General features: G+C 39.2%; 2 protein-coding genes across 2 annotated transcripts in view; both read left to right on the top strand.

The window, feature by feature from the left end:
• LOC132651324 (vomeronasal type-2 receptor 116-like) overlaps nucleotides 1-14225 on the top strand; it is a gene marked incomplete at both ends in the record, with an annotated part of 17021 nt that extends 2796 nt beyond the window's left edge. Inside the window, 3 exons of the mRNA XM_060376550.1 lie at nucleotides 3943-4170; nucleotides 5448-5571; nucleotides 13339-14225. Coding sequence (XP_060232533.1) covers nucleotides 3943-4170; nucleotides 5448-5571; nucleotides 13339-14225 — 1239 coding nt within the window. The remainder of the gene's footprint in view (nucleotides 1-3942; nucleotides 4171-5447; nucleotides 5572-13338) is intronic.
• Nucleotides 14226-32987: 18762 nt separating this feature from the next.
• LOC132651299 (zinc finger protein 431-like) lies at nucleotides 32988-69989 on the top strand. The gene is made up of 7 exons (XM_060376529.1): nucleotides 32988-33050; nucleotides 35176-35302; nucleotides 65075-65135; nucleotides 66686-66757; nucleotides 66842-67824; nucleotides 69029-69053; nucleotides 69947-69989. The coding sequence occupies exons 1-7, from the start codon at nucleotides 32988-32990 to the stop codon at nucleotides 69987-69989; spliced, it is 1374 nt and encodes a 457-aa protein (XP_060232512.1).
• Nucleotides 69990-72089: the final 2100 nt, after the last annotated feature.

Genomic DNA, 72089 nt, shown 5'->3' with positions numbered 1-72089 from the left:
AAATATTGTATTGACTATTTTTGCATCGATGTTTATAAAAGAGATTGGACTGAAGTTTTCTTTTTTTTGTTGTGTCTTTGTGAGGTTTAGGTACCAAGGTGACTGTGGCCTCATAGAATTAATTTGGTGATGTTCATTCTGCTTCTGTTTTGTGGAATAGTTTGAGGAGAATTGGCGTTAGCTCTTCTTTGAAGGTCTGTAAAATTCTGCACTGAAACCCTCTGGTCCTGGGCTTTTTTTGTAAGTGATACTTTTGAGACTGCTTCTATTTCCTTGGGGCATATAAGACTATTTAATCTATTTACCTGATCTTGATTTAATTTTGGTAAATGTAATCTATCAAGAAAAATGTCCTTTTCATTTAGATTTTTAAATTTTGTGGCATACAGGCTTTTGTAGTAAAACCTAATGACTGTTTGGATTTCCCCAGTATCTGTCATTATGTCCCCTTTATCGTTTCTGATTTTATTGATTTGGACAGTTTCTCTCTGCCTTTTAGTTAGTTTGCCTAAGGGTTTGTCTATCTTGTTGATGGTCTCAAAGACCCAGCTCTAGGTTTCATTGATTCTTTGAATTGTTTTCTTTGTTTCTAGTTCATTGATTACAGCTCTGAGTTTGATTATTTCCAATTGTCTGTTCCTCATGGGAGTGTCTGCTTGTTTTTCCCCCCCTAGGGATTTTAGGTGTGTCATTAAGTTGCTTGTGATGTCTCAAACTTCTTACTGGTGGCAAGTTGTGCTAGGATCTTCCTCTTTGCACTTCTTTCTTTTTGTCCCATAAGATTTTATTACTATTGCTCTGTAGTACAAATTGAAGTCAGGGACAGAGACACTCTCCAGAGTTCTTTTATTATACAAAAAAGTTTTAGCTATTCTGTTTTTTGTTTTTGTTTTGGTGTTCCATATGAAAATGAGAATTGTTATTTCAAGGTCTGTGAAGAATTGGGTTGGTATTTTTATAGTAATTGCATTTTATCCGTAGATTGCTTTTAGTAGGATGGACATTTTTACTGTTAATTCAACCGATCCATGAGCATGGGTGATCTTTCCATCTTCTCATATATTTTTCAGTTTATTTTTTCAGAAATGTGAAGTTCTTGTCATAGAGGTCTTTCTGTTGCTTGGACAGTTATACCAAGATATATTATATTATTTCTGGTTATTGTGAAGTATGTTTTTTTTCCTAATTTTGTTATCAACCAATTTATCATTTAAAGTCATGTGGACTACTAATTTTATAGCAGCCAGTTTTCTGAAGGGGTTTGTCTACTGTAGAACATCTCTGGTAAAATTTTGTGGATCACTTATATATCCTAGTGTATCATCTGTGAGTAGGGATATTTTGACTTCTTCTTTTCCAATTTGGACCCCTTGATCTCTTTTAGTTGTCTTATTGCTCTAGCTAGAAATTAGAGTACTACACTGAAAAGCTATGAAGAGAGTGGGAAGCCTTGCATTGTCCCTGGCTTTAGTGTGATTGCTTTGAGTTTTTCCCCATTTAATTTGATTTTGACTTTTGGCTTGTTGTTATATTATCTTGTATCCTTGATCTTTACAGGGCTTTTATCATAAAGTGGTACGCAATTTCATCAAAGACATTTTTTTTGCATCTGATGAGATGAACATGTTTATTTAATTTTTTTTTCTTTCAGTGTTTACAGTGATGGATTTAAGTATGTTGAACCATCCCTGAATGCTGGATGATGCCTACTTGATCATGGTGGATGCTGTATTTGATGTGGTCTTGGACTGGGTTTACCAGTATCTTACTGAGTATTTTTCCATCAAAGTCCATAAGGGAAATGGGTTTGAACTTTTCTTTCTTTGTTGGTTCCTTGTGTGGTTTTGGTACCAGTGTGACTGTGGATTCATAGGATATGTTTGGCAATGTTCCTTCTGTTTGATTTTATACAACAGTTTCAGAAGTTGGTATGAACCCTTCTTTGAAAGTCTGGTGTAATTCCATGCTAAAGCCATCTGGTTCTGGGATTATTATTACTTTTTTTTTTGGTTGGGAGACTTCTGATGACTGCTTCTATTTTCTTAGGGGTTATAGGACTCTTTATCCTGCTTACCTGATCTTGATTTAACTTTGATAAATGAAATCTATCAGGAAAATATTCCATTTCCTTTAGATTTTCCAAACTTGTGGAATTTAGTCATTTGAAATAATATCTAATGATTCTTTAAAGTTATTCCCCTTTTTCATTTCTGATTTTCTTTATTGGGATACCGTCTCTCTGGCTTTTTGTTAGTTTGTCTAGAGGTATGTCTATCTTGTTGATGTTCTCAAAAAAAAAAAAACAGCTTTTGGTTTCACTGATTCTTTGTATTGTTTCCATTTTTTTTCTATGATACTGATTTCATCCAAGAGTTTGATTATTTCCTGCTGTCAACTCCTCTTGGGTGTGTTTACTTCTGTCTGTTCTAGAGCACGTGTTTTTAAATTGCTACTATGAGAATTCATTAATTGTTTTTAGGAAGGCACTTAATGTTATGAAACTTCTCCTTAACACTGCTTTCATTGTGTCCCAGAAGTTTAAGCATGTTGTCCCTTCATTTTCATTGAATTCTAGAAAATCTTTAATTTATTTCTTCCCTGACCCATTGGTCACTGAGTTGTTCCATTTCCATGACTTTTTTAGGTTTTTCTCTTTTTTCCATTGTTATTGAAATGTGGCTTTAATCTATGGTGGTCTGATAAAATATAAGGAGTTATTTCAACTTCCTTGTACCTGTTGAGGCTTGCTTTCTGACCAAGTCAATGTGCACTTTTGGAGAAGCTTCTGTGAGGTGCTGAAAAGAAGGTATAGTCTTCTTTTGTCTGGGTAAAAATTCTGTACAGGTCTGTTAAATCTATTTGATCTGTCCATCTGTTAGTTTAATTGTTTCTCTGTTTAGTTTCTGTCTTCATGACCTGTCTTTGGTGAGTGTGGGGTTTTGAAGTCTTCTCCTATGACTGTGGAGGTATTAGTGTATGATTTAAGCTTTAGAAATGTTACTTTTACAAATGTAGGTGCCCTTGTATTTGGACCAAAGTATTCAGAATTGAGATGTCATCTTTGTGGATTTTGTATCTTTTTGCTATGATATGTGACCTTTCACATCTGTTTTGAATAAATTTAGTTAAAAGATTATTTTATTAGATATCATGATGGCTTCTTTCAACTTGCTTCTTGGGTCAGTTTCCTAGAAAAACCAATTTCCAGCCCTTCACCCTGAGGTAATGTCCTCCTGTGTTTTAAGATGTGTTTTTTGTATGCATTCTGTTTAAGCATCCATTCTGTTAGTCTGTGTCTTTTTATTGAGGATTTGAATCTGTTGATGTTGAGTGTTGTTAATGATTAGTGATTGCTAGTGCCTGTTATTTTGATTTTTATGATTGCAGTGAGTCTATGTGTTTGTCTTCTTTTGGTTTTGCAACAGCGGTGTTATTAATTTTCTGTTATTCTCTGGGTGTTGTGTACTTCTTTTGGTTGGGGTATTCCTTCTGGTATCTTCTGTACAGTTGTGAAGCCTGGACACTTGCACTTTTGAGTTCAGAGCATGCTCTCCCACTTGCTGTGAAGTCACTACAGTCCAAGCCTTAGTAACCATGTGCACTGGGTGTTGCCATTTTGGATCCTCTTCAAATCTACATCTTCTAAAAGGAAATATTATTTTCTGGTGCTGGAGAAAGACACTGGACCTTTTTCCAACTAAGGACATGTTACACACTATACTATCTTCCATCTCACAGACAATATTTCTACTTGTGTTTAGTAGCTCTTGCATTATTTCTATGGTGAGGAATTTTAATCTCACTAAACAACTGGAAAAACAACTATACAAACTAAGCCCTTTCAAAAAGAAAGCCATGTTAGAGAGAGGGAAAATGAGCTTCTCTTTAAAGTCAGCCAGTAATCTGTGTGGGCCACTCACATCATATGATGTCTCTCTTCAGCTGCATCCATTTCTGAGGAAAATTAAATTTATAAATGCTGCTGGAGATGAAATAAGCTTTGATGAGAACAAGAGTATCATGGAAACGTATGATATAAACAACTTTATTGCATACAGTTTTCGAAATGTGTCACTACTTAAAGTAGGAGAGTTTGTCTTCAAGAGTGCACAAGATCAAGGCTTTTTCATCAATGAAGTTCTGATTCAATGGCCAAGCAACTTCAAACAGGTCTGGAAATTTCTCAGTATTTAATATGATGGGAATTATTTGTACAGAATTATAAAAATTGATTGGGTAACAATTCTTTGAACTTTTTAAAATAATTGTGAAATTTTAATTTTTTAGCTCTATTTTGACTGTGAGCTTGTGTGTCAGTGTTCATGCACACGAGCACATGTGCTTGCTAAGTCCACAGTCAACTGTGGTTATCTTCCTCAGTTGCTGTCAACTTTATTTTTATCTCTGTGAAACCCTTACTTTTTGATTTTGCTGAACTCAGTGGACAGCGTTACCTAGGTTCTCTCTCTGTCTTTATGATCATAAAGTTTGGATTACAGGCTTATTTTCTGCACCCAACTTTTCTTCCATCTTTTCATCTTAATCAAATTCATTTTCATGCTTATATATATATATACAAATGCACACATAATGTCAGCTAATTACTTAGCTAGAATTAGATGAATTGAATTTGAATGCTTGTGTTCGTTCATAATGCAGTGAATGAATGAATGCATGCTCACGGTTATATAGAGGCATGTATGAATGTTTCTATATGTAAACACACACGCACAGAAAATTATGTAAATTTTCACATATGTTAATTATACAGGCTAGCTGATGCTCAAACATCCTTCCATTCACACAATTCACACTCAAGCATATCAATAATTTTACAAGGTTGTGAGCTAGCATAAATGATTAATAAATTATGGATTTAGACACAAGACATTTGTGTAACCAATGTATATGAGCTGCCTAATATGTGTGTCAGGAACTGAACTCATATTTCAGTACAAGAGTTGCATGCACTCTTAAAACCTGATCCAGTTATCCAGAAACTTATTCCTGTTAATATGTACATATTTGTTACACAGAAACTGAATCCAAACCAAGGCAGAAAAGAGGTCTAAGATAGAAATATTTCCTGTCCTACAAGTGTGCTTGGAGGCAGGTGTGATTGGATTCCTGTCTTAAAATCCAACCGTCCCAAAATCCATACAATAAAATGAGTTCTGGCTTCCTGCCCCACAGAAGAGAATATCTTGATGCCCTACACATTTCACACAGGATAGGCAGTAATGAGTCATTGTTTGTTTACCATAAAGGGATGTTGAACATTTAGTATTGGAAAGTGTGGTAAATTCAAATCTCCATTCTATATTCCCACATTAAAACCTCAGAGTTCCTCATAAACAAATACAATTTCTATAAATTATGTGTATTTACCCTAAACTATTTTAAACTGATGTTCGATATCATGGCCAGTCTTTCTGTGTTGCCTTCAGACTCCTCAATCTGTATGTACACACAGCTGTGGTCCAGGATTCTGGAAAGTTCTACAAAAAGAAAGACCAGTCTGCTGTTTCTCTTGTGCATTTTGTCCAGAGCAGCACATTTCCAACCAAACAGGTAGAAAAATGATACTTTTACTCCATCTGCTTGGGAATGGAGACAGGAAAAGTTAAGAAGTGACCGTGGTGTCCTAATGTAATGCTCTAACACTCATCCCTGAATCCATTATTAATCATCACTGAAGCCACACAATGTGTGAAGTTTAGAGTGGCAATTCTCATGCTATTGTGACATATACACCCTACTTTTAAAAACCTGCCTTTTGGTGCATGGAATGGCCATCTCAGCTCTTGCAGTGATCCATGCTATGAGCTACCCATTAAATGTGAGATATGCAGTTGTCCAGGATCGATTTGTATTTCTGTGATTAACAAACCTAACGATTCCTGCCTCAAAATAACTCCAGGAAAGCTACATGTCTGACGGTTTCTGAATGCACAAGGAACTGAACTGCATTTACAACACAGTTGTCATTTTCAGTATCAACAATCGAAAAAGCAAGTCTTTGTAAATGAAAACATGGCTGGTTGTTTAGGGTTGTGGTCAACACTGTGATAACATATATAAGTAACATCATATGGAATGAGCAGGTTACATTTTTATATACAAACACACACAAAGACAGAAACACATCTAATGAGAACCATATATTTGAGAGAGAATAAATATAAAGTGGGTGTTGGAGAAGGTTTAGAGTGATCAAAAAGAAGAGGCATAGTGAGGTAATTATATTCTTTTTAAAATGAAATTTTTATGAAAAAAAGTCAGAAGGAAAATACATTAATATTTACATTAATACATTAATATTAATGATGAGAATCTACTATATATTTAAAAAGGCCAATCCTTAGACTTCCATAATACAAACAGAATTTTTATGTATTATTGCAAATGATCAAATGTTGAAAAATTAATTAAATATTCTTTATATTCTTAGATGTAATGCTATCATAAGTTAAATTCCTTGCAGAGTGATACATGACTTCAATTCCTATGTTAAAACGATATGGAGAGAGCAGGAATCCTTGTCTTGTCCCTGATTTCAGTGGGATTGATTTGAATTTCTCTCTATTTAGGTTAATGCTGGCTATATGGTTGCTGTATATTGACTTTACTATGTTTAGGTATGTAATTTGTGTCCCTGATCTCTCCAAAATTTTATACAGAACAGGCATTGCATTTTTTGGCTTCTATGGAAATGATGATGTGAATCTTTTCCTTCTCTTTGTTGATGTGGTAGATTAAATTGATGGAGTTCTATAGACTGAACCACTCCTGCATGCCTGGGATAAAGCCTATGTGATAGTGGTGGATAATATCTTTTACGTGTTCTTGTATTTGGTTTGCGAGTATTTCACTGAGTACTTTTGTGTCAGTGTTCATTAGGGAAATTGATCTGAAGTTCTTATATTTCTTGGGTCTTGACTGTGACCTGAATGTGGCTTTCATAGAATTAATTTGTTAATGATCCTTCTGTCTCTATTTTGTGGGATAGTTTGAAGAATATTGGTATTTACTATACTCTGAAGGTCTGGTCAAATTCTGAGCTGAAACCAACTGGCCCTGGGCATTTTGGATGGGTACTTTTGATGACTTCCTCTCTTTCCTTAGGGAAGATAGGATGTTTTATTTACCTGATCTTGATTTAACTTTGGTAAGTAGGATCTATCATGAAAATTGTCCATTTTATATGGATGTTAAATTTTTGTGATGTATACACTTTTGAAGTAAGACCTAATGATTCCTTTGATTTCTGTACTTCTATAATTCTTATCCTTTTTTATTTTGTTCATTTGGATAGTGTCTTTCTGCCTTTTAGTTACTTTGGCTAAGAGGTTGTCTCTCTGGTTGATATTCTCAAAGAACCAGCTCTTGGTTTTGTTGATTCATTGAATCATTTCATTTTTAGTATGTTGATTTCAGCACTGAATTTTATTATTTCCAGACCTCTAATCCTCTTGGCCCTGTCTACATCTTGTTTTATTCTAGGTCTTTCAGTTGTGTCATTAGATTGCTTGTAAGAGATGTCTCAAATTCCTATATGAAGGTACTTAGTGCTATGAATTTTCCTCTTAGCACCGCTTTCATTGTGTCCCATAAGTTTGGGCATGCTGTGCTTTAATTTTTACTGAATTCTAGGAAATCTTTAAATACTTTCTTTATTTCTTCCATGACACCTGTCATTGAGTAGAGTTGTTTAGGTTCTATGTATATGAGTAGGCATTTTGCTCTTTCTGTCATTTTTGAAGTACAGATTTAGAACATGGTTGTGTAATTGGATCCAAGGGATTATTTCAGTCTTATTGTATATGTTAAGACTTTCTTTTTGCCTGAATATATGTTCAATTTTGGAGAAAGTTCCTTGATTTTCAGAGAATAAGGCATATTTGTGCCTGGGTGAAAATTTTTGAGGACTTCTATTAGGTATTTGATTCATGACCTATGTAAGCTTCATTATTTCACTGTTTAGCTTCTGTGACAATGATCTGTCACTTGGTGAGAGTGAGGTAATGAAGTTTACCATTATTACTGTGTTGGAACTGATGTGTGATTGAAGTTTTAATAATGTTTCTTTTACAAATGCAGGTGCCCTTCTATTTGGGGCATAGTTGTTCAAGATATTGTTGTCCTCATGGTGGATTTTTCTGTAATGAGAATGAAGTATCCTTCACTTCTCTTTTGATTAAGTTTGGTTGGAAGACTATTTTATTAGATATTAAGATGGTACTGCCATTTGCTCCTTGCGTCCATTTGATTGGAAAACCTTTTTCTAGCACTTTACTCCAAGGTAGTGTCTATCTTTGGGGCTGAAGTGTGTTTATTGTATGCAGCAGAATGTTGGATCTTGTTTCCATAACTATTCTGTTAGCATGTGTCTTTTTATTGGATTGCTGATTCCATTGATGTGGAGAGATACTAGTCACCAATGAATATCAGCTCCATTTATTGTGGCATTATTGTGGATAGTGTGTTTTTGTGCTTGTTTTAATTTTTGTTCTGAAGTTATCTATATTGTGTGTTTCATGGGTGTAGTTGATCTCACTGGGTTGGAGTTTTCCTTCTAGTAGCTTCTCAAGGTCAGGGATAATGCATAGGTATTGTTTTAATTTAGTTTTGTCATGGACTATCTTGTTTCCTCCATCTCTGTTGATTATAAATTTTGTTGAGTACAGTAGCCTGCTCTGGCATCTGTAGTCTCTTCACATCTGCATGACATCCCCCAGGCCCTTCTGAGTTTCATAGCCTCTGTTGGAAAATCTGGTGTGATTCTGATAAGTCTGCCTTTATATGTCACTTGATCTTTTTCCTTTGCTGCTTTTGATATTTTTCTTCATTGTGTATATTTATTGTTTTGATTATTTTATGGCAAGAGGATTTTCTTTTCTGGTCTACTCTATTTGGGGTACTGTAAGCCTCTTGTATGTTTAAAGTTATCTCTTTATTAAGGTTGGAGAAAGTTTCTTCTATGATTTTATTAAAAATATATTCTTTACCTTGGAGCCTGGAATCATCTATTTAGTCTATTCCTGTTGTTCTTAGGTTTCACATTTTCATGGAGTCCTTGAACTTTTCTGATTGTATGTTTTCTTTGAGAGATTGATCAGTTTCTTCAATTGTATCTTCAATTCCTGAGATTCTTTCCTTCATTTCTTATATTTTGTGGGTGATGCTTATCTTTGTGGTACTTGATCTCTTCTCTACATAGTCCATCTCCAGGTTTTTTTGTGTGTTTCCTTATTGATTCAAATTTTGTTTTCAAGAATTGAATAATTTTAATAATTTCCTTCACCTGTTTAATTGTGGTTTCTTATCTTTGATGGCCTCTCTTTGTTTGCCCTGTATTTCCCTGTATTTCTTTGAAACATTTTTTCTTTTCCTTTTTATATGTCTTTAATAACTGAATAAACATAGATTTAATGTCCTTTTTCTGTGTTTCAGCTGTATTACAATATCCATTGCTCTTGGGGATGGGTTCTGGTGGAGCCAGGATATCCCAGTTTTTTGTTGACTGTGTTTCTATGCTGGCCTTTAGCCATCTGGTTGTCTGTAGCCTTACCTGTTTCTTCCTGGAAACTGCAGAAAAGACTAGATCCTGTTGTCTTTGGAGTTTAAAGTAGTATTCAGGAAGATGTCAAATGTGCAGTGGCTCAAGAATGGATACTGGCAGTTCAGATGCAAGCACCTTGAAGGGCAAGGCACATGGCAGTGTATGGACACATAAACATGTAGGGACTGGTGAATTGAAGGACAAGGGTGTGCATGCACTGGAACCCTGAATTTTGGGGTGCATTTACTGGTGCTCATCATTATCAAGGTGCAGGTGCCCCAAGTGGCAGCCCTGGATTCCTCAGAATAAAGCTGGGCTGCCACTTACAGGCCTGTCCCAAATTGTGTTCCTTGTAATCAGATTCCTCTGAGATTTGTCTTCTTGGATCTGGGATCCCTGTAATTCTATTGCTCACCTGGTATACACAGGGTGACCAGTAGAACAGTGGCTTGGTGGCTTGGTTGCTCTCCCAGAAATCCTGAAGCTGCACTACAGGGAGCAGGAGGGATTTGAATTCTGGCTGCTTGAGCAAAGAGTCCCTGGATATGGGGATCCAAACTCACTGGAGTATGTGAAGGGGCAGGTGGCCCAAATTTTGTTACTCCTGATTCCATGAGATGGCCACAGAGAGCCTGGATCAGATCGACTCCATTTCCTGCATGACCTGTCCAGAACAGGAAGCAGCAAAGTTGATGCTCTGGATCTAGCCACCTGTCCTTACACTGGTCTCAGAGTCTCTGAATCTCTGCCCCTAGGATATGTTGCATACTGGTCTCCACCATATTTGGAGTCTCCTTGTTTTGATCTTTCATCATTTTCTTTTTTGGTGGCAGCCTTTTCTGATCTTTTGAATTTACACTTGGGTCTGTTTAGGTTTATTTAGGTTGCTGAATTATTGTTGAATATATCTTTGTATAATGGTTGCTTGGGTAAATCTAAAACATCCATCTCATGACCATTTTTAAGCTGAATAGAATATAGTATGTTTTAAAAATATTTCCTTAGAATATTGTGAATTTCCTTGAATTCTGTAGCAATGTTTTTTTTTTTTCTGTAATTTCCTTTAATTTCAGTACTCAGTTTTTTCCTTAATTTACTTGAGATATAGGTCTGTCAATTTTTTTATCTTCAGAAAGAGCCAGCTCCTCCTTTGGTTAATTGTATGTATTGTTTTCTTTGTTTCTGTTTCACTCATTTCTATCACAATGTTACAATGTTTTTATTATATTATTAATTAGTTTGTGTACTATCACAGCATCTGCTCACATCTCTCCTCTCAGACCCTGCCTCTTACCTCACCTACCAACCTAATGTGCCCCTCTTCCCTTTCTTTAAAAAAAAAAAAGAAGTCCCCTATGGATATCCACCAGACTTGGCGTATAAAGTTGCAATAAGATTAAGCACAATTTCTGTTATTGAGACTACACAAGGCAGTAAAATTAGGAGAAAAAGAGTGAGAGACAGCTTTGGTCTTTCTGTTATGTGTCCTCATAAAGACCAAGCTTCACAACTGTTATGTATGTGCAGACATCCCATATCGACCCCATGCATGCTCTATTGTTGGGGGTTCATTCTCTGTGAGTTTGTGCCTGGAGCCTTTCTGTGGAGCAATTCTGAGCATGGAAAGGAGAGGTCTTTGCGTACAGTGTGCTCCAGAGAGCAGATGAGGGGTCAGCAATGAGAGGAAGTTAGTCAGCTGAAGTGGTCAGGGTAATCTAGCAGCTGACGTCTAAAATTCAGACCTTTATTTGGCTCTGACTTATTGCTGACAAGGCTCTTCTTGTTTATACAAGTTTCACAGTGCAAACACAGATTAATGATTATACAAGTTGTACAGAATGGGTGTTTGATTTTTTTTTCATTATACAGAGATAAAAGCTCAGTTACAATTTAAAAAGTACACACAGAACATATTTGATTATCATTATTAGCCCTATAACTCTACTTTAAATAATCTAAAGAATGTCTCCTTCAAAGAAAACACATTTAATATGTGAAAGTCTGCTTTTAGGCTGGCATTGTTTGCAGTATGAGTTCAGTCCAGAGAAACAGAAAATACTTTAACTGGTCTTTTTATGCACAGCAAGTACAAATAAATAGCTCCCTTTACTATATGTATCACCATCTATGCTACAAACTAAAAAAAGTTTATTTAAGTCAATGTATCTTATTTACTAAATTTTATTCTATCAGGGGTGTACCCTCTGTGACCTTCTATCTTTAAACTACATTTTCAGGGAGCTCTAAGCCTATAATAAAAGATCTTAAACCTATACATGAATCTCGAGGCCTCTCAGGGTATGCATATTGCCTTTGTTTACCCTGCACCAATATACTGTTTAGGAGCACATATCCCAAGAAAACTCCTGAAATAATGGTCTCATCTCTCTATCTGCTTAACTCTGCTTAATAATTTCCAGGGCATAAAGAAGATTTTGAAACAGTGGACAGATAAAGTTAAGTTTAGTATTTTCATAAGGCTCAGGTCTCATCAGGGCTGGCTGCATTGTCTTCCTCTATGACCTGGTAAGGCTGTTCCCTGTTAAGGGGAGGTGATCAAAGAGCCAGCCACTGAGTTTAATTCAGAGGCAGTCCCTCTTCCCCTTACAAGGCAACCAGACCTGATAGGCTAGGGTTAGAGGGAAGGGAAGGAAGACCTCCCTATCAGCAGACTTGGAGAGGGGTATGGGAGGATATGAGTGTGGGAAGATGTGAAGGGCATGAGCAAGGGTGCTACAGCTAAGATACAAAGTGAATAAACTATAAATAATTAAAAATGTCTAATTAAAAAAAAAGACTCAGACATAATTTTTATGTAGAAAAAAAAATAACAGAAATTGAATCAAAGTGCAGAAAGGCCCCAGTAATGCAAAAAAACAATTAAAAAAAAAAACAGAAGTTAGAGATAGAACAATTGTAACAATCTCAGCTTTGCTGGAATAGCACCAAGCAACTATACTGGCTCATTACTCTCAACAATTTCAGTGAATATGGCTCTGTCATTCTCCCTTTGTGATAAAACATTTTGGTAGATTTATGGTATTTATGACATGCAGGTCATTTTTCAGTCTTCAGTATTTTACTGGAAGAACAAGAATGGAAATTAGAACAATTCCTAGGATTATTCTGGAATTAATAATGAAAGACAAAGAGTCCTGTCCTGAGTCAAAGGATGTCAAAGACTATAGATATTTATTTGAAACTTCCACAGCTGAGATAGGTAATTATTGGTCTGAGATTATAGCTGGAGTTTGTTGATGTAAGGGCTGTATATTTACCACCAAATCAGAACTGTTCCATAGGTCATGGAGGTGAAACCTAACTTATTCCCATGTTACCTTAGAAAAATTATAGGAGTGGGATAACATATCCACTGAAACAGTGAGTAACAAGAAAACTGAGAAGAACCCATGATAATGGAAACAATGAAGTATTTTTATACATTGATGTCACCAAAATACAATGTACACATACTTAGAAACTCAACGTGTAAAAAAAAAAAAGATTTGAAGGCACACTTGACAGTATTACTTTATCTGAATACGAGTAAAATAGATTTTACTGTCCTTGACAAACAGTGATAAGCTGCTGAGAAGAAAGCTTATTTTTGATTAAACAAGATAAACAGTACAAATGTGAATTATAAAGATTTCATATACTTGGCAGTAACAGGAAGCAGAATATACCAGAACACACACATCACTGGAAAGCACTTTAAATGTGCAACAAATAGATGTTTATATAAGATGAAATGTTGATCCAATTTCTCCATACAGACCAGCAGGAGTGCATCACTTGCCCAAGTCATGAGTACCCAAACCCTGAGAGAACCAACTGTCTGCCCAAGGCAGTGACCTTTCTTTCATTTGAGGATCCTCTGGGCATGGCGCTGGCATGCACAGCTATGTGCTTCTCTGTCAGCACAATTGCCATTTTGGGAGTCTTTCTCAAACACCAAGAATCAGCCATTGTTAAGGCCAATAACAGGACTCTCAGCTACACCCTGCTCATCTCCATCCTCCTCTGCTTCCTCTGTTCCTTTCTCTTCATTGGACGCCCAAACACAATCTCCTGCATACTGCAACAAATAACATTTGCACTTGTGTTCACCTTGGCTATTTCCACCATTTTGGCAAAAACTATAACTGTAATTCTGGCCTTTAGAGTTATGAAACCAGGGAGAACAATGAGAAGGTTGTTTGTCTCAGGCATCTATAATGCTGTCATCCCTATCTGTGTCCTGATCCAACTTATTCTCTCTGCAGTCTGGCTGGGAACCTCACCTCCTTATATTGACACAGATGAACACTCTGAACATGCTCATGTCATCATTTTATGCAACAAGGGCTCAGTCACTGCTTTCTACTGTGTGCTGGCTTACTTAGGGACCCTGGCCTTAGGCAGCTTCACTGTGGCTTTCCTGGTAAGGAACCTGCCTGACACATTCAATGAGGCCAAGTTCCTGACATTCAGCATGCTGGTCTTCCTCAGTGTCTGGGTCATCTTCATCCCTGTCTACCAGAGCACCAAGGGCAAAGCCGTCGTGGCTGTGGAGGTCTTCTCCATATTGGCCTCTAGTGCAGGGCTGCTGGGGTGCATCTTTTTCCCAAAGTGCTACATTATTCTCTTAAGACCTGATAAAAACTCTTTGAGATGTATTAAAAACAAAAAATAGCATATAAAAGTGATCATTTTGATGTATTAGTTTTCTTTTTTCTAATAAAACCCATTTGTATACTAAAATTAAATTATTTACCTTTTAAGTAACTTTTTTCTTAAATGTATATTTAAACAAACATAAGAGCCCCTCACTTTGTAGAACAATCACAGACACTCTACTTTAGAATAGAAGCTGCTGCTGGAAACACATTTAAGTAAGTTATGCATGTTATTTATTATTTTTTGGACAATATACATATTCAAAATGTAATTACATGAAAGTAATTGAGATAAATAGTACATGAACTAAATACTTGTTTTCTTTGTTAATTTGGTGTGTATACAGGGCTTTGAGTGATATCTGAGATTCTTCTATAGACCAGGCATGAAAATCAATTTCTGAAAAGGGGTTGGTGGTGTTTCTTTTAAACAGGTTGAGCCATTCCAGAAACCAGAGTAGAGAATTTTCTAAAGGGTAAAAATAAAAATAAATCTACTCCCTGACCCTGCTCTCTTTTCCTAGACTCAGGTAAAAATGACTTGACAATCCACTCTACAAATACTTGCTCAGTCACTTTCATTGCTATTGTGTTCACAATAGGTAAAAAATGGAAAATCATAAATATATTTAACATGATAAATATCATACACATAAATATTTGTAAGTAGAAAAATTATAATTTAGGTAACTCATATCCAGAAGAAAAATATCTCTCATTCTCTACTCTGGGGCATCTAGCTCCAAAGTTTCAGATGTGAATATCACCATGGAATAACTCTAGAAATAAAACATGTTGGGCAAGCAATACAATGGCAGGAACAATTGATCTGATTGGGAACATGTGGGGAAGGTTCCCTAATTATCAAGGTGGATAAATATGAAAGAAGGAAGTGGGAGAAATAACAGTAAATATTTGTGAAAGAGTTTTAAGCAATCATACTGTGAATTATCTACATAAAATCCCTATAATACAAGTAAGTCCATGCATGAATATAAACATGTTACAACCTAAATATTTTTAATAATACACACAGATAAGTATAGTTCACCACTGTCAGAAGAAGCTTTCCTTTGCAACAGCAATCATGACTGAAAAGCACAACCAATCACAAGGCAGTATTCTGGAGAACACTCACACCTGATAAATGTACAAAACAATCTAGATCTAAGGCTCAGAGATCAAGCAGAACAAGTGATGAAAAAATTATATAAGGCAGAGGATCAGAATATGTTCTGGTAGTGTGCCTCCTAATAATACCAGAAGCTACACCCATAAGACAAACCAATATTAAAAAAGAAAAAAAAAAGCTTACCAATATGCCTGCACAAACATGAACTGAAAAATGGAAAACACCAATAGGCATGCAAAAGTGGTCCAGGAAGAAACTATTGTCCTGAATCCTATGCAAAAATCTGCAGGGAACTAATAAAAACTGAGAGTGTGAGGAAAAAAAAAAAGTAAAAAAAAAAACCTTCCCAGGAAAGAGCATAAAATCAGTTAGTTATTCAACACCAAATAATCAACCCTGAAAACACACAGGGGACACAGAAGTATCCCCAGAAGCACTTTCCTGTCACCAAAGAGCACACAGCATTCCTCCACCACCACCCCGTGTCATGTAAATGTCCCTGTCCTTTGCCTCTAGCTGTCTTCAGGATCCAGAGCTTCCAGGGAGAGGATTCCTGATGCCATTGCCCTGCCCATCTGCTTCTGGAAGTAAACACGCCTGGCTGCTGGAAGTCATTTGTGTGAAGGAAAAATGTGCACTTTGAATTCTCCTGATCTGACATAGTTGGAGAAGGGATTCTGGGATCCTTGTCCCCTTTTTTTAGTCATTTCGATTCTCCCAGTCAAAGCAGGGCTGGTCTCAGGAAGGCAGAAATGCCCTCACAAAGATAATAAATATTTTTTTTAAAGTTTAAAAACAAAAAGCCAGAGGCTGGAAAGATGGCTCAAAGGTTAACAGCACTGGCTGCTCTTCCAAAGGTCCTGAGTTCAATTCCTAGTTACCACATGGTGGCTCATAACCATCTATAATGAGATCTGGTGCCCTCTTATAGCGCACAGGCATAATGCTGGAGAATGAATGAACGAATGAATTAATTAATGAATTAATTAATTAATTAAAAAAAATAAAGAAACAAAACTCTAGACTCAGTTTCTCATGCCTGTCATCCCAAAAGCCAGGGTGCTCTGTGAAGCAGAGATTCCCTCTCTCTTCCCTAGGTGCTTGGTTACATCCCCACCGACCACAGGGACATCTGTCAAGTGATGTGGTGCCCTCTTGTGGCAAGCATGTGTCACTTAATAACACGCTTTACATAGATGTTGTACTTAATATAATACTATATACTTATTTTAATTTAATAAGAACAGAGCAAGGAGTGTCTGGAGAGCCGGCCTCCTCCTCGAGTCCTGTGGCCTCGGGATGTGGGAGGACTCTGTGCTAGATCAAAGCAGGGCCTGGGACCACCTAACTTGTGTCCACCCCCTTGGGCTCTCCACAACCTGATGGTAAGATTCTATTGCTGAGAACAACACTCCACAAGTCATTGGACACAGGTAATCCCACTTGGCACCTACCTAGAATGTTCACCCCCTATGGACTACTCTTCATGATACTGGAACATACCCTGCATGCCACCAGAAGAGAAAAGTGCACACCAACCCATCCATACAGCCTTCGCTCTCCAATGGTGACCTGCCTACATGATTTGCTGGTGCGCTTGTGGCACAAACATCATGGAAGTGACCAACTAATATCTGGTTGGGTTTCAGGAGGCCCACTCCATGAAAAGGAACCTGGATCCAATACTGCTTGGGTACCCAGGAGCCTGAGTCTACACAAGCCAGGAACATAAGAGAAATCTAAATGTTACAGTTACTGTAAAGGAGTACAGCCATAGTCATAGATCTGTGCCTTGCTTGGCCATCATCAGAAATTTCCTCCTGCAGCACATGAAAACGAATACAGAGATCCAGTTGATACACAGAGAGGTGAGAGGCATTGGACCATTCCACCCTAAATGAGATGTCTCCAGGAAACTCTCACCCCTAAGGGCTCAAGGTACTCTGTGTGCAGAGTGTAAGCACCAGAGGGAATGAAAGACATGAGGGTAACAGTCCTTGTAAACACTTCATGACCAACACACATAATGTACCCTGACCTACAAGCTATCTTTTCTATCAATTTGCCTTTCAGGGCTACCTCGCCAGGCCACAGGGGAAGAGGATGCTCTCTGTCCTGATGGACTTGATATGCTGGCTTGGGTGGGTGGACACAGGATTCTCTGAAGAGCCAGGGGAAACAGGGAGGTTAGGCCTGGGAGGAGAAGAGAAAGGGATGAGAAGGATGTATAATGAATAAATAAAAATAAAAAAATAAGGGATCTGGAGAGATGGCACAGAGCTTAAGAGCACCAGCTGTTCTTCCAAAGGTTTTGGGTTCAATTTCCAGCACCCTTGTGGCAGCTCATAATCATCTATAGTGAGACCTGGTGACCTCCTCTGGCAAGCAGACAGAATACTGTACAAATAATAAACAAATCTTCCATAATAAAAATAACTACACCATGAATCATAAAGTTTCCCTCCCTCCAAAAAGCACACTCACTACCTCTTTAAGTAATAATAATAATAAATGAAAAACTTAGTTTTCTCCAAGGGAGTTTCATTGGGGGAAACAAACCAGACTAGGTCCCATGAGCCACAACAGATGGTAACAGAAAAACTCAAGGGTATACTTGTAAGGTGTCAATTCTTTATATGCCTGTATATATATATATATATATATATATATATATATATATATGTATGTATATATTGCTTTAAAATAATTTAGTGGGGGGTTGGACAGGACTGTGGTGAATGTTAAGTGTAAATTATGTCTTCTCGTTTCATGCTTTTATGGTATTTTCATGTGAACGAACATCTGTATCTCTACCCACATGTAGTCCTCATATTTTTTTCTTCACTCTTTTTACTAATAACAATAGACATGTCAATTATTTTAATGTTTTCTGGAAAACTGGAGCCTAACAATTTCCTCTTTATGTAATACAAAATGTGTGTCCGTGAGATAAAGCCCCTTCTCCAAACAAGTGATCTGCCCTGCCTTTTAGGGTCCTCTGGTTATGGTTTTGGCATAGCTCTGTGCATCTCTGTTATCATTGCTGTGGGTTCCAGTCATTTCATGGAGTACTAAGCCTTGCCCAATTGTTGATGGCTATCACAGAATTCTAAGCCATCTCTTAATTATCTGGTGCTGTTGCTGCTTCCTCTGCAGTGATGTGGCAACATTGGTATGTCCAGAGCCAAATAACGATTTGTGTTGGGCCATCTTTAGCCCTTATTGGCCATTGCTTACCAGCCTCTTTGGTGGACCTAGTGTACTAACACTGAGGAATACCTGTAAGCTTGTGCTAACTGTAACACAAGCTTCTACCAGGCCCAGTGTTAAGAATTCCACCTGATGGCACTGGAGGCCCATACCTGAGTTTTCTATGTTCTGCCATAACCCACTTTTCTAAAGTCTAACTGAAGAGCATTTATGGCTATTCTGAAAGTAAATATCCTCCATAGGACTGCCTCTGTTGTGCCCAGTTTATGAGAGCACAAAAGACCACCAGGAGCTGAGCCACTGCAGAACACATGAGGATCTTTTTATTAAAAGCTATAGCTTGAGCCCACACCCTCACTGACTCAGCAGTTGAGAGTAGAGTTTCTCATGCTCAGGGCAGGTGGACTTGACTACTTTCTTTTAGTGAGTGCCAACTCTCCTAGTCAAACCAGGGCTGGTCTCAAGAAGGCAGACACATATACAGAAATTATAAATCATTTTTAAAGATTATAACAAACAGCCAGGTGTGACATCATATGTCTGTGACCATCAGGGGGGCAAGCAGAGGCAGGTGTCAGTTCCAAGTCATCCAGGTTTGCAAAGGGAGTCCAGGACATGCAAGGTCACATAGATAAACCCTGTCTCCAAAAACAAGGGCTTGCACCCCCTGCCAGCTCTTCACACTCACATGTGTGGACATGTCCTAAGTTACACAGTATGACTTCAACCGAGCTATAAGAATGTCCTGCCTCAAGCATGGTGGTACATACCTTTAATCCCAGCACTGGAGAGGCAGAGGCAGGAGGATCTCTGTGAGTTAGAGGCCAGCCTGGCCTACAGAGCAAGTCCAAGACAGCCAGGGCTACACAGAGAAACCCTGTCTAAAAAATCTATAATAATAATAATAACAATAATAACAATAACAATAATAATATTAAACCAAACATCAGAGCCACCCCTGCTGGCAGTTTGCAAGGTTCTTTTCACAAGGAAGGCACACAGTAGAGTTTATAGAAAAAATGGTGATGGAAGAAAGATTTAAATCTCGATTTTATTTCAATTTTTAAATCTCAATTACAAGAAATTCTTAATGATTTGAAAACAAAAGAAGTCAAAGGTGGCAAGAGAAACGACAGAAGACCCATGGGGCAAGGGCTAGGGGGAGACACAGGGTTCTATTTTTATTTTGTATAGAGGACATGTGAACACCTTCTACTGAAAAAGAATGGTGTGAAACACTTGAGGAAATATTCTGTTCGTAAGGTCACATTATCACAGTGCTTCTCAAAATGTGCTTTTCTAGTTGTGATTGCACATTTACTTTTTAAAAGACACATGCGTGTGTGTGTGTGTTCGTGGAGGATAGAAGAGGATAGTGGATAGTGGATACCCTGGAGTTGGAATTCCAGTTGGTTAGGGGTTGCTTGACATGGCAGAGTGATACATTTTAATATTTTATTAAATGTGTGAGATACATTAAACACATCAAGTTTGGAATCCTTAAAAGGTGATAATCCCCACAAACAGATAAATGTACCATCTGCTTCAGTGTTCTCATTTTAGCAGCCCAAGCCTAGATCCCCAGCATTCACAAGGCTGAGAGAGTAGGATCACTAGTTCAAGGATGGACTTCCCACGTCTCCATGAAAAGGTTTAATTTACTCATCCATCCAGTTAGATCAGCTAAGGCAGCATACAGCCTCCTAGTGATCGTGAGTAAGAATCATCATCCTGAAAACACAATGATAAATTTCATTCACCACATTGTGACATAAGCCATTTAGATGAATGTGACAATATTCATTCAAACTTATCTATGGCCATAGTAAAGAATCATTAAGACATTTGTTAAGCATCTTGGCTACCATCCGTTTTGACACTTCACATTGTTTCCTTGAAAAACAATGCCTCCTTCTACATATGTTCATAACACATTCATTTATGTTTTAGACAATTTAAGCAACATGAAGTAAAGAAAAATGGGACCAGGGCTAGAGAGGTAGCTCAGATGTTAAGAGCACTGGCTCTTGTAAAGGTCCTGAGTTCAATTCCCAGCAACCACATAGTGGCTCACAACCTTCTATAGTGAGATCTCATGCCCTCGTATGGCTTGCAGCAGTACATGCAAGGAGAACACTGTATAATAAATAAATAAATAAATAAATAAATAAATAAATAAATAAATCAGAGGAAAGAAAGGAAGTAAGGAAAGAAGAAAGGGAGGGAGGGAGAAAGAAAGAAATAAAGAAAGATAGAATGAAAAAGGAACCTGAACAATTTATTACCATAAATTCCTTCTTAAAAATGTTCTTGGATGAGGCTGGAGAGGTGGTTCAGAAGTTAAGAGCACTACTCACTATTCTTCCAAAGGCCATGAGTTCAATTCCCAGCAACCACATGGTGGCCCACAACCATCTATACTGAGATCTAGTGTGCAGGTAGAATGTTGTATAAATAATAAATCAATCTTTAAAAAGTTTTGGAAACGTGATCCTCCTGCCTCTGCCTCCTGAGTGCTTACCCTGCAGGTGTGTTCCCCACACCTACCCTTACCAGGCCACAGAAGAATACAATGCAGCCACTCCTGATGGGTACTTATAGACAAGGATCAGAGGTAAGGGGAGGAGGACCACCCTTATCAGTGGACTGGGGGAGGGGTACTACTAAGGGATAGGGAGGGAGGGTGAGATTTTGAGGTGAGGTGGGTGAGAGCTACAGGGGGGGATACAAAGTGAATAAACTGTAATTAATAAAAATAAAAATAAATTTAAAAAATTCAAAAATTATGTAGCCTTGTAAGAGACATGCTAATTAACAGACCTAAGGAGGGGGAGACAAGGAAAAAGATCAACTGTGCTTAGCCCACCTCAGAGAAATTCTATGAACAGTTCCTAAGTATAAAACAATGGGGAAGCTGGGTGTATTTTGTCATGCCTTTAATTCAAACAACCCTCAGGAAGCAGAGGCAGGTATATCTCATAGAGCTGGACAAGAGCCTAGGTTATGCAATGAGTTCCAGAATAGTCAGGGGCACATAATACTCTACAAAAATTAATCAAACAAACAATAGATAAAAGAACTGACAGATCTTTGCTCAAGTTTCTGCAAAGAGTATTTATTCCCTCTAGTTATGTACACATTTTCTAGAAACCTGAAGTCCTTCACTGTAAATTGTAACATTAATTTGATCTTCCTAAAATGAAATCTGTGTTTAAACAGTTACCAAAAAAAAAAATGAAAGCATCAGCAATGTAAATGTTGGTCAAAAATAGGCAATATAAGGCATGAAAGTTGGTTCACCAGTGAAGAGGTTTATGTGGGAATCAGGAACCACAGGGAATTGGAGTGAGTGGCAAAAGAGCCCCACACGGAATCCTGGGAATCAAACTCCAGAGACAAGACTAAAAGCGGCAGATCTAACTTCATTATCCATTGTAACAGCCTGTAAATGACTGAAAGCCCAATCAGAACATCCCATGCTATCCTCAAGTACCAGAAACAATCAATTTGTTTGGTACAACTATAAGGAAATATAGTAGTTGAGTGGGGAGGCAAGGTCACCTTAGGAGATTCATAAAGAAGGGGGAAGCAGTCATCGCCCTTGGCTACCATCCATTTTGATACTTCACTAGTGTGGCAGCAGTCCCTAGTAGATCAACACTATGTGCAGTGGATCAGGACCTTTCAATGAGTCATAGGATTCACTGAAGCTTCACTTGCCATTCCTTATGGGCTTCTGAAAGCCTTACCTTGACATACATAGAAGTATACACCTACCTTTACTCTAAATTCAGAGTTCAGGAGCTCTGGGGCCATCTTCTGACTACTATGAGGACCAGACACACATGAGAAAAATAATAGTATTCATTAAAAAAATTAAGACAAGCACTAAAAAGGAAAGAAAAGTACCACACAGTTGAAATAATATGACTCAGAAGGTTCAAGTATTATTAATATCCTGATGAAAATCAACACAAGAGTATATGCTTGACATGTACAAAACCTACACTCCAGGCCTATCAGATAATAATATAAAAACAAAACAAAATTGCCTGAATGTGAGCCACAACCGCCATAAGATTAACTCTAAATGGATTTTACACCTGAATGTTAAATGCTAAGGGAAGAACTTGGTGAAGATTTTAGAAAAATTAGTGCTCTCTGGGTTTGGCATCTTAAGAAAGATGCATCTGCACACAAGCCCCTGCTCCAAAAGTTGGCCAAATGTAGCCTCATAGTGAAGTTATTCAGAGGCCACCCTGGGTCAAAGAAATGACTAGGACCATAAGAGACCTAAGAGGTAGCTGAATATGCTCGCTGCTTACCACCCAATTTCAGCGAGAATCCACCACACCAGCTCCAGGAGTTCAGCTTCTTGCTCTTCCATGTGGTGGACAGTGAACCTGAGTGCACCCTGTTGAAACTTTAGATCTTGCCAGATCTCCCCTCACAGCACCCTGTGGTGCTCAGAGGTGCTGCAACAAGCTCAGAAAAGGCAGAACCTTCAGCTTGGGGCCTGGAAGAACATACCTACTCTTATGCCTGCAGGCCCTAAATGGACAGTGTGTCTTGAGTGACATGAGCCCCTCAGGGTTAGTGTGTGGTGAAGGAGAAAAGCATAACTATCAATCCTAGGCTTCCAGTTCAGGGCCATGCCTTTTCCAGATGTGCACACATTTTCATTTCAGTAGCCCTTGTGCCTGTCCTCCCATAGTTTACTCATCTGTCTTCTCATCCAGCCTCAGGCAGGACCCTCCACTCCCGATAGCTGTGTTTAGCAGCCTGCTCCTCCCATTTGTGGGCAATGACCCTCCACTCACCATTTTTAGACTTCAGAATTTGATCTAGCTTCCCTCACAACATCCAGCAGCAGCTCTTACATCTCATCACACATGGACATTCTGCTCAGAAATAGAGTATTACCTAGAGCTGGGCACCCAAAAAGACCTGCCTTCTCTTCTGCTAGATGCCCTGATTGGCCAGTGAGTCATGAGTGACATGAGCCTCTCTCTTAAGAATAGAGTGTGCTGAAGGACACAGCATAATACTACTGGAACAAGGTTTCCAGATGAGTGCTGGGTCTTTTCCACACCCGCACAGATTTGCATTTCAGTAGCACTTGAGTCTGTCCTCCATCTGTCTTCCCAACTATTCCCAGGCAGGAACCACCACTCCATCTAGCTCTGATCAGCAGCCTGCTCATCCTATTTATGGGCAGTGACCCTCCACTCACCATGTCTGGAATTTGGAACTTGCTTGAGGTTATACCCTCAGAACACCTAGCAGCAGCACTCAGAACACCTCACATGGAATCATTCGAGCCTGATCAGCTACAAAGCAGACTCTAGCATGACTCTCCAAAGAACCTGTCTCCTAGCATGACAGACAACTCTCACAAATGGACCAGTCCTTTGGATAAAACCCATATTTTTGGCCTGCCTGCTCACATGGGAAGCTGTCTTGGGACTTGCAAGCCTAGGAACAAGATAGATCTGAGGAGAGACTGTATCCCAATGAAAAGGCATCCTGAGATATGGGAACCCAGAAACCACACAGCTCTGAGATGGGACAATGTCCTTATAGAATAGAATTTCGAGATAGGAAGGCCAAAGAACCACACAACTCTGAGAGGAGGCCTCTTTAGCCGAGGTGTTGCAGCTCCCATGGGAGGGTATCTCCAGTTGAACTTAAGAAGGACATCAGGAGCCTTGGCCCTACTTTTATTTCACCTCTCCTTTGCTAACTTAAGAAAGACATCAGGAGCCTTGGCCCTACTCCTACTTCACCTCTCCATTGCTGTGCTTCTTGGCTCCTTCCAAGGAGAGTCAGACCTGGCAGTAAATCTCATAAAAGGGGTATATATTGGAGGATCCAGCCAGTAATGGAAGAAAACCAGGAGTGGCTGCCTCTGTGGAGAAGGCAGCAGAGAAGTGGGCAGACACACCATTTTAATGTGATTTGTTATGGGGTGGAGCTTTCTAGGAAAGACATTTTCAAAGTGAGGATTAGGAGGATTTCAAATTCTTCACTTAGGGGACTTCAGGATTTCCTGGTTTTTCTGTTCAGAGACTGGTCTGAACTCTAACTCATGGATAATGTGTGTGGGTGGGGGTAGCTCAGGAATTGGTAGGTTTTCCTGCTCAGATATTAGTGAACTGTTGTTTAGGGTTTTTACCTAAACTTAGCATAATATAGGGTAGGTCCTACATAGTGGCTCAAGATGGCCTTAATGACAGTTACAGAGGCAGAAAATGACATTGTAACAGTTACAGCAGTGTGTGGGTGAGGGACCTATTGACTTCTGCCTCAAGGGGTTTACACAGACTTCATTTCTGAGCTAAGGAAAACAATTTTCCTCAAATAAACTATGAACTTATCTTGAAATGGCAGAGACCTGATCTAGTCACCATGCCAGACCAACTGAAGCACCCTGAATCAGGGGAATGGCTAGTTTATACATTGTTGCCACAGAGATTGTGCTGGAGCTCACAAACTACCTTCATATAGATAAATCAGTCAGCAGCAGCCCCACCTGAGGCTTCAGGAACTGCTACTGTCTCCTTCTTTTATGGCTAAGTACATTATTTCATATCAGTTTTCAGAGTTACACACTAAATGTAGTTTGCTAAATACATGATTATGTAGAATAATATCTTTACTCATTTGTATTACTGTAAACAACACCACTAAAATAATGTCTTACATAAAGATAACAATTTGCAGCATAAATTCAATACAATCCAAAGAAAATTTCTAGAAATGTATAAAAGGAAAGATGATTCAAAAGGTATGTGTCATTGCAAACCTCAGAATTTTCAATAGGACTATGAAGAAATTGTACACATATTGGGACAATGTGACTTTTGTACTAAATACATGACTAGAAAAAGCCCAAAATGTAAGCCTAAAAATATATTCAAGTTTTAATCCTAGGTCCTAAGGAAAGTCTACCAAGAGAAGTGTGAATTTGACCCAAGTTATATTCATTCTATGTGTAAAACAAAATAAGGCAGAGTCCACAACTCCTACAAAAACAACTCAAAGTGACCCCTGAATTGATGTATTTCTAACTCTTCACCTACTGCTGATCTCTCTTCCAAACTGATGACTTGCCTCTGTGACAGAACTATGCTTAAAGAAATCTGCAACTTTATGGCACACCAGGCTTTACTGTTGGTAGTGATTCTGTAATGGTCCACTAAGCAGCTTCTTAGATGCCTCTTCTTTGACTTGAAGATTGGCCAATGGTTGGTATAAATCAGGGATGTCTCATTGGTTATAGTTGGAGACAAATTTGTTTACAATCCTCTTGAAGAAACATGATTCCTAGCATCCTAATCTCTAACAGGCCTTGTTGGCATGCTACTTATCTATGGGGTGTTGTAAAAGAGCCCTTAGCTGTTACTTGGTGTGACTTCATGTCTCCTAAGCACTGGCAAATCCTTTACATCAACAATTCTGTTTAAACCACAGCTTTCTAATGAAGTGCTACTCAACACATATGTTATTTACAACCGTAACAACATCAACTCTAAGTGAATCTTACACCTACATGTCAAATGCCAAGGGCGGAACTTTTAGAAGATACTAACAAAAGGAGGCCTCTCTGAGTTTGCATCCTGACAAGGACATTTCTATGTTCAAGCCCCTGCTGCAAATGCTTTTTCAACATGCAGCCCCATTGTGTGTAAAGAGGAAGCCTCCAGAGCCCAGCCTTCTCCAAGCAACTCTTATATTTCTCTTCCCTATTTTGCAAGAAAAGTTAAAACAACTTCACATTCCCAAGTTTGAAGAGCAGTCTACCACCTTGCTCTTTGAAACATTTTCCTAAGTATCTGTTAACTGGTTAAACTGTTACCTTAATGGAGGTGCCTAAATTGTAAAATATATCACCTTCAAAGCCCTCACTATGGACAAAGGACTCACTTCTTTGTTCCCTTGTCATCTTGATCTCTGGATCAAATTTCTAGCTGGATAAAATAAGGACCTTAGATTTCAGACTTAATGTCTTGGAAAATAGTTAAAGGCCTTGAGTCCAGGTGTCCTAGATCAGCACAGCTTCCAACAAAAACTCCTTTGCTTAATCCATATCCACAATTAACTGGCAGAGGACCCTGGTTCGAGCCTCACTCCCCACTACATTGCACCTCATGGACAAGGTGGCTCCTGAGGCACCTAAGGGCAGGTATCGAAACTGCCTGTGGTGTGTGAAACTTTTAGGATCCTGGGGATGGGGAGGGAGTGAGCGATCCCTGGGTGCCCGGGTACCCCGATCTCTGGGTCTCTGTTTCCCAAATCTTCTCCGGCCTTGGCCATTTAGAGATTTCCTTGCCCAAGGCTGTTTCAGCCTCCGCGGCGGAAGGATTGGAATGGGCAGCTTGTTCTTAAGCAGCTGCAGCTGCACCTACACTCCTGTCCATGTCTCTATGCCCGACCTTAGATAGATAGTCTAGAGAAACTTATTACATTGATGCTGAGAAACTAGGAATGCTGCTGTGTGGCAGTGTGTAAAAATTTGCGTGTCCCTGGACTCCCAACACACACAATGGCCAGGGGCCTGGGGCGAGGTCCTTGCCCCAGGCGGGCCCCTGGCCCCTGCCCCCTGCCCTATAGGTGTCTGTCTCTTAGCTCCCACCACTTGGCTTGCCTCGCCCAGCCAGGACTCCCCCAAACCCAGAGGGCAAAGGATGGCCGCCCAGGGCGGGGCCTCCTCACAACAGCCTTGGCCTCCTTAGAGCAACTGGACCCCAGTCTATGGATGGCTCCGCCCACAGTGGGCGTGGCCGCCGTGGCCTCCCCTCCTCCACCCCGGCATTCCCCCAGTCCTGCAATCTCATGCCTTCTTTCCAGGGACCCAGAATCCAAGCAAGCCCCAGGGTCGGTCATTACTTCTCGTCATTGCTTTTCATGGGTTTGTGTCTCTGAGACGGGATCTCTCTGTGTAGCCCCGCCTGTCCCAGTGTTGTGCCAGACTCTCTCCCTCCTTTTTCTTTCCCCATTCCCACCCAGAAGACCACCAGGAGTTGAGTCGTAGGCCAAATCCAGGAGGACGTTTTCATCGAGAGCTGTCTCTGTGGCTCACCTACCCTCCCTCCTGGAGTCTGGTCCCTCTGGCTCCCAGAGAGGGTGAGTGGGAATATTCCCGCCTGGCGAAGGTCTGTTGGTGGAAACAAGAAATCAGATGATGTCGCCTTCTGAACTGACTGGCTGTGGGAGGGAAACCCCCCCCCAATCCTGAATGGTCTGGCTTCCCCTATTTGACAGTACTAGGAGAGGAGGAGACCGTCCATTGCCTGCAGTGAGCTAGACTACAGAATTCCTTTCCCGAGGATTCCCTGGGTCCCCAGGTCCCCTTTCCCCTATCTTCTCTGGCCCTGGCTCTTTAGGGATTTATGTACCCAGGTCTGTTTCAGCATCAGCAGCTGAGGGAATGGAAATGACATTTTGGCAACCCTCGCCTCCCTGTCCTACAGTGGCAGGTCAAAGTTCAGACTGCGCCCAGAGGCCCTAGTCACTATCACCAGGGCACACCCACCAGGGCACATGCAAGTCTGCTCCCTTTGTCCCCGACCCCCCACCTGCGGGAGGGACACTCCTGCTCAGAGGTTGTGGCAGGAGCCTTGGAACGCTGATGGGAGGGAAATGGCAATGGAAAGCCCCATCCATTTTTCCTACCAATTCTACCCACCCCTCCTTACTACCCATTCCCTCTCCCCATCCCACTCCTTTTTCTAACCCTTTCTCCCCACCCCTCCATCATAACCCTCCTCCCCACCCACTCCTCCTCCCCACCCCACCCCCAACCCCCCAACCCTGCAACTCCAGGGACCAAGAATCCAAGCAAGCACAGGGATCTAACATTACTTCTTTGTTATTGTTTTTAATTTTTTTCTGAGTCAGGCTCTCTCTCCACTTAGCCCTGGCTGTCCTGGACTTGCTCTGTAGAGCCGGCTGGTCTCCAACTCACAGAGATCCTCCTGCCTCTGCTGCCCAGAGCACTGGGGTCACAGGCATGCCACATTCAGCCCTGATGCCCTAGTCTCTACTTTGAAGAAGTTGATTTCTATCAGGCAGGGTTGTACTCTTCCTCTCCTCTCTCCTGCATGCCTGTCATCTGCCACACCTCCAACCTGCTCTCTTTCTTTCTCCCAGGACAAGAACAAAGCCCTCCCTGCCTCCCTCCCTTCATCTGGCCCCAGGCAGCCTAGCACAGGCATATGGGAGCTGAAGGTGCCGCTTGGAGAATGGACTTCACACCTCCTCCTGATCCATCACCTGTGATCTGACACCTGTGAAGAAGAAGATCGGTACTAGGGATATAAGTAAATATGGGGATGCTGAGGATGTAGCTCAATGGTAGAAAGCATGCTAAGAATGTATGAGAGAGAAGATTTCATCCTCAATGCTGCAAAAAATGCGCCTTATTTTGTTTTGCTTTTCCTTTTCAAACAGGACCTCATTTAGCTGAGGATAATCATAAACTCACTAGCCAAGGATATTCTTAAAATTCTCTTTCTCCCTTTGTGTACCTCCTAAGTGCTTTGATTACAAGTAATGCTATCATGTCAATTTTTATGTGGTGTTGGACTTCAACCCAGTAGGAAAGCACTGTACTAACTGAGCCACAACACCAGACAATTTTTTTTCTGTGATTTCACTGAAAAAAAATCTCACTGCATTTTCTAAAATTACTCTTTAATTATTAATAGTCTTGGCACCCTTCCACCTATGGGACAGATTGTTTACTCTGCTACAGGTTGAATAATGGGCTGTGCAGCTATCCACCTTGATTCCAGGAGGAAGATAAGTGTGCCTGCTGGAAGAGAGAGGGTAAGCTAGGGAAAGACAGGCACAAATGATGATGAAGCACAAATCTCTGCAGATCTGGAAAAGGTCTGGCTCTGAAATGGAAGCCTGGTGTGGGAATCGCTAAGACTTTTTCCTTCCGTATATGCTAACCCTAAGGGAGGTGCTAATGTCACTCGAGACTCGCTGGCCAATCAGGACCCTGAAGCTGTCTCTTCAGTGAGAGGAAGAGGCGGGTTCTTCCGGGTACCGTGCTGCATGGTCGCTCTGTAGCTGAGCAGGCTTGAATAGTCTGTGTGCTGTGGTCTGAGTGCAGCTGCCGTGTGCTGAGAGGGGATTTCAGGGGAGTTTCAAAAGTCGCAACATGGTGAGTGTGTGTCCGCTGCCCCAACCTGGTGGAGTAGGAGGCTGAACAGCAGGAACTGCATTTCAGTTCCTTCCGGGGGCTGGGTAGGAACCAGCAGCCAGAAGCAGCCAGAGAGAGATCCCTTGCCCTAGCCATGAACGCAGAAGGGCATCTGAATATCTTAACTGTATTGGGATTGGGGTAGAAGCTGAGAAAACTTACTACTGGAACAGAAGGTTAAAATGAAAGCTTTATTTTCTGAGCTCAGGGAGGTGGCCCATTCAGGATCTGAACGGTGCCCCAGGGTAAGCTTTATTGTATATTTAAAGGGTTAAATCCACAAGGAGAGGGCCCCTTGAAAAGAGTCGGGGTCATCCAATCAAATTTTCACATTGGGTTAAGCAAGGGAGTTTCTGTTGGAGGCTCTGTTGATCCAGGACACCTGGGCTCAAGGCCTTTAAATGTTTTCCAAGACATTCGATCTGGAATCAAAGGCCTCTAATTTGTGTCCCTTGACTTTAGTTCCGGAGCTCAAGGTGATAAGGGAACAAAGAATTGTGTCCTCTATCTGTTAGTAAGTGAGGGCTTTGTAAGCGATATAGTGTTTACAATTAAGGCACCTTGGTTAAGGTAACAGCAAGTTTAACCAGTTAACTGATAATTAGGAAAATGTTTCAATGTGTTCAGTGGAAAACGTCGCTGCAACCTTGGGACTGTAAAGTTAGATTTATCTTGCCAGTAAAATGGAAGAGCTGCTTGGGGAAGGTTGGGCTCCTGAGGCCACCTCTTACACTATGTGTATGCATGTTTTGTGGAAGTTGTAAATGTACTGAGTAGCACTTCAGTGTAAAGCTGTGATGTTATTGTATAGAACTGTTGATGTAAGGGATTTATCAGTGCTTAGGTGACAGGACGTCACACCAAGTAGAATTTAGCTTAGGGCTGTTTTAAAACACCCCATAGATGAGTAGCATGCCAACCCCACCTGTTAGAGATTAAGATGCTAGGAAACATGTTTGCTCAAGGGGATAGTCAACAAATTTGTCTCCAGCCATAACCAAGGAGACAGCCTTGATTCATAGCAACCTTTGGCTCATTTCCATGTCAAAGAAGAAGCATCTAACAAGCTGCTTAATTGACATTGCAGACTCACAGCCATGACTAAAGCCTGGTGGGCCATAAAGATGCACTTCTTGAAAAAGCATAGATCTGTCACATGGGCGAAAACCAATTGAACAGGGAAAACTCTGTTGTGTTAAGGGCTACCTTGATCAAACAAAGCTTTCCCTGAGGTCCTCATGTATGGAGAATGACCTAACTTCTCACAGTCTTCAAATATGTTTGAAAGAGCCAGTACAACCTGTGGCCTAGGCCTTGGGAGATTTCCCCAAAATTCTGCGGTATTTAAAATAAATCAGTGTTCCTTTTTTAAAACCAGGAATAGGGTAAGCTGTGGGACCAGGGCATTTGAGGAGGGCTTGCTTTAAGATTCTGAGAACCCAACTCTTTCCAACACATGGAGATATACTCATCAGTTCCAAAGTCAATTATTGATTTCTATTAAATTTGTTTGTCTCTAAGTGTGTCACTGCTCTAATCTCTCATGTGTTGTTCTTCCCTGATGTTTCCCTGTCATTGGGAATGTCTTTCCATTTTTCTCAAGTGCTGTTGATTATTTTTTCTATATAGAGCAATGTCTCCTATAGCCCAGGCTTGCCTCATGCCATGTTATCAAGAATTGCTTTGAACACCCTATCCCCCCTCTGCTGCACAGTGCTGGGGAAACAGTCCTAAAACTCCTTCCACACTGGGCCTTGACCAGTCAGTGAAGAAGAGAAACAGGCCAGTAAATGAGTGTCCTCCAGTCTTTCTGGCTCTTATTCCGCTTACAAATGAAGAAGGGCTTTTGCAAGAATTGAGCTCTGTGCCTTATTCTGCCTCCTGAATTCTGGGATTAAAGATTTATTTATTTGTTTGTTTATTTTTTGTTTGTCTTAGTTACAAACTTTTTGTTTTAGATGTGTTTGTCATCTAAAGAGGTCAAAATAATTTTTGGTGTCCTGTGGAGGTGGATCAGCTGCTGTGAGCTACCCTAAGTGGCTACTATGAATCAAACTTAGCTTTATTTTTGAAATAGCAGGAAGTGTTCTTATCCATTCCTTTAGCCCTCTCCTTTTTTTTTTTTTTTTTTTTTTTTTTTTACTTTTAATTGATATAATTAACTTTGGGGAATTTGACCATGTAGCTCAATGGTAGAAAGCATGTTCAGCATGAATGAAACCAAAGATTTCATTCTCAATGCTGAAAAAAAAAAAAAAAGCTTGTGTAGTTTTGCTTTTCCTTTTCAGACAGGACATCATGGAGCCGATTATGGTCATAAACACACTAGCCAAGGATGTGCTTGAACTTCCTATTCTCCCACGTATACCTCCTAAGTGTGTTGATTACAGGCAATGCCACCATGTCAAGTTTTATGTGGTGTTGGGCTTGAACCCACAGCTTCATGAATGCTAGGCAAGCACTGTACCAACTGAGCATCATCCCTTCCTTTTTTTTCATTGCATTTTCTAAAATCCCTCTTTAATGCTTAGTATGCTTTGCATCCTGCCACCTGTGAGACATCCTGTTCACTCTGCTGCAGGTTGAATAATCGCCTGTGCATCTATCCACCTTGATTCCAGGAGAAAGAGGGACAGTGCCTACTGCATGCTGGAAGACAGAGGGTAGGCTAGGAGAGGAAAGGTACAAATTATACTGAAATACAAATCTCTGCATATCTGGAAAATGTCTGGTCCTGAAATGTAAGCCTGGGCTAGAAATCACTGTACCTTTTTCATTCAGTTCACTCTAACCCAAACGGAGGTACTCATGTCACTCAAGACTCACTGGCCAATCAGGATCTTCAGGCCATCCCTATAGTCAGAGGAAGGGGCAGGTTCTTCCGGGTGCCACCCTGCTTGCTCACAGTTTAGCAGAGCAGGCTTGAGTGGTTAATGTGAGTGCAGCTGCTGTGTGCTGTGAGGGGATTTCATCTGGGTTCCAAAGTCACAACATGGTGAGTGTGTGTCCCCAACCTGATGGAGCCAGAGGCTGAACAGCAAGACCTGCTTGTAGAGTCCTTCCTGGGGCTGTGTGGGAACCGTCATCGAGAAGCAGCCACGAGAGAGATCCCTTGTACTAGCCATGAACGCAGTGGAGGCATCTGAATATCTTCACTATATTTGGGTTCACGGTGAAGGTTGAAAAAACTCACATCAGGAACAGAAGGTTAAAATGAAAGCTTTCTTTTCTAAGCTCAGAGAGGCAGCCAGTTCTGGATCTGAACGGTCCTGGAAGGTAAACTTTCTTGTATATTTAAAGGATTACATCCACAAGTTGAGGGGCCCTTGGTGAGTGTTGGGGTCATCCAATTAAATTTTAACATTATGGGTTAAGCAAAGGCATTTCTGTCAGAGGCTGCACTAATCCAGAACACCTGAGCTCTAGACCTTTAACTGTTTTCCAAGGCATTCGGTCTGGAATCCATGGCCTTAATTTATACCCGTAGATATTTGGTCTAGAGCTCAAGTTGATCAGGGAAAAATGAAGGTGGTCATCTGTCCATAGTAAGTGAGCTCTCTGCAGGTGATATAGTTTTACAATTTAGGTGCCTCAATTAAGGTAACAGCAAGTTTAACGAGTTAACAGATACTTAGGAAAATGTTACAAGGGCCGGGTGGGAGATAGCTCTGTAAGGTTGGGAATGTGAAGTTAGTTTATCCTTGCTACCAAAATGGGGGAGAAGGCTGGGCTCTGGAGGCTGCCTCCTTACACACCATGGGGCTGCATATTCACAGCATTTGCAGCAGGGACTTCAACATAGAATTGTCCCTGGCAGGACACAAACTTAGAGAGGCCTAGTTTACTTAGTATCCTCTCAATGTTTTGCTCTTGGCATTTGACATGTAGGTGTAAGATTAATTTGGACTTAATCTTGTGGATGCTGAAAATACATATGTGTTCATAGCACTTCATTAGAAAGCTCTGTTGTAAACAGGTAGCATTTTTGATGTAAAGGATTTACCAGTGTATAGGCAACAATAAGTCATACACCATGTTGACTTTAGCTAAGGACTGCTTTAAAACATTCCATAGCTTACATTCCCACCAGCAATGGAGGCAGGTTCTCTTTTCTGCACATCTTCTCCTGTGTGTGTTGTCACTTGAGTTTTTTATCTTAGCAGTTCTGATGAGTGTAAGGTGAAATCTCAGGACTGTTTTGATTTGCATTTCTCTGATGACTAAGGATGTTGAGTATTTCTTATGTGTTTCTCTCCCATTCAGTGTTCCTGTATTGAGAATTCTCTGTTTAGCTCTGTACACCATTTTTTTAATTGGCTTACTTGGTTTGTTGGTGTTTAACTTCTTAGGTTCTTCATATATTCTTAATATTAGCCCTCTGAATTTTTAAATTTGGCAGAGTGTATTCTGTTTCTGAGTCTTCAGGATATTGCATTCCAGGTGCATGACATTCTTAGTACCTATCTGTTTTGAAGTTTTTTAATGAATAAATATGAGTATGTATGTATGAATACGCCACCTCTTGTGTGCCTCACAGTAGTTAGAAGTAGTCCTCAGGTTATTCATGAGATGACCTCAGAGCTTCTGAAGTTGTAATAATGGATAGTTGTGAGCCCCATGTAAATACTGGCAACTGTGTTCAATTATTTTCCAGATCAGCAGGAACTCTTCACTGCTGACCCATTTGATCTGCCTTATGTTGCTTATGTATGATCAACACCTGAATTGCTAATATTTAATTTGTCCATTTATAACTGTTTAAATCTGCATATACTTTTAGTAAGATCTTATTAATATCGTTTAAACTGGGACCCTTCAGGTTTTTAGAAGGTCAATACAGAGCTTAGGTGAATTTATACTTCTCTGAAGGGAAATGAGGAAAATCCCCTGAGTCCTTCGATTCATTTATGTATATTAGAGTGATTATTGCAGTGGATTTGGAGCCTTAATATGTACGTATGCCTGTCCTAGGACAAATACCATAAATCAGGATGGAATCCAGTTCAGTGAGATACACCTGTTTTTGCCTCAAAGTGCTAGGATTAAATGCATGAGACAACACTCACAGCTTGCGCATCAGTTTTTGTAGTCAGTAATTGTTCATACAAGTTCTCGGATGTGTGCTCAGTACTTTTCTTCTGTTGGTTGCTTCTCTCTTTTTCTGTCTGTGAATTGGCATTTCTCTTGCCAGGCCATATCCTATGCAAAAGCTGAAGAAAATACAGAGGTGAACCTTATTAATTTTCATTCTAAAATGACTTAGTCATTTCATTAATACTTCTGTGTCAGGAAATAACTTGAGGAAGCACAAGACTTTTGTGAATATATTTTCCATGATATATACAGTTACAGTGATGCCACTATCATGGTTTCTGTTGTACACATGTATGGAATATTTTAGGATGCATTGACCTATGATGATGTGCATGTGAACTTCACTTGGGAAGAGTGGGCTTTGCTGGATCCTTCCCAGAAGAGTCTCTACAAAGATGTGATGCTAGAGACATACTGGAACCTGTTTGCTATAGGTAAGACTACTAATTTACTTCACTTTCTAAAACAACGGGGCAACTGTTGTTGTTGTTTTTGAGGTAATTCTGTAATTTTAACTGTAATGAAGGAAGAATAAGCTGATTAACTCAGGCATCATTCTGCAGTTCACAGAGGATAGTAACTTTATATTGTGGGATTTCTTATAATAGATCATACATTTTCTGTTATAAATTTTAGGTTACAATTGGGAACACCATACTATTGAAGAACCTCGTCAAAGTTCTGGAGGACTTGAAAGGTAATCTTCATGTGCAAACGGATGCAAATATGTATTTTCACAGTGCCTCTGAAGAAATGTTAGTGTGTCCCAGAAGTTTTAAAGAAAAGCAACAGTGTAAAAAAGCACTACTTTAAGTGTATTGATGATTATTAAATTCTCACAAGTCCAAATACCTCAATGTCAGGTATATGAATTGTGTTTGCAAGGCATTCCTCTAAGGAAGCAGAAAAGGGAACAATGGATTAACAGATATCAACCATTAGAATCATAGGTACATCAGAGTTATGCTATAGAACTCCAAATTTATTATCTCATGCCACTCAGACATTGCAAAATGAATACACATTAAATAGGGGATAAGTATATGTCCAGTAATCTTCTAATAAGCAAATAGTCCACAGTAAAGCTGGTGATACTCATTCATGTACTTGCTAGTAAGAGGGGCAGTTTGTAAGAGTGAAGAATGTTGTTGTGGAGAAACCTTAATCCCTAAAGCACATGTCCATGAGTAACAGAATGTCAAACTGTGTGAATGTGTTAATCTTTCACTTACTATTTTTCTTTTGATAGGTATATCATTTGTCAGAATAATTGCAACCCATGTGGGCATAAGGATACTGAATGAAGCAACATATTTCTCTCTTTGAATAAAGTTGAAAAATATGTAGTAGTCCCCACTTTGAGTACAATTTCTGACTGTGATACAAGATTACAGTTACTTTATTATTAATTATTAATTAGTTAATAATGGTTAAATTACTATTAAATAGTAAAAAAAATCACTGTTCAACCTGTAGGCATACGGTTCTTGTAGGTCACCAACATGACCTGCTTGTAGAGACTTTTCTTAGTGCAAATCTGGCAAAGTGTACTCTTTCCAAGTGAAGTTCACATTTGCAACATGATAGGTCAGTACATTCTAAAATATCCAATACATCTATACAATAAAAATTGGATAATAAGAACACTGTGAATCTATATTTCATTTTAGTTGAATAAATTAATTGTTAATAAGTTAATTGTAAATGTGTATCACATTCACAAAATCTGTTCTAACTGGGGGATTACTAATACGTTAAACTAACATAATTAACTACCTTTCCAACTTCATTGGGAATACGTCTATGATCTTACACTGTGGAAAATCCCTGGAAGCACTATGAATGTGGAATTTCTTCTGTTAGTCCTGGTTCACTTTACTAATGTAATATGACTCACTCTATAGAAAAATCTTTTAGTGCAATAACTATCATATAGCACTGAGTTCTTCCAGATAAAGATATGTAAAATCCTCATAGTAAAGTACACTATAATGTGAGCCATGTAATTAATGTTCTCACCATCACAGGTATCTTCAAAGTAACAAAACATTCCATAATGAAGGGGAAAATGATGAATGTAAACAAAGTGATAAAACTATAAGATTTGATTTTTCTTTACAATTAGACATATTATAAAATTAACTCATACAGATAAGAACATTTATCACTTTATTAAATATGGAAGACCTTACATATGTACCAATTGTTTTTGCAGGTATAAAAGAACATATACTGGAGAGAAACAGACCCAGGCCAGTACATATAGTCTTCCCTGTACCTCCAGAAATTCAGAGCCATGGAACCAGCAATTGTTTGCTAAGGTATTTACTACTTTGTGTTTTCCAATGTTCTGTTTCCAAGGCAGCTTAGGGTCAGATTCCTGTTAGTCATTAATAAATGGAACTCTCCTGAGAGAGACTGTAGTTAGGGCTAGTTGAAATGAATCTTTTTGGTCCTGCATATAAGTGGTTGTGGCTTTGTTCTGAGCCAGCCTCCTCAGGGGCAAAAGCCACTGTATTCTGAAGTTAGAATAGCTCAGTATAGCTTTCATCTAAGAACTGCAAACACAGTGTTTATAATTAACTTTTCTGTGATGTTTTCTACATTAGTGTTCTCTCTCCTTTGCATGTGTGAGAATTTTGACAATTATAAATCTTTTCAGATTATGCATTATTGTCTAGAAGATAGATTTGCTTTCTAAAAGTCTGTGTGCTTATGGGGCTAGACTTTCAGTCTTCTTTCCCTATTGGAATTTCTCAAAGTTTAACCTGGAACCTGAACCTAAAAGAGATTTAAGGGTGACAATATACATGGAATGTAAAATCTGTTGTGGTTAGTTCCTCTTTAAGCAGTATACAGAGTTGAATGTATTCTATCTTTGAAGAGGTTTTTCTTCATTAAACTCTTAGATGTAGGGAGTGATTTCTCCCTGTGAAAGATGTAAAAGAAAAATGTTTCTGAGTCAAGTTCTTCTACATTGACTCAGATGACCTTGATCCCAGCCTGTTACTCCTCAGGACAATGACCTTGTCATCTTGATTAAGGTAAATAAAACTTTCAGTTAAAGGACAGTACCACAACTGAGTTTGAAAATTACTTATTGAGGTCATATAGTCAACTCTCCATTGCAGTCGCAGGAAAAAAATATGCATGTGGAGCTCAGCTTCTGATTTTAGATGAGAATAGGAGGACTGGCTTATTATGCACATCACAGGCAGAAATAGATTAGGCCAACAACTGCTGATGTCACTATTTTAAAAAAGGTTCTGATCATGATTTTGTTATTTCACCGCATGTATGAATTAATGTCAGATAAATGAAGACAAACCAGATTGGTAGGTGTACAATTTGGGGAAAATAGCTCGATCCAACATATATTGAATATCCAACTGGAGGACTGTCTTTTGCAGATATGTCTAATCCACATTTATGCCAGTCCTGAGGGTTGAGACAAAGGCCGTTCACTGTAGCTGTGTGTGTCAGGTTACAGAACTAAGCAATGTCACACTTGAGGGAAGGTCACACAGTATCTTATGAATGCCATTACCTCTGCCAGGGATTTGCCTGAGCTTTTTCCATGTCACTAAATCTATGGTCTATTGCATTTTTAATTATATTTATATTTTTAAAAAGTCAGTTATTGATTTCTATTATATTTGATTGTCTCTAAATGCATCACTGCCCTTATCTCTTGTTATACTCAGTGATTCTGTATCATTGGGAATGTCTTTCCATTTTTCTCAAGTGCTGTTGATTATTTATTTCTGTATAGAGAAATGTCTCCTATATCCCAGGCTTGCTTCATGCCATGACATGGAGAATTTCTTTGAAAACCCAATCCTACCCCTGCTGCCCTGTGCTGGGAAAAGAGTTCTAAAACTTCTTACAGGCTGGACCTTGACTGATCAGTGAAAAAGAAAAACACAGTAGTGAATGAGTGTCCTCCAGTCTCTCTGTGTCTTATTGGGCTTACAAATGAAGAAGGACTTGTGCAAGAATTGGCCTCTATGACCAGATTTTAAACTGGTATAGTCACAGCACAGAAAGTGATGGAAGAGAAAGAGATGGACAGCTTTTTTGCATTGACAGTAGTTGACATTAGCTGTTTGTAGTGAGGTAACCAATTTTATGATGATCAACAATTCTCAGGCCAACACACCATGGTACGCCTATGGGGAGTGGGAATCAGCATTTTCTTCTGGGAAGTCCTGCATGTTCATTTCTTCAGGAAGCTGGGGTCTAGATGAGTCAAAATCATCAACAGTGTATAGTTCTCTCAGAAGACAAGAAGTGACTTTTATGGTGGTGCCCCTGACGAGGAGGAATGCCAAATGATCAGGCTGAGCTGATGTCTATGGATTCAGTTGGGAAACTTCTCATTTAAGAGGCAAGGCATGGGATTTTGAGGAATCAGAAGGAAAAGGTACAGGGTTCTGATGTTGGGTATAGGCCAGACACATAAAACAAACACAAGTGAGGGGTTTAGGAGGACATAAATAAAGGGAATGGAAGTACAGATGGGAGGGTTTCTGGGACACTGTTGGTGGATTGGTGGGGGACACACATGGTGAAGGGCAGTTCTATAGATTTGTGTATGGGAAGCCAAGGACAGGTTCTGAGAAAGGGGTCCTGTGAAAGATGTCTAGGGATCCTGATCCTGTGTGGGGAATTGTGAAGAGGAGACATGAGGTCGTAGAAGCCCTGAGAGGGATATGGAGGGAGATTGCAAACGTGGTGGGATGAGGATCGAGTTCCAGTGTCTAGAGCTGGGAATGCCTGTCCATGCTTCTAGCATGGTTGTGGAGGCGAGGTGACCCCATGTCATGCCCTAAGCTTGGCTTCCCCTGCAGTGCCTGGCAGCACTTGATGGCTCCAGGAGAAGAAGCCATCTGGAGCAGGTTTACCTGCATCGAGAGTGCCACAATCACAGAGAAGAGCTTCCCTGTCCTTTTACTGCTTCCCCAATGCCCATGATCACATCTGTGTAACCCATGCAGGCCAGGCTGTCTCTGTAGGCTTCCTGGGCCAGAAACCATTGACAGGTCTGCAGGTGCCATTTCATCCACTGAAGGGAGCAACTGCCCCCCCCATCCCAAGGAGATTCAATCAATTTGCCACCCCCATAGGTCCACCACAGAAGACTGATAGGAGACCTGGCCATTTGATACCTGACCCATGAGGCTGGGCCCTGGTTAGGGGATTCCTATCCAATAATGAGAGGTCCTGAGATGTCCATTATTTTCTACTTCAGTCTCAGCCCTGACAACTGTGGAGATGGCAGAAGGTGTGCTGTGAAGAAGATTGTCATCTAAGCAGCCAGTGATACTGGTCCAAGGCAGTCTCTTGTTGTATTTGACCAATGGAGTTATGAGAGTGGGAATGAGGTTGGAGTCCTGGGCAGTGGGACTTAAGGCCAGAGTCTGAATGAGGAGGAGCTAGTGGAGGGGCATATTCCAGTGTAAGGATAGGTAGGATCAGACAATTGTGGGGCTTCTGGCTTGGGTCTTAGAATGGGTATGACCAGAAAGAGCATCTTCAGAGCCCAGGTCTGGATCAAGGGAAGGGTGGTTAAGGTAGGTCTTAAGCCTCCATGTTGGGTGAATCTTGTGTCAAAATTCGGACTGCATCTTCTACCTGTTCCAACTGTTACCTGTCTTGGGGCAGAGTAGGGTAGGGAGGGCAGGTGTGTGCGTGTGTCAGGTCTTTTGAGGTCAAGAGCTATACATGTGAAAGCTGCTTGTAAAAACTTGAAGAAAGAGTGAATGGGCCCATGATAGTTTTGTCGCCCCTTCCTCTTTCTTTCCCTTTCCTTTTTATTTATTTTTCTTTTTTTTTTATTTTTGAGACAGGATCTCCTATAGATCAGGATGACTTCAAACTTTTCCATGTAACAGAGGGTGACTTTGAATTCCAGATCCTCCCTCCTCACCTCCCTTTCCCCATCATGGCCAGACCCTAGATTCTTTAATAAGTGAGGGAAAAGACCATGTTTGGGCCATCAGTGACAGCCAGCATGACTCATAAAATAGATTATTCTAGGATGTGGGGATGGGCCTTGGACAGGGTGGGCAGGGTGGGATGTGTAATAGAAGCAAAAGTGAGATCATAGATACAGCAGGCATGGTGGTTCCCCTCTGGGGGAGATTGCTGAGTGCTGGAGGACAGCCTGATTCACAGAAAGAGTTCTAGACCATTCTAGGTAAAATAAAGCTCAGTACGGTAGCTGTAGATAGGGAGACAGGAAAAAAAAACAAGGTCTATTATATAGTTAGGGGTTCTCTTTCATTTTGTGAATAACAGTTGACATTCATGTGGCCTTTTTTTCAATTTATGTTTGACATCGGGTCTCAACACAGCCCAGGCTGACCTCCAACTTACAGCACAGCCTAGGCTGGCATCAAACTCTGGATTTTCCTACCTCATATTTCAGAGTACAGAGAATCCTGGAGTGTATTACTGAGCTTACACATACTCTTTCCCTCTACATGGTACCTACTAAAATACTGAAGGTGTCAAGAAAATCTAAACTATTACTAAAATTTCATGTGATAAAAATTCAATTAACTTCTCCTGCCATCCATATTCCTCTATTTCTTTACCCCATTAAAAATATGTTCTTCTATAGCCACTTTGTATGCTGGCTTCTGTTGAACATTAACAAGAAATGGGCCCCCTGTTGAGGCTGTAGCTCAGTTGGTAGAGTGACTACCTAACATGGATGAAGCCCTGGGTTTTATCCTCAGTACTTCTGTAAGTGAGAGATGGTAGTAAACATATGTAGTCTTTAGCACAGGAGAGGTGAAGGCAGAAAGACAGAAGTTCAAGGTCATTCTCAGCTATATAGAGTTTGCAGCCATCCTAAGTTACATGGAACTATGCCTCAAAACGGAAGAAGCACCTGACCAGGTGGGTAAGGAGTTTGCTCTTGCACAGGGCCAGAGTTTGTTTCCCAGCACCCATATCTCATGGCTCATATCCAGCTGCAATTCCAAGTTTAGGATATCTGATGCCTCTATTGGCCTTTAATGCAATAAAATTAAATTGAAAAAAAATTAAATTCTCATATTTATTTATTTATTTATTCAGAATAGGGTCTCATTATGTAACCCTGTATGTCCTGGAATTACTCTGTAGACCAGACTGGACTTGAACTCACAGGTATCAGCCTGCTGCAGCTGTCATTAAAGACTTTATTTATTTGTTAGTTAGTTTGTTTGTTTGTTTTAGTTTGGTTCCTGTGTTTGTCATCTGAGGAGGCCAGAAGAAGTCATGGGATCCAGTGGAAGTGGATCAGCTGCTGTGAGCCACCCTAGGTGGATACTATGAATCAAACTCAGGTTTATTTTTGGAATAGCAGGAAGTGTTTTATCCACTGAGCCATTCCTTTAGTTCTCTCAGTTTTTTTTTTTTAATTTTAATTGACATAAGTACATCTGGGGACTTGGAGGATGTAACTCCATGGTAGAAAGCATGTGAGGAATGTATGAGAGAAATGATTTCATGCTCAATGCTGCAAAAAAGCCATGTTTTGTTTTGCTTTTCCTTTTTAGACAGGATCTGAGAATAGTCATAAACTCACTAGCCAAGGCTATTCTTAAACTTCTGATTCTCCCATGTGTACTTCCTAAGTGCTTGGATTATAAACAATGCCACCATGTCAAATTTTATGTGGTGTTGGACTTGAACCCACAGTTTCATGAATGCAAGGAAAGCACTGTACCAACAGAGCCACTACACCAGCCAATTTTTTCCTCTGATTTCATAGAAAAAAATTCCCATTTCATTTTCTAAAATTTTTCTTTAATTATTAATAGTCTTGGCAGCCTTCTACCTGTGGGACATATTGTTCACTCTACGACAGGTTGAATAATGGGCTGAGCAGCTATCCACCTTAATTCCAGGAGGAAGAGAAGAAACATGCCTACTTAGTGCTGGATGACAGAGGGGAAGCTAGGGGAAGACAGGCACAAATGATGATGAAGTACAAATATGCAGATCTGGAAAAGGTCTGGCCCCAAAATGGAAGCCTGAGACAGGAATCACTAAACCTTGTTCCTTCAGTATACTCTAATCCTAAGGGAGGTGCTCATGTCACTCAAGACTCACTGGCCACTCAGGACATTGAGGCCATCCCCCCAGTCAGAGGAAGAGGCTGGTTCTTCTGGACATCATGCTTCCTGTTCGCTTTGTAGCTGAGCAGGTTTTAATGGTTGGTATGCTGTGGTCTGAGTGTAGCTGCTGTGTGCTTTGAGGGAATTTTAGGGTTCCAAAGTCACAACATGGTGAGTGTATGTCCTCTGCCCCTAACCTGGTGGAGCAGGAGGCTGAATAGTCGGAGCTGCTGTGTAGGGTTCTTCCTGGGGCTGGGTGGGAACCTGCAGCCAGAAGCAGTCATGGGAGAGATCCCTGTCCTATCCATGAACACAGAGGGGACATCTGAATATCTTCACTATATTGGTTTAGAGTGGAAGCCGAGAAAACTCACTTCAGGAACAGAAGGTTAAAATGAAAGCTTTATTTTCTGAGACCAGGGAGATGGCCAGTTCATGATATGAACGGTGCCCTGGGTAAGCTTTATTGTATATTTAAAGGGTTAAATCCACAAGGGGAGAGCCACTTGATGAGTGCTGGGATCATCCAATCAAATTTTAAAATTGTGTTTAGTTAAGCAAGGGAGTTTCTGTTGGAGTATGCACTGATCCAGGACACCTGTCTGCAATTCCTTAATCTTTACTTCCAGGTCTGGAATCCAAGGTCCTTAATTTACATTCTTAGATGTTTGTTCTGGAGTACACGGTGATAAGGGAACAAAGAAGTGGGTCCTCTATCCATTAGTAAGTGAGGGCTTTGTAGGTGATATATTTTAACAATTTAGACATCTTTGTTAAAATAATAGCAAGTTTAACCAGGTAACAGATAATTAAGAAAATGTTTCAAGAGGCTGACTGGGAGATGGCTCTGTAAGTGTGGGAATATGAAATTATTTCACATTGCTAGCAAAATGAGGTAGCAAAGTGTAAGAGTTTCTTGGAGTAGACTGTGCTCTGGAGGCTGCTTCATTATATGCTCTGGGGCTGCATATGCACAAAGTATTTGTAACAGGGGCAGGAATGTAGAAATATATGTGGCAGGATGCCAAACTTGGAGAGGCCTACTTTCTTTAGTATCTTCTAAAAGTTTTGCCCTTGGTATTGGACACGTAGGTGTAAGATGCATTAAGAATTGTGGAGGTTGTAAATAACATCTATGTTGAGTTCAGTAGACGTTCAGTAGAAACCTGTTATGGAAATGAGTAGAATTGTTGATATAATAGATTTACCAGTGCTTAGAAGCTGCAAGTCACACCAAGTATAATTTTGTTAAGGGATGTTTTAAATCATCCCATAGGTAAGTATCATGTGAACGCGGCCGGTTAGAGATTAGGAAACATGCTTGCCCAGGAGGATTGTCAACAAATTTGTCTCCAACCATAACCAAGGGGACAGCCTTGTTGCATAGCAACTATTGGCTCATATCCATGTCAGAGAAGAGACATCTATCAAGCTGCTCAATGGTGCATTACAGAATCACAGCCAACATTAAAGCCTGGTATGCCAAAAAGTTGCAGTTTTTTTCTTGAGAAAAGCATAGTTTTGTCACATGGGCAAGATATCTGGGGACAGCCATTTGAACAGGAAAAACACTGCTGTGTTGAGGGCTGGCCTGATGAAACACAGCTCTCCTAGGGGTGGTGATATATGGAGAATGGCATAAGTGCTTCTCACCCCCCTTCTTAGATATACTTAGCCAAGTCAGTATAGCCTAGGGCATAAGCATTGAAATTTCCCCAGGATTCTGAGGTATTGATAATAAAAAAGAGCTCATTTTCTAAAGCCAGGTTTATGACTGTTGAGATTTGGGTCAGGGTGTTTGAAAAGGGTTTGCTTCACATTTGGAGAGGCCAACTCTTTCCAACACATGGGACTATGTTTCAAGGCCACTGTGGTTTTGGTAAATAATGTTCACCTTTTGCAGCATTGTTTCACGAGACTCCTCGTGATTTTCTCCCATTATATGAATTTCTGATCAATTCATAGATGTGTCCTGTTTCCTTCAATTTCTTCTCTGGAAGGATACAAGATGGCATTCTTCTTAAGAAGCTTAGTTAGGAGAAGACATAGCTTGTGTCAGACCTTCTAAAACCAGCTTTTATACTTTCTCCCTTCAACTTTTCCTATCATTTGAAACCTCTGTTCCATTCCACACATGACCGTGACACTGTATCAGGGGAGTGGAGTGCTTAAATAATTCTAGTAACATCTTTGCTGTACAAATCTCCCATCTGCCTCACTGGCCATACTTGAAATCTCTAGTCCATATTGAAATTGTTTACTATGGGGACTGAGCTTAAAAGATACTTAAGGATGACTGCATATAGGGAATTCAAAATCATTTTAAAGCTGTATTCTCTTTTAGCATTAACTAGAGCTGGATGCATGCTAGTATTAAAGAGAATTTTTTATTAACAATTTAATTGCATTACTTTCTCCCTGGGGATGCATACTAATTATAGAATATGTCCATCTTCAAATTGTTGGAAAAATATTTCTCAGATAAGATATGTTGGTTCAGGTCACATTGATCACAGTCTGTTGTTTGCGAGGGCTTTCCTCTTAGTTGAAACTCCTAAATTCTTAAAGTTAAAGGTTGTACCACAGCAGAATTTTAAAAATTACCCATGTGAGTCATGTAATGAGCTATCTATTTTTGTATGCAGTGGAAAGACAGCTTGGAAAAATGATGGTCAAATTTCTAGACGTTTTCAACATTGCTTTGTAAATTCATTTTTTGCAATAAAATTAATTTACACATCGGTTAGAAACTGTTGTCAAGGAAGGACTGTAGATCAACCTTCAGCAATATTTGATTAACATCCTTTAAACTTTCCACAAGTAGCAACCACAATGATGTGATTTAAAGAACTCAATTCCAACATATAAAAGGAGTTTTTGAGCTGCAAAGGTGTCTCAAGTGTGCAGGCTATGTTGCAGTTAGATAGGGCAGATTGCATACCTTGTGCTATATATGATGTGGCAGGAAGTAGACATAAAATTACTTTTTAATTTTGTTTTCTTTATGGAAATGAGAGGGGGTGAGATTGCCTTAAATCGCACGGTGAGTGGGGGGACTGTAGTGCCATAGACCACATTTCTAATGACCTCCATTTACAAAGAGCTCTAGCACATGGAAACTCTGTTCAAAAAAAAAAGATCAGTTGTATCAGAGGTTTACTTGAACAGGATAGTGTTTACTTGAGTTATTTTTGTGAGAGTTTTGATGTTTGTATTTATTTCTACATGTATAAAATCATAGGTAACATTGGACTACTTCACATTTTTTTGTGACTGAGTTCCCATAGATACCTTGATGAAAACTGACTATTTTGTTGGACTTTTGTTCTTGGCATTTTTTCTGCCTTGCTTTATTCTTTCACAAATAATTGTGCACAATCCTCATTGCTGTGGCTGTACAGTAAATACAGCAGTCACTTTTTTCTGTGTGTAATATGCTTTCTCAATCATAATGAGAATTCTGAGTTGTTTTCACATGGTGATTTCATTTGACAGAATGCCATCATAAAATGGCTGGATCCCACCAACCATAAAGCATGCATGGACTGGACCTGAGCATCTGACATATATCTTGCTATGGGGCAGCTTTGTCTTCATGCCATTCGCCTAACAGTTGAAGTGGGGGCTGTCTGTGACATGGACAGAGTTGACTGCTTTTGGATCACTTTCCCCTAACTAGGCTGCCTTTTCTGGCCTGAGTGGAAGCAGATGCACTTAGTTTGTATGCAGCTTGATGGGCTGAGGAGAGTTAGTATGGAGAGGGTCCCCTTTTTTGAGAAGAATGGAACAAGGAATCGCAGGGACAAGGAGGGTAGGAGGATGATATCAGGAGTAGAGGAAGTATGGAACTGCAAGCAGGATGTAAAGCAAAAATAAATAAATAAACCATTGAGAAAAATGGCTGGTTTCTGTGTATGTGAGAGATTCTTTTGATTGATGGTTTCTGTGGAAGGGTCTTCCATTGATGGTGGCAATATTCCTAAGCAAGTGGCCCTGGAATGGATAACAGAACTAGCTGAGCATGAGACAATGTAGAAACAAGAGAACAGGCCATGAAACATTTGCATGGTTTTTGCCTTAGGTTTTTTGAAGCCATATTCTGTAGGTTTCTGAAGTTTTTGAAGACTACCTATCTTTATGTGTACAGATCTGTCTACAGATTTATATCTATCTGTGTAACCTAGGATGTATACTCCTATGATAAATTATACTAGTGTCTTACACAACTATGACTTGATTAACTAAAAATTTAACAAGCATTCCTTGTTGTTCTCAAGGATTTCTTCTAGCTGACATTTTGGACATGCAGAAATCCTTTTAGGGGTCCCAAAGGAAATTGGGAAAAATCACCAATTAAGCAAGCATTATCATCTGTGGTCTAGTCCTTGAATGTTGAGAAATTTCAGGCTTAATGAAAGTCCTGTTTGGAACAGTCTAAAATTCTGGACAAAGTGAAATTAGTAGCTTTCTTCAACGTTCTCTTGGGAGCATGCTTTGATGAAAAATCACTATTGAAGCAGTTGAGGAAGGAACAAGCAGAATGCTGGAACTTGTAATGCTGGAACAGATATGTCAATGTCTCAGCATGTTCAAAGGATGATTTCTGTCAGGTTTCATCTAGTGTCTCTAGTGTCCGGTCCTTTTGTTCTGCAAACATACAACTTTCCACAAGCATTATGCAGTTATAAAATTATAAATGTATGAGATGTGCAGGATAAAACTAAAATGTAAGCCATTTTTATCTATGCCAATTGAAAGAATGGCATAATAAATTTTGAGACTATTATAGCCAAGGATTTCTTGGCCGTGTATTGTTGAAGTTCTTACTAGAGACATATTTTATGTGTCAGTCAATTTCAGAGTTTTTCCCATGTAAAGGGATCAGCAATATAAGTTACCATTATTATTGAACATACAATCATTATCATGTTAAAAATCAAAACAAGGTTGTATAGATCAAAATTACATTTTTGGGCTCTTGAGTGCCTGTTTTATTAGGCCAAGCTGCTACCTATTTCCTGAGAGAAGGCCTCCCATTGTTGAGACAAATTGGTTGCCTTGAGCAATTAAAAAGGCATGCTTTAAGTAAACTTTATATAAACTCCTTTTTTTAATTTAGAGTTTAAGCATTCCCTGGCCATCTTGTACCTGTTTAGAGATTTATGCCTAGGTTTTTACATAAGTTGTAGCTGTTTTTGTACTATCCTCTATAGTATGGGCAGTTATCCCTTCATAACCAAACTTAAAAAAAAACTCCCTTTTACCTTTAGTATTTAAGCAAACCCTAGGCATCTTGTACCTAGATTTTTACATTGGCTGTGGCTATTCTTTGGCTTGTCTCTTTTTAATACAGAATGGGAAATTAAGCCTTTATAGCTAAACTTTATATAAACTCCCTTTTACCTGTAGCATTTAAACATATCCTAGGCATCTTGCACCTGGGTTTTGAGATTTGTTTTGTCTATCTTTGGCTTGCCCCTTCTTTGATATGGGATGGACAGTTCTGCCTTTTAAACATATGAATTATAAATTTTGAGCTTTTAGGACTTAACTAGGCTGGTGTGTACTTTGCCATCTGTAAGCCTCCTGTGTCTTTTTTTACATTAAGCATGATCAATATTTGTCTCCTGTGAACATGTCGCACAGTTGAAAGGATAAGCCTGCTTCCAGAGCAGTGTGACATCTTAATTTAGTCAGCATTTAAAAGTTTTTATACATGGGAGACATGCAGTTTGCATGTTTGTCTCCCAGCCTAATTTTGAATACTGACATTGACCTACAGAACATATTTCTTAAGCCAAAATACCCTTTTATACCAGTTTTGTGGAAGTACCAGTTTTTGAGATTGGCTGGCCTTTTTAGGTCAATGTGATATAATTTCTCTCTACATAAACCTAAAATTGGTATGTATCCAATCTTTAGAACAGTAAAGACATAGAATTTATTATTAAGAAAAAAAGAACTTACATGGTAACCTTAAGGAAAATGTTGTCATTTTGAATCTTATCTCTGCAAGTGGCTATACAGCAGGAGATGCCACCCTTTTTATTATGTAAATTAGACTGATCAGGAACTCTGTGATATGCCTGTTTCTTTTTACTTTGTGTTGGGATTAAAGGAATGTGCCTTCACCAACTTGTTTAAATATTCTCAAATCCATATCATTGTAAATCAAAGCCTTTAAATGAAAATCAAGCAAAGAGACAAGAAAATACTACATTTTGGGTCAGTTGTGTGAATTAGACTGTAACAAGCAAGTTGGTTATTTTTTGGATTTAGTTGTTGTTATATTTAAATGGTGGACCTTTACCAGAAAGAGCTGACAAGTATCTTGCAGTCAGAGAGTTTTGGATTTTAGTCGTTATTAATCTAATTTTTATTAGGGGGAATGCCCTTTTTATTGTCTGTAACTTAGTATTCCAATCTTTGGGTTTTCTCCCATTTTCTCCTTGAACTTTCTCTTAGAAGGCATGGAGAAGACCCATCACCCTTAAACATATTGCAACCAGATCCACGACTATGACAACCAAAACAAAGCCAAAGGGATTAAAACCCCCTCTGCCATGGCATTTTTGTTGTTGTTGTTTTAGACGTACTTCTATGCCAAGCTCTGTCTAGAGATCTGTCTGCCTACAGTTCCTTTTCCTTCCAGCCATGGCTCCTGCTGTTGCTCTAAGGCAGCCACAGTATAAGGAAGCCATGCTTGTGTCCCCGTCCTGTTAGACTGTAGCAGCCTTCAGTTTTATTATGTTCAGTCTCAGATCTGCCCACAGTAGGCTGTCTTTTGCTCTTGGGCCTGTTTGGGAGTCTCTCTTAAAGGGACAGTAATTGACCAGGAAGATTTTAGGTTTTAAATTTGGGTTGTATCACTGGGAGCTTATTCCTCCCACCAAATTATGTTGAAGTATGATCTAAAGGGTGTCGATACTTAGATTAGTTGGGTGCCATTTGTTGTGTTTCTTAATGATTACTATTATTTACCTTTAGTTAAGCAGTGGTTTTTTTGCTGCCCGCAGTGACAGTTGAATCTGCCTAAGTGAGGCCTGGGGTAAAAAGAGCAGGGTGACACAAGGAAGACACCAAGTCAAGACTCTGATCAAGGTGCCATTTATTGAGCCTTTAAACAGTGCTTATAAATCAAAATGTCACAAGCAATTATCTCACGGTAACAGTTTCACTTATCAAAGCAGCTGAGGATTTACTTAAGGTTACAAAAACTTTACTTATCTGGTATCCATGGTTGCAATGAATTTATATCTAGTTCTCAGGGACAGAATACCCAGCTGTAAAGAATGCCCAGGTCAGTCTGTGAGAAACTGAGCTTTAGATAATACCCATGTTTGCCAAGGCCATGTTTGCAAAATTCCAATTACCAGAAGCCACTGCTCAAATTCAGCACCAAACAGCAATATGCACTCTTTTTGGCTACCAACTCCATTTTGGCTGCCACAGTGGTTAATTCTAAACCAACTATATACCCAAATACCATACAGAGAATGGGATTTATTTAATTAACCCAGTGCACAATGCTGGGCAATAGTGATTTCATCTTAAACCTCCAAGCCTGCATTGTTTCCAACGATTCAGATTTCACCCATTATTGCTTTCAGTCATATTCTAGGGTCCGGCTTATCTCTACTCATGGTTCCAAGTTCTCTCCTGCTGATCTCTCCTCCTCACTTTCTTCTCTCCTTTCCTAACCAGGATGTCCTACCTTATTCTCTCCATTGCACAGTATTGGGGCTGGTTGTTTAATTGACAATAGAGAGAAAAAGTGGTGGCATGTTTACACAAACTTGAGACAGGTGATACTTAGAATAAGCATCACAATGCAGTGTCTGGATTGAAACCAGATAGTGGGGTAGAGAAATCAGCCTTTGAATGAACAAGGATAAATTGTATATATTCCAAGAGAACATAATACGAACATATATGTTCAATAATATTCTAATAAGCAAATAATCCATAGTAAAGCTGGTGTTACTCATTCATATACTTGTTTAGAGAGGGGAAGTTTATGAGAGTCAAGAATGCTGTTGTGGAGAAATCTTAATACTTATACCACATGTCCACAAGGAACAAAATGTCAAACTATATGAATGTAGTAATCTTCCACTTGTTATTTTTTTAATAGGGATATAATTTGTCAAAATACTTACAAGCCATGTGACTCTAGGGATACCTAAAGAAGCAACATAATTCTCTCAGAGAATAAGCAGAAGATATGTAGTAGTCACTACTTTGAGTGCACTTTCTAGTTGTGATAGAAGATTACAATTACATTGTTATTAATTATTAAGTAGTTAACAATGGTTAAATTGTAAAATAATCACTGTTCAACCTAAGGAATTTGTAGGTCACCAAAATCACATGCTTGCTGAGCTTTTCTTAGAGCAAATCTGGCAAAGCGTACTCTTTCCAAGTGAAGTTCAGATATACAACATCATAGGTGAGTACATTCTAAAATATCCAATACATCTTTATGATGAAAAATTGTATAGTGATAACACTGTGAATCTATATTTCATTTTTAGTTAAAAAATTAACTGTTAATAAATTAATTGTAAATTTGTATCACATTCCCCAAATCTATTCTAATAGATCACTAATACATTAAACTAATACATTAAACTAATCACTGATACATTAAACTAAAACATTATACTAAGATAATTAATTACTTTTCCAACCTCATTGGGAATACATCTGCAATGTTACACTGTGGAAAATACCAATAAGTATTAGGAATGTGGAATTTCTTCTATTTGTCCTGGTTTAGTTTATTAATGTAATGTGACTCACGCTACAAAAAAAAATCTACTAATGCAATCAGTGTCATATAGCTCTGAGTTCCTCCAGATCAAGTAAAAAATATATATATATACTTATCTATGAGGAATGTTGTTTTCCTTTATCATCCAGTCTGTTATAACTCATCTAAAGACTGGGGCAGATTTCTATCATTTTACAGAGTGAAACTCAGGCTCAATGAGATAAACGTTTTGCAATGTGTAACTGCTCATCTTACTCAAATAGTCATTCTATAACATCACTAAATGAACTGAAGCCACAACAGCCAGGTATTGCACCACAAGTCTGTAATCATGGTGCTTACAAAGAGGAGGCAGGAATTTCAAGGTTTCAAAGTCACCCAAGGAAAGAATGGTCAGTGGTATGGTGGGAGGCCCTCAGAACAAAGAGAGGTGTTGATTGGCCCAGGACACTATCCATAGTCTTCCCTGCAGCTCCAGAAACTCAGAGCCATGGCACCAGCAATTATTTGCTAACATATTTACTTACCACTTTGTGTTTTCTAATATTTCTTGTCCAAGGCAGCTTAGGTCAATTCAGGGTCAGACTCCTTAAATGGAACTCTCCTGCAAGTGGGAAAATTAGCCTCAGGTGGGGATGAGTTCCCTCATTACATATCCAGTGGAAAGTCTTCAGCCCTGAATCCATATACACAGAAGCAACAGAAATGGACTCAGGTATAATTCATATATTTGCACATAGTTGCTCACATACTTAAAAAGAAATATTGGAATGGAAGAATTTGGGAAGAGATGAAGAAAGGACATGGCAAGGGGAAATTGATGTAATATATTTTAATTAACATGTAAAATAATAAATTTTAAAGAAAAATGGCATAGCAGTTAAGAGCACTGGGTGTTAAGAGGACACAGATCACATTTCACAAACCAGCTAGTAGCTGACCATCTGTAGTTTCATTTCCAATGAATTTGATGGCCCCTTCTGGCATCTGTAGGTACTGTGCAAAGACACATGCCAAACATCCATATAAATTAAAATAAAGCTTAATGAAATGGAATTTGCTGCAGTGATGTCATAGCCCTGAGAGAGACTGCAGCTAGGGCTAGTTGAAATGAACTCATTTTGGTCCTGCATATTAGCAGTTGTGGTATTGTTGTGAGCCAGCCTCCTCAGAGGCAAAAGCCACTATATTCTGAAGTTAGAATAGCTCAGTATAGCTTTCATCAAAGATCTGCAAACACAGTGCTCATAGTTAACTTTTCTGTGATGCTTTCTGCATGAGTGTTCTCTCTCCTTTTTGTGTGTGGGAATTTTGACAATCACAAATCCTTTAAATCTATCTTATAGATTATATATTGTGCTCTAGAAGACAGATTTGCTCAGTAGAATTTTGTCTGCTTTCAGGACTATACATTCAGTCTTCTGGCCCTGTTGGAATTAGTCAAAGTTTAACCTGGAATCTGAACCTGAAAGAGATTTAAGGGTGACAGCATATGTGGAATGCAAAATCTGTGTAGTCAGTTCCTCTTTGAGCAGTATACATAGTTGAATTCATTCTGTCTTTGAAGACATTTTCTATATTAAAGTCTTAGATGGAGGGAGTGATTTTTTTTCCTGTGAAGGATGTTAATTCTAGAACATCTGCAGCCCAAAGCTTTTAGAAAAATGTTTCTGAGTCAGCCTCTTCTATGTTGACTCATTTGACCTTGATCCCAATATGTTGCTGTTCAGTGCAATGATATTGTTATCTTGATTAGGGTAAATAAAATTTCAATTACAGGGCAGTACCACCACTGAGTTTTAAAATTACCCATTAGAGTCATATAGTTAACCTTCCATTGCAGTAGCAGAAAAAAAAATGTACTTGGAGCTTGGCTTCTGACTTCAGACGAGAATAGGAGGACTCACTTATTGTGCACATCATGGGGAGAAATAGGATAGGTAACTAGCTGCTGGTGACACCATTGTGAAAAAGGATCTGCTCATGATCTAATTATTTTACAGCACGTATGAATTAGTGTCAGATGAATGAAGATAAACTAGATTGGTAGGTGTACAATTTGGGGAGAATAGCTTGATCCAATGAATAATGAATATCCAATTAGGTAACTGTCTTTTTCAGATATGTCTTATTCACTTACACATTTATGTCAGTCCTGAGGGTTGAGGTACAAGCCATTCACTGTAGCTGTATGTGTCAGGTTACAGATCTAAACAAGCAACATTGTGCTTGAGGGAAGGGCACACAGTATCTTATGAATGCTATTAACTCTGCCAGGAAATTGCCTGATCTTTTTTCAAGTCACTATAGCTGTGGTCTTTTTATCAATTATATTTATCTTTTTAAAAATTCGATTATTGAGTTCTCTTAAATTTGATTGTCTCTAAATGCATCACCGCTCTAATCTCTTATGTGTTGTTATTCCCGATGTATCCATGTCATTGGGAATGTTTTTCCATTTTTCCATGTGCTGTTGATTGTTACTTCTGTATAGAGCAATGCCTCTTATAGCCCTGCCTTGCCTCCTGCCATGATATTGAGAATTGCTTTGAACACCCTACCCTACCTCTGCTGCACAATTCTGGGAAAACAGTCCTAAAATTCCTTCTATGTTGGATCTTGACTGGTGAGTGAAAAAGTAAAACTGGCCATTGAATTGAGTGTCCTCCAGTCTGTCTGGCTGGCTCATAGTGTGCTTACTAAGTGAAGGCCTTGTGCAAGAACTGAGGTCTATGACCAGATTTTAAGCTGATATAGTCATAACACAGAAAGTGATGGACAAGAAGGAGGGGACAACTTTCCTGCTTTGACAACAGTTGACATTAGCAATGTGTAGTGAGATAACCAATTTTATGATGATCAACACTTCTCAGGCCCACACACGAGGGTGTGTTTAGGGGGAATTGGTGTTAACTTTATCTTTTGGGAGCTCCTGGGTGTTCATTTCTTCAGGAAGCTGGTATCTAAATGGGTCAAAATCAGGAACAGTCTATATTCTTCTCAGAAGACAAGAAGTGATTTTTATACTGGTGCCCTTGACCAGAAGGAATGCCAAAAGAGCAGGCTGAACTGATGTTTATGGATGCAGTTGGAAATCTCATTTTAGAGGTGAAGCATGGGTTTTTCAGGGAGTCAGAAGTAAAGAATATAGGGTTCTGTTGTTGGGTTCAGGCCAGCCACATAAGATTAACACACAAATGAGGAGGCAAGGGAAGTGCAGATGGGAGGGTGTGCGGGACCCTTCTGGTGGATTGGAAGGGGTCATGCATAGTGGAGGGCAGATCTACACATTGGTGGATGGGAGGCCCCGGACAGGTTCTTAGAGAGGGTTCCTGGGAAAGATGTACAGGGATCCTGATCCTGTGTGGGGAGCCCTGGAGAGACAGGAGGTCCTACATGCCCTGAGAGGGACTTGTAGAGATATTGAAAAAGTGGGTGGGAGGAGACCTGAGTTCCAGGGTCCAGAGCTGGGAATACTTTGTTAATGATGCTAGCATGTTTTTGGAGGTGCGGCAATGCCAGGACATGTTCCTAGCTGGTATTCCCCACAGTGCCCTAGAGCACTTGATGCCTGCAGGAAAAGAGGCCATCTGGGACAGGTCTACCTGCATAGAGAGTGCCACTATCTCAGTGCCAAGCTTCACTGTACTGCTTCTCCAATGCCGGCGGTCATGCCCTACAACCCCTGCAAGCTGGGCTCTGTTTTTAGGCTTCCTGGATCCAGAGGACATTGACAGCTCGCTAGCTGCCATTTCTCCCACTGATGGGAGCCACTGCCCTGACTCACTACAATCACATTCAATTAATTTACTGCCCCTTAGGTCCAGTAGAGAAGACTAACAAAAGAACCGGCGCATCTATATGTGACCCATGAGGCGAGGCCCATGCTAGGGGATTCCTACCCAGTCATGAGAAGTCCAGAGATATCTATTTTCTACTACAACCTTGGTCCTGGCCCTTGGCCCTAGGAGGAGGTACGCTGTGAAGAAGATTGATGTAGAAGCAGCCAGTGATACTGGTGGAAGGTGGGCCCTTATGGTATTTGACAAATGGAGTCATGAGAAAGGGAATTAGGTTGGTGTCCTGGGAATTGGGACTTGAGGCCAGGGACTAAATGACATGGTGGAGGAGCTAGTTGAAGAGGCATGTCCCAGTGCAAGTATAGGTGGGATCAGACAATGGTGGGGCTTCTGGCTTGGGTCTTAGAAGGCGTGAACAGAAAGAGTATCTTTGGAGTTCAGGTTTGTGTCATGGCAGCGTGGTCAGGTCAGGTCTGTTGTGCGATTCTGGCATCAAAACTCTGATTGCATCATCCACCTATCAGAACTGTTACCTGTGTTGGGGCATAGCCGTAATGGGAGAGGGCAGGTGTATGTGTTTTGTGTCAGGTCTTTTTGGTCAGCAGCCACGCATGTTAAAGCTGCTTATAAAAGCTTGAAGAATGAGTGAATGAACCCGTGATGCTTTTGATTCCTCTTCTCTTCCTGTTCCTTCTCCTTTCCTTTCTTTTTTTTTTTTTTGAGGTTTGAGACAGGCTCTCCTGTAGATCAGGATGACTTTGAACTTTTCTATGTAACAGAGGATGACTTTGAACTTCAGATCCTTCCTCCTCCACCTCCCATTCATCACCATGGCCAGACCCTAGATTCTCTTAATAAGTGAGGGCAAAGGCCATGTTTGGATCATCAGTGACAGCCAGCATGACTTATAAATTTGATATTCTATCTTTGTGGGGATGGGCCTTGGACAGGCTGGGTAGGGAGGGATGTGTCATAGAAGGAAAGGTGAGATCATAGACTCAGCAGGAGTAGTGATTCCCCTCTGGGCAAGACTGTTGAGTAGTTGATGACAGCATGATTCACAGAAAGAGTTCTACATGAGTCTAGGTAAAATAAAATTCAGCACGGTAATGAATAGCTTAACTTAGCTTGAGTGACTCCATTTTGAGGTGAGAAACCATCCTGTGTGCACCTGTGACAGGCCACTGAACTCCAGTTCCAGGAAAAAACATGGAATGTACATTTGGCAGAAAACAAAGTGAACTCCCTAGCAACAGCCAATGAAAGCAAAATAGAATATTCCCAAATGTTCCAGATGTACTTTCAGATAGCTTAGAATAGCAGTTATTGTTAAGCATCAGTGGTCACCTCACTCCTCAGGTGTTACCCCGTCCCATAACACCAAGGCATGGAAAAATCCCCTGCTTGCAGTTTTTTCCTTTAAAATCCCTGTTCACCCAGGGCTCAGGGTCACACTTTTCTACTGCTGTAGCAGTGAGATGTAGGTCCCAAGATTGATTGCTCTCTCAATAAAGCTCTCTTGTTTTCCCAAGGGAGTTGTCTCCTGGTGGTTTCTGAGGATCTCAAGATCAGGGCATAATAGTAACTGTAGATAAGGAGACAGGAGGAAAAACAAGGATATCTATTTAGAGTAAGGAATGTCAGGATCTCTAAAGTCTGAGATCTTAACCTTTCATTTAATTAGGGGTTCTATTTTATCATGGGAGTAACAGTTGTCATTCTCGTGGGCCTTTATTTTTTTTTTAATCAGGTATCATCATGGGAGGAAATCTACCCTATCAGGGCACTAGGGAAAGGGCATAAAGGGAGAAAAGGGAGGGTGGGTGGCATGAGAAGGAGATGAGGGAGGGGGCTGCAGCAGGGATACAAAGTGAATAGATTGTAATAAATGAATGAACAAGCAAATAAATATATATATTTTTTTTAATTTAAAAAAAGTATTTTATTTTTGATATAGTTTCTCTACATAGCCAAAGATGGACTTCAACTCACAGTGCAGCTGAGACTGGCAACAAAGTCTGAATTTACCTACCTTGGCTTCCAGAGTATAGATATTACTGGTGTGTATTACTAGGGCCACACATACTCTCTTCCTCTACATTGCACACATTAAAATTTTGAAGCTGTCAAGAAAGTCCAAAGTATTACTAAAATTTCATGTGAGAAAAACCAATGAACTGCTCCTGCCATCTACTTTCCTCTGTTCCTTTATGCTATTTTTAAAAAGATGTTCTTCTACAGCCAGTTTGTGTGCTGGCTTCTGATGAACAGCATCAAGATGATATGGACCTCCTCCTGAGGCTGTAGCTCAGTTGGTAGAGTGACTAGCTAACATGCATGAAGCCCTGGGTTTGAGCCTCAGCACTTTTGTAAGAGAGATATGGTAGTAAACACCTGTAGTCCCCAGCACAGGAGAAGGGAAGGCAGAAAGATAGAAGTTCAAGGTCATTCTCAGCTACATGTAGAGTTTGCAGGCAGCCTAGGTTACATGGAATCATGTCTCAAAAGGAGAGGAGCCAGATGGGTCAGGAGTTAAGATTGGTAGTTACTCTTGCATATGACCTGAAGTCACTTCCCAGCACGCACATCTCATGGCTCATGGCTACCTGTAACTCTGCTGTAAGGTAGCTGCTTTGCCTTTTGGCCTGTTAATGCACTGAAATTAATTTGAAAAAAAATTAAATTCTCTTATATATTTATTTGTTTGGTCAGTTTGTTGGTTTTGTTTTTTCAAAACAGTGTCTTACTATGTAGTCCTAGATGTCCTGGAATTGCTCTGTACACCAGGCTAGACTTGAACTCACAGGAATCTGCCTCCCAAGTGCTGTTATTCAAGGCTTTTCTCTTTCTTTCTTTCTTTCTTTCTTTCTTTCTTTCTTTCTTTCTTTCTTTCTTCTTCTTTCTTTCTTTCTCTTTCTTTCTTTCTTTTGTTTTCTCTTCTTTTATTCTTTTCTTTTCTTTTCTTTTCTTTTTCTTTTAGTTCCGTTCCTCTTTTTGTCATCTGAGTAGGCCAGAAAAAGTCACAAAATCCTGTGGAGGTGGACCAGCTGCTTTGAGCCACCCTAAGTGGATACTGTGAATTAAACTTAGATTTATTTTTGGAATAGCAAGAAGTGTTTCATTCACTGAGTCATTTAGCTCATTTTTGCCCTCTCAGGTTTTTTATTATTATTATTTTTAATAGATATAAGTAAATTTGGGTAAACTGGGGAGGTAGCTCAATGGTAGCAAGTGTGCCAAGCATATATGAGACCAAAGATTTCATCCTCAATACTGAAAAAAAGCTTGTTTTGTTTTGCTTTTCATTTTCAGACATGACCTCATTTAGCTGAGGATGGTCATAAACTCACTAGCCAAGGATATGCTTGAACTTCTGATACTCCCACATGTACCTCCTAAGTGCTTTAATTACAGGCAATGCCACCATGTCAAATTTTATGTGGTGTTGGGCTCGAACCCACAGCTTCATGCATGCTAGGCAAGCACTATACCAGCTGAACCACATCCCCAGCCCATTTTTTTTCTGTGAAGTTACAGGAAAAAAAAAAGCTCATTGCATTTTCTAAAAATATTTCTTTAATTCTTAATATTCTTGGCACTCTTCCACCAGTGGGAAAGATTTTTCACTCCCCTTCAGGTTGAATAATGGGCTGTGCCATTATCCACTTTGATTCCAAGAGAAAGAGGGAAAGTGCCTACTGAGTGTTGGGAGACTGAGGATAGGCTAGGGGAGGACAGAGCAAAATGATACTGGAATATGAAACAGCAGATCTGGAAAAGGTGTTGCCCTGAAATGGGAGCCTGGACCAGAAATCACTAAACCTTTTTCTTTCAGTACACTCTAATGCTAAAGGAGATGCTCATGTCACTCAAGACTCATGGTTGGGTTTCCTTAGGTATCTGGATGGACATTTGACTAGATTATTGGGCTTATGTTCTAGGAATTTTTGCGTTATTCTTTCACAAATATTGTGCACAATCTACATTGTTTTTGCTGTAAAGTAAGTGCAGAAGTTATATTTTGTCTCTGTGTGTAAAATGTCTTCATAATCCTGAGAATTCTCAGTTTGTTTGTTTTTTTTCACATGGTAAATTCAGTTAGCAGCATGCCATCATAAAATGACTGGTTGTCACCATCCAAAGAAAATGCATGTGCTGGACCTAGGCTCCCTACATACATCTAGCTGATGGGCAGCTTTTCTTCATATCAGTCATGTAACATTTGAAATAGGGGCTATCTGTGACATGGACACATTTGCCTGTTTATGAATCACTTTACCCTTGTTGTGCTGCCTTCGCTGGCCTCACTGGAGGAAGATGCACTTAGTTTGTATGCAACTTGATGTGCTGAGAAGAGTTGGTATGAGGAGCCTCCCCTTTCATGAGAAGAGGAGGAGGAGTAGGGGAAGAGGATGGGAGGATGATACCAGGAGGAGAGGAGGTATGGAGCTGCAAGGAGTATATAAAGTGACAAAATAAACTAATGAGAAAATGGCAGGTTTCTATGTAAATGAGAGATTATGTTGACTGAAGATTTCTATTGAAGGCTCTTCAATTGAGTATGACAATATCTCTGAGCAAGTTGCCCTGGGCTAGAAAAGAGCTAGCTGAGCATGGAATGATGAAGATACAAGAGCACAAGGCAGTAAACAATATTTGCCATGGTTTTTGCCTTAGTTTTCTCGAAACTTTAGTTTCTATCCTAGGCTTCCACAATGATGTACTTTGGTCTGACAGGACTAAACAAGTAAACCCATTCATGACCTGAGATGTTTTTGTTTAGAGTATTCAATCACAGCAGCGCAGTAGCAGGTTAGGAAAAAGAAAATATGCCGAAAGTGACTTTGCTCCTGGACAGACCTGAGAATGTTCTCTTTTTAGAGGATTGTGGAATATATCAGATCTTGAGGTGGCAAAAGTCCAGAGCTTAATTGGCTCTTCCTTTAGGACCTGGAAGTTCAGAATGTTGAGTGTAGTATATACAGAGGAAGTGGATAGCCTAGGATTTCTGAGGAAAATTGACTCCATAAAAATTTAAGCTATAGGTCATTTGAGTGGTAATTTGGCCCCCAATCTTTCTTAGTCTGCTCATGTTCTAAGAAATTAAGTAAGGTAGAACTGAAAAATGCTAAATGATTTCCTAGATGGTGATGCTTGCTTTCAAAGCTGGCTTGGATGTTAGCCAAGGCTACATTTGAAATCTTGATTCTCATGTGAGAGCCTTCGGAGTATGAGTCCAAGGATGGAAGATGTACCCACAATATGTTCTATGTTGTCAACATAATTTACCAATGTTAATATTAAAATGCTTAATAGAATATATGTATATATGTTTGTATGTATTGTTTGAAGTTACATGCATCTTCATGTTGTCGTTTGTTACTATAAGGGACATCATGTTGAAGTTCTGCCTTCTAAGAGAATTATCTAGATTACTAGATAATGTAACAACAGTGAGATTTGTTTTAAAAAAAAGCATGTTATATGTGTGTAATGTAACTATGAGTTCTTAGGCCATGACAGATATGTGAAGACATGATGAGAATTTTTGGGATTTATTGTGATCATTCCTACATGATGGCCAAGATCATGTTGCCAGTTTGCACTCTGGATTGTTTAGACAGTGTATTTTTTTGTTTTTATTCTCTTTTATTTATTACAATTTGTTCTTTTGTATCCCAGCTACAGCTCCCTTATGCCTTCCCAATCCCACTGTTCCTCTCTCTGAGTCTATTAAATTAATATATATTGTTTTTTGACTTTACAACCCAATGTGATCCCTCCTTCCTGTGCTCTCAGTCCACCCTCAGACTTCTCCCTCTCCTCCCAGAGAAGGGATGCTCTCCTCTCCCTGTATCAACCCCTTGCAACACATTAAGTCACATCAGGACTGATAGATCCTCATCCACTGAGGCCAGGCAAGGCAGCCCTGACAAGGGGAGGCAGTAGAGTTCACATTACTCCTCTTCGCACTCCACCCACATGGACCAAGCTGCTCACCATACAGATAAGTTCAGTGGGCCTAGGTCCACACTATGCATATGCATGCTCTTTAGTTGATGTCTCATTTTCTGTACCCCTGCTGGGTCTGGGTTACTTGTCTCTGTTGGTCTTGTGGCTTTCTATCCCCTCCAGGTTCATCAATCTTTACCCTAGTACTTCCACAAGACCCCCCGAGATCCACCCCATGCTTAGTTACAAATTCCAGCTTCTGTCTCCATTGGATGCTGGGTGGAGCCTCTGAGATAACAGACACGTTTAGGCTCTTCTACAAGCTTAGCAAAGCAAAATCTACAGTTTCATTGGCTGGCTCTCTAGTGTTAGGTAGATCTCAGGCTCACCCAATTATTGGTTGGACTTTCCCTCAATCTTTGTTCCCTCATTATCATCCCTAAACTCCTTGTAAGCAGGGTAATTTTTGGATCAGGAGTTTTGTGGTCCAGTTGTTGTTTCTTCTCTTCCCTAGTCCTGACTGTCTAGGAGGTGGTCACTTCTTTTTCTATGTCTCTTTTTCCCTGCCCCTCTGTTAGAAGTCTCAGCTGGAGTCACACCCAGTCACACCCAGGTCCTCTCAGGAACCTTCCCTATCAAATAACTCCAAAGAGAAACCGCCTCAGTCTCCTTTCTTTTTCTCAACCCTCTCACCTCCTACTACAATTCTCCCCACATCTGATACCCATATTTTTCCCCTCCCTATTCCAACTTCTGCCTTCCTGCCCAGTTCCCTCTTTTCATCCACTTCTGCTGTCTGTTCTGTTTTCTATTCTGAGTGACGTTCTGGCAACCTCCCATGGACTCTTCTTGTTACTTCGCTTCTGTGGGTGTGTGGATTGTAGTATGCATATCCTATACTATACTATAGGTCTATTAGCAATGTGTTTCTTTCTGCGTCTTGGTTACCTCTCTCAGAATGATCTTTTCTAGTTCGATCCATTTGCCTGCAATTTCCATGATTTCTTATTTTTAATAACTGAGGAGTGTTCCATTGTGTAAATGTACTAGAAGTTCTTTATCCATTCTTCACTTTCTGGCAGCTATGAAAATAGTAGAACAAATGGAACATCTTTTGGATGTATCCCCTGGAGTGGTATAGATGGGTATTGCGGTAGAACTATTCCCAATTTTCTTGAATGTACCAGTTTGATTACCAGGGAAGTTGTACAAGTTTACACTCCCATCAGCTCTGAAGGAAAGTTCTCTTTTCTCCACATCCTCACCAGAATGTGTTGTCACTTTAGTTTTTTATTTTAGCCATTTGAGTGGTGTAAGATACTTCTTTTTTCCATTGTATGATTTTGGCTTCTTTGTTGAAAGTAAAGTTCCAATAGGAGTGTGGGTTTATTTCTGTGTGCTTATTCCAACTGTACAGGATTCTACTGCTATCAAGGGTGTTTTATTTTTCCATTTGAAGTTAATGTTTGCTCTTTCAAGGTCTGTAAAGAATTGTGTTGGAATGTTGTTGGGAAATGGATTGAACCCATAGACTGCATTTTTTAAGAATGCTGTTTTAAAGAAGGGGGATAAAGGGAGGGTTTTGTGAAAGAAGGAGGAAGTGTGCTACAGGGGGGATACAAAATGAATAAAGTATAATTAATATTTTTTTTAAAAAAAAAGAATGCTGTTTTACTATGTTAATCCTATATATCCATGAGTTTGGGAGATCTTTCTATCTTCTGATATTTTTTTTCGTTTCTTTCTTTAAAGACTTCAAATTCTAGTCATAGAGGTCTTTCACTTCATGTTGTTTGTGGCTACTGTTCAGGGTGTTGTTTCCCAAATCTCATTCCCAACCCATTTTTCATTTGTATACAGGACTAATGAAATTTTTAGTTAATTGTGTTCCCAACTACTTTGTAGAAAGTGTATATCAACTGTAGGAATTCTCTGGTAGAATTTCTTAGGTTACCGAGGTATACTAGTAAATCATCTGTGAATAATGATACTTTGAGTTTTTCCTTTCCAATTTGTATTTCCTTGATAACCTTTAATTGTCTTATTGCTTTACTAGGACTTAAGGGGTATAGTGAAAAGATATGGAGAGGGGAGGCATCCTTGTCCTGTACCTTATATGAGTGGAATTTCTTTAAGTTTCTCTCCAAATAATTTTATGTTAGCCCTCACCTTGCTTTTTACTGCCTTTATTATGTTAAGTATGTGCCTGATTCCTTATATGCCTGATTTCTCCAAGTCTTTTAACATGAAAGGGTGTTATATTTTGTCAAAGGCTTTTTCTCATCTAATGAGATGATCATGTGATCTTGATCTTTCAGTTTGTTTATATGGTGGATTACATTGATGTATTTTCATATGTTGAACCATTCCTGTATCCCTGACATTAAGCCAATTTGTTCATCGTGTATATCTTTGATGTGTTCTTGGATTTGTTTTGCGAGTATTTTATTGAATATATTTGTGTTACAGACAGCTATTAGCTGTCCTGTGGGTGTGGGAATTTAATCCAGGTCCTCTGGAAGAACCGTGTTCTTAACCACTGAGCCATACCTCCATTCCCTGTGTTGCCTATTGATGATCAACATTTAAATTGCTAATATTTTCATCTCTCCTTTTGTAATTGTTCAAGCATACATTTCATTTTTAAAAAGATCATATTAATATTACAGTTTGAAATGAGGCACTTATGGTTTCTAGACATGTATGCAGAACTGGAGTGAATGTGTAACTCTTTGTAGAAACTTGAGAAAGATCTTTAAGTTTTTTATCTTGTTTGTTTGATTAATTTTTGTGTATTATTCAGGATCTGATTATGTACCCCTGAGTGTCCTGGAACTTATTGCATTGAGCAGGCTACCATCCAGCTCTATGAGATACACCAGCCTCTGTTTCCTGAGTGATTTTGGAATTAAAGTCATCAGATAATACACCCAGCCTGCCCATTCTTATAAGAGTCAGGAATTGTTTATACTATTTCTCTCATCTGGGCTCAGTACTGTTGATCTGTTTACTCTCTCTTTATCTGTTGATTGACATTTCTCTTGCAAGTCTGTATCCTAGTTAAAGGATGAGAGAGATGAACTTCACTATTCAGTTTCCTCCTAAAAAGAGTTAGTTATTGCCTTAAAACTTGTGTGTCACAAAATAAGTAGAAGAAAAACCAGAATACTTTGAAAATATTGTAAATGAAGGATACATTTCCAGTATTCTAAGCATCATGCTTTCTTTTATACGTGTGTGGTTATTTTAGACTGCATTGACCTACAATGATGTGCATATGAACTTCACTCAAGAAGAGTGGGCTTTGCTGGATCCTTCCCAGAGGAATCTCTATAAAGATGTAATGTTGGAGACCTACTGGAACCTTACTGCTATAGGTAGGACAGTGAATTTTCTTTACTTTTTAAAATGTGGGGAAAAAATCTATATTCATTATTGATGTGTTTCTGTAATTTCTCTTGAAAATATGGAAGAATGAGGTGAATGGTTCTTTGATTGACCATAGATCACGATTTTAATTTTGTCTTATTTCCAATAATAAAGCATACATTTTTTGTTACTATGTTTTAGGCTACAGTTGGGAAGATCATAATATGGAAGAGTATTGTCAACCTTATAGAAGACATGCAAGGTAATTTTCATGTGTAAGCTTATATGAATATGGTTCTGAGAAAGTTTTAATATGTTTTGGAAGTTGGAAAGAGAATGGACAGTGTAAATGAACTGCTTTAAGTGTATTTATTGATGATGACTAACTTGTTACTAAACCATGTACCTCCATGTTAGGTATTTGATGTGTTTTTGCAGGGCATCCTCTAAGAAAGAATGCAAGGAAAACATACCTTACACAAGGTCAATTTTTAACTCATAGCCTCATTACTGTAATAAGGTAGAACTGCAATTTGTTTAGTCTCCTACAACTCAGATATTGCCAAATGTATTCAAAGTAAAGAATGATGAAAGTATATCCAAAACATTATACTAATCAAGTAGTCCATAGTAAAACTAGGTTACTAATATACTTGTAGTAATGTTGCTAAGTTTGTGGAAAAACCATAATCCCTATAGCACGTCTGTGATGAAAAAAATCAAATGTCTGAATGCATCATGAAACCATGTCACTTATTATTCTTTTAATAGTTTTATCATATATCACAATGAGTACAGTCATGTTAGTATATGTATATTGAAATAAACAATGTACTATCCACAACAACTAAAAGGTATAGTAGTCCCCATTTTGAGTAGATGTTTAAAAATTGATACCTGTTATGGATTATATGCCCTAATTAGAGCTGTCAGCACTACAAATAATGACACAGAGGCTTTTTAATATTTTAAAGCTTAGGCAATTTTCCTGGGCATATTCTGAACCATTTTTTCCCTAACACAAATAAACCTAGCACAGTGTCCTGATGCATGGCCAGCTCTACTTCTCTGTTCATATTCACGTCCTTCTGTTAACATCACTGGCCTGTGGTGAATTGCCTGTCATTTGCTTTCTTCCCAGCAACCCTCTCTCACTCAGAAGTTCTGCACTCCATTTTGTGCCCTGCTATCAGTTGTTAGCTCTTTATTATTCCCAATAGATAAGTGATGAAAGACAAATGTTTACAAAATATAGGACAGGTGATGGGCCACAGAACTAACAATACTATGATCTCATTAGCACGTATCTCTCTGCTGACTTAGCAGTCGGCATTCACACACTTTCACAAAGTATGCACCAGCATCAATGAACTTGTTATGCATCTTCATTAGGAGTTCTCACAAAATCACACTACAGAAAATATAAGTTTTAGGAATATGCAAATTACTCTGCGTGTTTTCTTTGCATATTTAGTATGGCACACAGTATAGGGAAATTGATGAATCCTGTCAGTGTGTTAAAGGTCTGAGGTCTTGCAGTTTTCTACAAATCTGTGGTAAAACATTATATAGAAGAAAGTGTAATATAAATGTGAGACAGGTAACAAATATTTTTACCACCACAGGTATTTTGAAATATGCAAAACAACCCCCTAGATAATATCACCATGAATGTAAAAATAATGATGAAAACTCAAGATGTAATTATTCTTTACCTTCCCACCGAATTGAAAAATTAAGTCACATAGACAATAGCATTCTTTAGTGCAATGAATGTGGTAAAGCTTTCATATGTGCTGATTATCTTTGCAGGTATGAAAACAGTCATAGTGGAGACAAACACCCTGAAGATACTCAATATGACGAAGTCTTTGCACATCACAGGTGTCCCTACACATATAAAAGTGCGCATACTGGTGAGGATCACTATGAATGTAACGAACATGATAACACCTTTGCAAATAACAGTCTTGTTCTAAGACGTAAAAGGACACATATAGGAGAGAAAACTCATGAATGTAACCAACGTGGTAAAGCCTTTGCATGTAACAGTAGTCTCAAAGTACATAAAGGAATTCACACTGGAGAGAAAACATATGAATGTAACCAATGTGGAAAAGCGTTTGCATCTAACAGTGATTTCCGAAGACATAAAAGAACACACACTGGAGAGAAACCTTATGAATGTAATCAGTGTGGTAAAGCCTTTGCATGTAACAGTAATCTCCTAATACATAAAAGAAGTCACACTGGAGAGAAACCTTATGAATGTAATCAGTGTGGTAAAGCCTTTGCATGTAACAGTAATCTCCTAATACATAAAAGAAGTCACACTGGAGAGAAACCTTATGAATGTAATCAGTGTGGTAAAGCCTTTGCATGTAACAGTGATCTCCTAATACATAAAAGAACTCACACTGGAGAGAAACCTTATGAATGTAACCAATGCGGTAAAGCCTTTGCACAGAGAAGTACTCTTCTAATACATAAAAGAACTCACACTGGAGAGAAACCTTATGAATGTAACCATTGTGGTAAATCCTTTGCATGTAACAGTAGTCTCCAAATACATAAAAGAACTCACACTGGAGAGAAACCTTATGAGTGTAACCAATGTGGTAAAGCTTTTGCACGTAACAGCATTCTCCAAATACATAAAAGAACTCACACTGGAGAGAAACCTTATGAATGTAATCAGTGTGGTAACGCCTTTTCATGTAACAGTACTCTCATGCTACATAAAAGAACTCACAGTGGAGAGAAACCTTATGAATGTAACCATTGTGGTAAAGCATTTACACATAAGGGTAATCTCCTAAAACATAAGAGAATGCACACTGGAGAGAAACCTTATGAATGTAACCAGTGTGGTAAAGCCTTTGCACAGAATAGTCATCTGGTAGCACATGAAAGAACTCACACTGGAGAGAAATCTTTTGAATGTACCCAATGTGATAAAGTCTATGCATTTCCCGAATCGTCTCTAAAGACAAAATGAACACATCCTGGAGAACAACCTTATGAATATAAGCAGTGTGGAATCACCTTTGTACAACACAGTCATTTCCTAATACATAAAAATCCATGTTGAAGAAAATCCTTATGAATATTGTCAATGTCCTAAAGTCTTTTCATGTAAGAGTCATCTTGAACAAGAACACTTTCTGGAGTGAAACCCTATGAATGTAACCAATGTGTCAAAACCTTTGTATGCCATAATAATCTGCATGCACATAGAAGAATGCACACTGGAAATTGTATGAATGTAACCAATCTGATAAAGTATTTTGACAGGATAGTAATTTCCTATAACATGAAGACATATTGGAGAGAAACCTTATGAATGTAACCAATGTGGAAAAATTTGCTCCTCACAATCATCCTCAAAGTCATGGAAGCATTCATATTGAACAGAAAGACTATGAATGTATTTAAGGTGGTTAAGCTGTTCCACATTTGTATAACCATCATCATGAAAGAATTAGAACTGGAGAGAAACTTTATAAATGTTTCAAAATGTGAGCCCTTTGCATATGTCTATTGTCTTCATCATAAAAGTTTCATACTGGAGAGAAATTCTGAGTACATAAGCAACATGGTAAGGCCTTTGTGTTTTTCGGTCCACAGAATCCAATACAACTCAAACACATGTTCAGGGCAAATGACAAAAATGTATTTTCACCCAGTCACTACTGGTTGGTTAGTGGTACATAACATTCTTGGGAACTGAACTGTGATACCTATCCACCCACTAAGCCAGAAAGTTACAGAGGTTCTGAGTTGAAAATCATAAACATCTCTGCCATTTTACAACTAAGTTATTTCCATCAGTCATGGTTAAGGATATGGGATTTGTTTATGGCATTGAGGAATTCACCTGATGCAAAAGTGTAGATTTTACAGTCCAAACAGTCATATCCATTTGTTCTTTTGTGGTTAGGAAAAGGTATTATGTTTTAGGGAAGAGAAAATGTGGTTTGGGACAGTCACTATGTTTGGCAAAGTGAATATATGGTATGGAACAGTCGTGTTTTGGGAAACAAAAGATGAATGATGAAAGCTTGTCAGCTATTGGGAAGTCTGCAGCTTTCCTAGGAATGATGAACTTAAATTTGGGTTCACCCCATATTTCATTGGGAATTGTTATCTAAAAAGCAATACATAGAGAAAATTTTTTTTAGCATATTCACACCTACAAATTACTTTTTCATGTTTTGCATGTCAAAGTCAACTTCAAGTCTATAAAAGAGTAGATAGTAGCGAGAAACCTTGCACATGTAATCAATGTGATAAAGTCTTTTCTTAATGCAGTTATTTCCACGTACTTAGAAGAACACATACCTCAGTGAGACCCTGTGAATATGCAATGTGGTAAATCCTTTTCATGGATTTGTCTTTGAAATCATGAGGAAAAAGTCATGCTGCAAAGAAACCCCATGAATGTAGTCAGTACAGTAACCTTTTGTACTTCGTATTACCATTATAGAAGAGTAAAGGCTTTAGTGTGTGAGCAAGCTCTTAAAGCCTTTGCATATCACAGGAGTCATTGAGAACCTGAAAGAATTCATTCTCAAGAAAACCTAACAGGATAAAAGATTTGTTGAGGTCTTTGACAAGTCAACTTGCATTCAGTTACAGGAGATTTGGGAGGAAAATTGTAACAAGTGTCAACAATGTATTCATGCATTATGATATCCATCTTCATTTTGTTTCCAATTAAAAACTGATATGGACAAAAGACCTAGGAATTTAAACCACTAGGTAAACCTTTTAGATTTTAAAATTCTTTTCAGTTACCTGAAGTAAATCGTCCAGTTATAAATTTTACATGTATGTATTATTGCCCTTTCTGTGACAAAACACAATGTCAAAGGCAACCTCCAAATGTCTTTAATTTGCCTTAAGGTTCCAGAGGGATATGGGATCACTATGAAATGGGCATCACAAGTATCATATATGGCAGATAAAGTAGTAAGCTTGGAGTTCACATCCTCAACCTGCAGCATGAAGCAGAGTGTGAACTACAGATGAATACAGTTGAATACTATCATGCCCTTCCCAAGTAAGATACAGCCTCCAAATACATAAAAGAACTCACACTGGAGAGAAACCTTAGGTTTCTGCTGTATTTCCTAAACATTCACAAATGATACCACCAACTTAGAAGGATTCATTTCTCTCACTTCACCCTACACATTTGATTTCACTTACATGAAGGAATTTTTGATGAAGAAAAATTCTGTGGATAAGACTGTAGTTGCCTCAACCCTTGAGTTACAGGAATGCATGCTTACACAAGTAAAACATTCTTGAGTAAACATATATTTGGTTAAGAATTTATTTTAATTTCCATCATTATCTCAGTGTGTCTTTGTGTGTTTATATGCCTGTCCATTCTGGTTTCCATTTGATCTTCTTGTAACAGGAATTACAGAAAGTTGTCAAAAACCTGACCTAGGTCCTGGGAATGAACTTGTCTTAACTTCACAGCCATGTCTCTAGTACTGTAACTATGTTAAATCTTTATATATCATCTTGATGTCAAGAAGTAGAAAAGAATTCCTAGAAGAGAGCAAACCTATTTTTATATAAGATGTGATGACTTTGGACATAATAAATATATTCTCTTTCAAGAAAAGAAACTCCTTTAAATGTTTTTCTCATAGTCTTGGAGGAAGTAAATGATTTACAATATTCACTTAAATGTAATGGAGGAGATCACCAGCTGTGGTTGTGGTCATTATTTTGAAACACTGGAGTAGATATTGAAGTATGCTGTATGTGCAGCAAATCTACTCACAGAAGTTTATTAGGTTGTTCTGATATTCTTTCTGTGGTGGCTTTCATGTTCTAATGCATTTCCACTTGGTGAAAGTTATTTTTCTGCTGCAATGTATAGAATGGGATCTCCATCATCTATGTGGCCCATTGCTTATTTATATCAGGCAGTCTGTGATCATAGTTTTCAAGGAAGGGTCTCTGAGAAAGCGTGGTACTTTTTCTATGTTACAAATTCCATTAAGACGTTTGTTTTCAGTCTTGCTTGGTTGTCAGTAATTAGTATTAAGATGCTCAATAGTAAGTGTTTATATATGTATATATTGTTTGAAGTTCCATGCTTCTTCGTGTTCACATATTTACTATATGTCACATCATCTTGGAGAACTGACTTCTAAGAGAATTATCTTGAGGTGTTAGATAATGTAAAAGCAATGAGATGTATTTCAAAAAAGCATGTTGTGTGTGTGTAATGTAAATATGGGATCTTAGGCCATGGCAGATATATGAAGGGTGTGTGACACTTTGTGGGTTTTGTCATTGTTATATGATGTTCAAGGTTATGTTGCCAGTTTTACATACCACAGTCATTCCCCCACCGAGTTCATTGATACTCAAATAAACTTAGTTGAAACAGTACATCAGTATAATATTGTCTTCTATTCAGATTGTAAACAAATTGTCATCTGAGGATGGAGGAAAAATGATGTGACTTGAATAATAAATGCTATTAGCAAATGAAAATAATTTACTGTTTTGTGTTTTGAAATGGGTTAGTTCATTCTTAGGAGTAAAGACTTGTTCATAACACTTTCTCAGAACTACAAGTGAATGTCAGAGAATTGTCTCAGTGGGTAAAGTTGGTTGTTGCTAACCTTGATTTGAGCTCAAACTTTGAGTAGCCTATATCACTCCTACAAATGTTTTTAACATTTGTAAAATTGTGCCGTTGTATATGCAAACTCACACACTAGCACATACACAAATATTTTTTCAACCTAAATAAAGGCCATTGTGGTCACTGGCCAAAAGACTCTTTGAGTTCCATGCTGAGAACGCACATATGGGATGCAGATAATAAATAGCAACAAGTTGTCCTCTCACTGGCACATATACACACACCATAGCATAGGTATGTACACAGAAACACACTCAAACAAGTTTAAATGGATAATATTAACAAAGCAAAGAACCCACTTATTGATGACAAATGATTTTCAGGTGTAAATAATTGTAGCATTTGAAGATTTACCACTGTTCATTAAAAGAAAAATGTTTCCTTTGTACATCTTATTTTATCATTTCGTTCCTTGATTCAAGGATAGGTCATTTTAAAAACATATCTCCATTTGGATCAGAAGTACATCACTGTCAGCCTAGACCTGGGAGTCCATGGTAGGCTAATTCCTCTGAGATTATGGTCATCTTGGTCCACAGA

This window comes from Meriones unguiculatus (genome assembly GCF_030254825.1).
Source record: "Meriones unguiculatus strain TT.TT164.6M chromosome 13 unlocalized genomic scaffold, Bangor_MerUng_6.1 Chr13_unordered_Scaffold_45, whole genome shotgun sequence".
In the NCBI taxonomy this organism is placed as follows: Eukaryota; Metazoa; Chordata; class Mammalia; order Rodentia; family Muridae; genus Meriones; species Meriones unguiculatus.
The sequence above is the reverse complement of the archived record's forward strand: the minus strand, read 5'-3'. Positions and strand labels throughout refer to the sequence as shown.

What these genes read in the sequence shown, in the direction of transcription:
- LOC132651299 (XM_060376529.1), top strand. Translation starts at nt 32,988, where the DNA reads ATGAAAGCTTTCTTTTCTAAGCTCAGAGAGGCAGCCAGTTCTGGATCT. An exon ending in CCTTATAGAAGACATGCAAG is followed by an intron (nt 65,136 to 66,685) that starts GTAATTTTCATG and finishes TTATCTTTGCAG; the next exon opens with GTATGAAAACAGTCATAGTG. An exon ending in ATCTTTTGAATGTACCCAAT is followed by an intron (nt 67,825 to 69,028) that starts GTGATAAAGTCT and finishes TTATCTAAAAAG; the next exon opens with CAATACATAGAGAAAATTTT.